The following is a 71419-nucleotide window of genomic DNA, read 5'->3' as shown; positions in this document are numbered from 1 at the left end:
GATGCTGCGAGAGTAGATCGTTGTGTTGGGGCCTAGACCTTTGGGTTTCTAACACTCCTAAACTTCTTCTTTGTTAATGACCATGAAAAATCTTTTACCTTGTTTCAACAAAAAGAAAAGATGAATATAGATTCTCTACCTTCCTCAGGTAAAGTACTCGCCCTCACTGGCAATTAACGCACGAGCGTAAGCTTCCTCCACAGAAACCGGAAAATGGAAGCGCAATGCGACGACTAAAAAGATCAGTGGCCCAACGACCTGGATATGAATTCCTCAGTTGCTTCCAAAAGCGGCCGCATATACTGGCCAGTGGCCACTTGCCGGCATATACTGACCAGTGGAACGGCAGGCTCCCGCCTGAAACAGTGAAACCGACGTGTGCCCAACTCGCGCTCACCACTTCACCAGTGCCGGCCGCCACATTCTCAGTAAGGATCAATGGAGATCGACATAGCTCGCCGCCTTCTGCGCTTCGTTCAAAAAGGGAGCGCCCCGACGACACCGTAGCTGTCGCGCGCATGGAAAATTCAGTTGGAAGCTGCTGAATGGCATTGTATCGGAAGAACTACCGGTATTTTTGCAAATGGCAATCCAAATACGATCAGGAACAGCTGCAGGATCACGAAAATACTGTACTTTCGAGGCTGAAAAGTCGGGCACGCGTGTATTCCAGCTGTCCAATCAGCCAGAAGCTCACGTACAGCTCAATTTTGAGAAGAAATGGAGGTAGGCAAGTAGCATTACCAGAAAACTGATTAGTATTCTACCAAGTTGCCGGAACCATCCAATGCACTGACAAGCAGTACACGATGGAGGGGAACTTTTTTGTTGCTGCGCGCGTAGTCATTCCACATATGGCTGTCGATTTATCATTCTATTTTGACGAATTGCGACCTGTTCGTGCCACGCCAATCCGACCAGTCGTCGTCGTCGTCGGCTCGTCGCTGCTCCTGTCCGCTCCGTGGAAATTTCAAGAGCCGAAAACGATCGGATCAGGATCCATGCATCATCCATTCATGCATGTTTGGTGCGAGATCGGCATCGCCGTTGTTGAACGGATGGATTATTTGTTTTGCACTGTTTTCGCTTGGAAGCTGACAAATAAAAAATTCGAAACAGTTGCGATATGACATTTGAGAAGTGTGGGCGGCCGGGCCGGACAGCTGTGTGATGATAGGGTCATCTTTCTTTTCAGCTAGAGATAGTCTGCCGTGATTGGCATCAACTCAAAAACTTGTTAAATGCTAGGACTGTTCACTAACCCTCCCTTGAATAGCATTACCAGTTGAATGAACATGACGTGTGACAGCGCACTGTACATATGAACAAATATAGTGTCATTCATCCCATTGCAAAATACATTGCAAAGATGATTAGGAGGATGGTTGTATCTCCAGTCCATCAGAGTTCAAACCCCAGGTTTGACATCTGTGTGTCTCATAAAGGCGGCATATTCATCCAGTGGGAGGCAACGTTCCCGTCGACATCGAGGCGCCTGTGGTGACTTCGTCAATTTCAAGATCAATCCGCTGGCTCAGTCTTCTGGAGGTGCTCATAGAGGTAGGGTGTATGTGTGTGCATTCATAGGGGTGAGTGTATGCGCGTGTACGTGAGCGTCTGCGTTTGTACTGTGTTTTTCAAAAAAAAAAAAAAATCAAGTCGTTGTTATGTACCAAAGTGTATGCCTAAACATTTCAGTGGCAAATCTAACATTGCCTGTGCTGATAAAAATGGAAAAAAAAAACCTTTGATTGTGTTTCAGGTGATGTGTTAACACTGCAAATATTCACTCTATCTTCATAGGTATCCTAACTAAAACCTCACAGTGACATTTATCTCAGGGTGTATGGATGGGAATTTGCTAGGCTACGGTTTCAATGGAAATTTCCGAAAGAAGAGGCTAAGAGTGTCCTCTTTGAATCTTCAAGCGACAAGGCGCCATGACCCGATGGGTTCACCAAGGCCTTCTACAAAGCTTCTTGGAATATTATCAAGCCGGAGGTCATGCATGTTATCAATAATTTCCACAACCTCCGTGTGACACACTTGTATTGGGTCAACCCCGCAAACATAGTCCAAATCCCCAAGAAGGATGGTGCCGAAGATGTGTCAGACTTCAGGCCAATTAGTATCATTCATCCCATTGCAAAATACATTGCAAAGATGATGGCCTCATGACTTTTATCATGGACTTGCACCCTCATTTCAGATGCACATTACTTCTATCAAGAAGAGAAGCATCCATGATAATTACATATATGTGAAGAACCTTGCAAGGAAATTCCACCAGACGAAAACCACTTGCCTACTCTTCAAGCTAGATATAAAGAAAGCTTTCGACTCAGTTAGATGGGACTATCTTATGGATCTCCTATTTCATTGTGGCTTCCTGCAAAGATTTTGCGATTAGGTTTGGGCCCTCCTTTCAACCTCCACCTCACATGTTCTCGTAAATCATTGTGATGATGTTGATCTTGATGGTATCATCCAACCCTTCCAAGCAATCAGAACCACATTCCCAATATGCTAATTGGGTCTACCTTTGGGTGTCTATCGGCTCACAAGGGTAGACCGCTAACATCTTTAGGATCAAATAGCCGTGAAGTTTGCTTCCGAAAAATGGAAAATGAGAACATGGTCAGCCTCCATGTGTTGGTTCGGGCCATCCTCACTTTGCAATGAATCTACCATATCACTTCCGTTGATCTTCAAGAAGAGGTTTTGAAGAAGATTGTTTCTCTCCTAAGACCCAACCTGTTGGCGGGTGACCGGAGGAAAATGCAAGGTAAATTGGGAAATTTTTTTGCCGCCCAACTAAGCTTGGCGGCCTTGGTATCCTCCACCTTGACATGTTTTCCAATTGCCACCACTCTAAGGCTAAGATGTGTTTGGAAATGGGTCGATGAAACAAAGACATGGGTTGGGCTTGGAAATCCTTGCAATGATAATGATCGGGAGCTCTTTGCGGCAGCCACGGTGGTTAAGATTGGGAATGGAGAAAAGCCAAAAATTTGGAACTCCTCTTGTCTTGATGGCATTTGCTCAAAGGACTTCACGCAAAAATTTTACGCCAAGTCTAAAAGAAAAAAAATGCTTGGTGCGGAAGGCTCTAGAGAACAATTTTTTGGATCAACCAAATTAACACTCAAACCGTCTTTGGCATGCAGCATACCCAACGATTTTTCACCCTATGGGAGTTTATCTCCAATACTCAACTTAATCACGAGATCCCCTATAGTATCCTAGTATCATTTGGAAATTCACAAATGATAGTAAATACTCTGCCAAGTCGGCGTACAAGATGAAACTTGAAGGGCTCACTTCTACTTCCCTTAATGCGTCAATTGGTAATGGAAGATAGGATTTTGATGGTGGATATAATTCAACGAAGAGGGTTGCCAAATTGCAAATTGTGGAAGTCGCCCCCTTTGCAACCAATAGCAACAATCAGCCGCACATCTTCTTTAAAATTGTACATTTTATATTAAAATTTGGAAGGAGATCCTTGCTTGGTTTGGCATCCATAACATGAATCCGGAGCTTTGGGGTAAGTGAAACATCCATCAATGATTGATGGACCAAACTGGCTCTACAAAAGAGCAAAGGAGAGAAAGGTTGTGGCCTCTTTAACCATGCTCATCTCTTGGGAAGTTTGGAAGTTGTGGCCACCAAACTCTCGAGTATTAATTAACTGAAGGATGGATAAACTCATGCATGATACGTCTCTGCGGATCAGTACGCCGTTATTTATGTCTCCACTTGCATATCTCAATCACTCAAAATTAGGTTCTTGACCTTTCTCAGAGTTCGAACTCACTCGAGACAAACTTTGCATGGCTGGCGTACTATACCTTTTAACAACCACATGTGTTCGGTGGAAGAACTGAACTTTTTCTTTTGTTTGGACACCATTTCCATTGTCGTTCAGAACAAAAATAAAACACACTGATGAAAGAGAGCTGTAGAATATCCTGTGTTATTGTGTTTCTTCAGGTATGGAGTGGGACTACTTGCGATATCCGCGTCTGCAGCGGCATCCACTGATTAACCTGGCCAATGCCAACTTATATTGTGAACATTTGGTGAGGCATGATGATTCAGTAGCCTGACACCCAACGGCTCCCCATTGTTCATTGGTGCGTTGCATAATTTGCAGTACGAATACCAATACCAACCATAATATATAGCCCCAACCAAAATAGATGCAGCATCAAGCCTAAAAAAAGTAATTTCGCCTGTCGTGCTACTAAAATGCACCGTCACGGGCTCAACAATGGCTTGAAATGTGGCAGCTATATATACAGGCGTAAGGAGTTCATGCTGATGCAGGCCATAGCACAGAGATCTAATCTGATCAGGATTAGTGTCTTGCATATAGTACACTGAAGCAGTACTGATAGTAGCAATGGCCTCGTCTCTGTCAGCATTGCTGCTCCTGTGCCTAGCGGCGTCAGCCTCGGCGCAGCTGTCGCCTAAGTTCTACGCGAGGTCGTGCCCCAAGTTGCTGGGCACCATCAAGGGCGTCGTGACCGCCGCCGTGAGGAACGAGGCCCGCATGGGGGCGTCGCTGCTCCGGCTGCACTTCCACGACTGCTTTGTCCAAGCAAGTGCCCCATCATGTTTCTTACTTGAAGTAGTTTCTACTGCATGTTGTAGTGCTGCTACTTAAATTAGGATTTCGCCTAGATCAATCAGTTTAGACTGCGGCTAGAGTCGTTACGGTATCATAAAGCTGATGGAATAGAACACTACTACACCTACATGCATGTGTACGTAACTACCGACAAGTTGACAGTCCGAGACTTCAGCCCATTCTAATTATTCTGACTTTCAAATTATTCAGTTCACATCAATTGCAAAAATAGAATGTACTGAATCTTATTCTTTTGCGGGAACAATTTACTGAGTCTATCTCGACAGAAGTAGTAATTCTGTATGTGTGTGACTGTAACAGGGGTGTGACGCATCCGTACTGCTGAGCGACACGGCCACCTTCACCGGTGAGCAGGGTGCCGCCCCGAACAACGCGTCGATCAGAGGCATGGGCGTCATCGACAACATCAAGGCTCGGGTCGAGGCCTTGTGCCCGCAGACCGTCTCCTGCGCCGACATTCTCGCCGTCGCTGCTCGCGACTCCGTCGTCGCCGTAAGCTCCACCGTCATGGCCATGCATGTTCTCAGTCAGTTAACTAACTAGCACAGCCCAGTGAATTAACTTTTGTGGTATTTTTGTTGCAGTTGGGAGGCCCTTCCTGGAATGTTCCTCTGGGAAGGAGGGACTCGACGACGGCGAGCCTGGCTCTCGCCAACAGCGACCTGCCACCGCCATCCTTCAACGTCTCCGACCTGATCTCCAACTTCGCCGCCAAGGGGCTCGGCGTGACTGACTTGGTCGCCCTCTCCGGCGCGCACACGATCGGGCAGTCACAGTGCAAGAACTTCAGGGACAGGCTCTACAACGATTCCAACATCGACACAGCCTTCGCCGCGTCGCTCAAGGGAAACTGCCCCCGACCGACCGGCTCCGGCGACGCCAACCTGGCGGCGCTGGACACGACGACGCCCATCTCGTTCGACAACGCATACTACAGGAACCTTCAGTCCCAGAAGGGACTCCTGCACTCCGACCAGGTGCTGCTCAACGGCGCCGGTAGCCGTCGCACCCGCACACTGGTCGGGACATACGCGTCCACGCCGTCGCGGTTCGGCAGGGACTTCGCTGTGGCCATGGTGAAGATGGGGAACATCAGCCCGCTCACCGGCTCGCAGGGGCAGATCAGGCGCAGCTGCTCCAGGGTGAACTAAGCTGCTCTACGTAAAATTCGGAGTGTTCGATCAAACGGCGACCAAGGCTGTGTCACCAGTTGTGGGATACAACAACTGGTACAATAATTGCGTGCTCCAATTTCTTAGTCTCCTGGATTGTCATCTCAGCTGTGGATTTCTTTCTCTCTATTGGAGCCTCATCAACTGTGGAAAATGAGAGTGACGTGTATGCTATCTATCCATGTATCTCGTGAAATTGAAATGTATGGTTGTTTACTTTTTCAATGTACTCCACTTCACTTCTTCCAACTTATTGCGTAGTCTAGGATTTTGCTTTGCATGTCCAACTGCATAACGTCTCTATAAGTAGAAATACTTTTACTTGGTCAACTGTTGATTGCGGATCAACAATTTTCGTTTATTTTACCCTTGCACGAATCTTCAAGTGCTATATGACGATCCGACTTAGAAATGGTCATTTTCTCTTTTTATTTCTTTTCTGAATTAAGCTGCTCAGTTATTCTATTATGTGCGCACATGATGCTAGAAGATCTAAATAATCTCGATGATCATGCCATCTCCTCTTGTCCTTCCAGAAAGCTGAAGTATTAACTGCCATGTTGGCTTAATCATTCATTTCTCGGATGATTCAGTTTGGTGGAGGAACTTTAGGACATTCTTGGGGAAACACGCCTGGTGCGGCCACTATAAACTCCCGTGCTACACAATTTTCATTTATGAGTAACCCCTCATGTTAATGATAAATTCATATTGTAATATTATAGTAAGAGTTATCTTAATTCTTGTATTCACAAATGTTACAAAATAACAACCTTCCCCTCATGCTATTTTGCTGCTATATAAGTAAATATAGGAATACATATAACTCTTATAATTGAAACTTGTTTCGCGATAACATAAATTAAATGGCCTTTTTTGGTGTGCCGGGCGCGATGAATTATATTATATTTTATGGTTATTGTTACTGGCCCAATCTAACAAGGCTACTATAGAATAAAGAAGTGCAAAAATTGACGCATTCCGAATCTGGTGATTGCCGACCACGTAATCCCTTCGTGCATTTGAGCAGGCTTCAACTGTTTGATTCTTCCTATATTCCCTAGTTCTTGCATTCAAGGAGGCTTCAACATTTTGATCCGTCCCACAATTTCCTTGGTCCATCTGCGATATATGTGCTTCTTATCATATAATTATAGTAATTATGATATATCATAATATTTGATTTAATTTAATCTTAGAAATTAAACAAGTTTTTTCTGTTTGAGTTTTTCTGCATGATCCAAGGGTCCCTTGGTTATGGCAATCATCCTCTTTCCGCTCTGTGTCGGCATTTTGTTTGATCTATCTGTTTTCGATGGTATATGTTTCTAGGGTTTCTAAATATGTTTCATCTTTAGGAAAAAAATAAAAAAGTGGGAACGCTCGGTTCCATCCGTATCCGCTCGATTTTCATCCCTACATATATTATACATATGTGCTCTCTTTGACATCAAAAGTTCGTTGTCTCTACCATTTGTTGATCATTTGTTATGCAGTTACATCCATGTGACAATCTAGGTTATGGAAAAATATTGTTGCCTCACGTCGACACATTTTTGGATATTCATATAAAAAATATAATTATATCATATTTTTTAGAGCATGATAAAACAAATGCTCTTATGTTTTTTCGGAATGGAAGCTTATCCCTCGCCTCTGCATCAAGTGATGCATGCAATCTTTTCCATTTATTGCAAGGGAAACTTGCACGTGTTGTTTTGTCCGGGCTTTTCTTCGGTAGTTGAAATATTCAAAATATTACATTTATGGATCAACTAAGGTTGAGATAAGTATCAACCATCTAAAAATGAAAAGTAACAAGCTATCCATTTTGAATTCGACTAATATGCTGCCAATACAAAGACTCAAAAAAGAAGTCATGAGCAACCGCCAGCTGCCGGTTGCATCCAGTAATGAAAGAGGGTCCTGCTGATCCACCTAGAGAAGGTACGTAGATGCATAATTGTGTTTGATGGACATCTCAAAAAATAACCTGCAATTTTTTGTAGCATTTTGTTTGTCAAAAACGTCCATATTGATCAACATAAAGCTGAAACACCAAGCGTCTTTCTTGTTCACCTCATTTAACCAATTATCAAACATATTAGTAATATTTGTTGGGGGAGGTATATTATAAGAGAAATAAACTATGCGCCAAATAATGCAAGCAAAAGGACATGGGAGAAACAAGTTTTCTACATTCTCCATTGATTAACAAAAGGAACACTTCTTACACCCATTCCAATTCCCTTCAGCCAGGTTATCCTCTGTTAACAATATTTTGTTACATAAGACCCACATAAAAATTCTTATCTTCAATGGTATTTTGAGTTTCCATCGATATTTATGTAAGAACCTAGTATGACCATTCATTAAGTTTGAGTACATATGTCTTACCGTAAAAACCCTTGAATCAGTAAGTTTCCATTTAAATGTGTCTAGATTATTAGTGAGCCGAATTACCATTAGAAGGAAGAAAAGATTCATATACTACATGCCCCACCACCATAAAATTTACTAAATAAAGAGAAGCAAATGAAAATCATTTATTGATCAGTATTTTTCTTATGGCAACCAATAGGTATCGTGCTACACTCGAAATGAACAAGAGATATAACTATGTACAAAAGCAACAACGAATTAAATATAGTATCTGGAGTACCCAAAAGGACAACTGCATATATTGTTTATCATATATCAAGAGATTGATCGTAAAATACATATACAATGAATCAAGATTAAAAGTGGGCGTGACCCAAGTCACAATCATTTAACATATTTGCATCATAGACTAAACTAATGAGTCTTATAAAAGCGCTCTACTAACCGTAGTTGTGTTTTTATGCAACTTATGGTAATTTTACATTCATTATTGCAACATGTAAAATGTGAATACCACAAATTATCCAATATTTTGCTAGCCTTAAATAATTTCCATCAAAAGGATATTTCATTTTCAAAATTATAACATTATTTTAATAATATTCAACCAATTAACATTGCACTTTTAAATCAAACAAAAAAAAACATCATAGTTTCTTATTTACCACATTTAATAATTTATGTGCTGGTTGGGGTATAGCTAAGCAATCAAAAAATGCAATATATACCATTACTTGGTTCTGATTTATTATAGATAATAGGTTAATATTTTTCAGTAAATGTTGGAATACAACCATCATATCTTCATGTCCCAAACCAAAACTATCTATTAGCCACTTTAACGAGTGCAAGTCTCTGAGGTGTGCATTCTTTTCTTTGCCAAAGTTTTATCTAACCATTCAATAACACTTTATGTGTAGTCCCACCAACTATGGTTAATATTCTTTGCCATGGAATAATAGATGGTTTTCAGTGTGAAAAAATAAGTGAAATAGGAGCTGCATTATTCATATTCTATATCGCTAAAGCATGACCAACATGAAACATGAGTGTTTGGTTTGTAGCAATGCATAGGTTAATATTTTTAAGTAAATGTTAATATTAATACCTTAATTGTGTACTCCTACCAACTATGGTTAATATTCTTTGCCAAAGAATAATAGATCGTTTTCATTGTAAAAAACTGAGTGAATATTTGTCTCAAGAGATGTAAGTATAAATCATTTGGTCTAGACAAAACGAGTGAATGACCAACGCCATATCGGCATTATAAGTATGTTGAAAAGGATATGTAACGAACATATGTAAGAGAAAATGCATGTATTTGTGAGTTTTCTTCACCATTAATGGCCAAATTTATACGTTCGAATTATTATTATTATACTTCTATATTATTATTACCTTCTATTTGGTCTCTGTTACTAATAATTACGTAATTGAAAAAAATATGTTCAAAATAGGAGAAGTATATTACATCATACTTTAAGAGTCATTTCATAGTAAATAATAGAAAATTTAATATGATGCTCTGGTAATTGTGCATACTAGTATGCTAGTTAATCCCAACATCTTTGTGCGGGATATTGGGGTCATTTTTTTCTGTGTGATACTCCCTCCATCCCAAGGATTAGGGCGTAAATTTTGTTGCACACTTATTAAGGAGACTTAATGGATCTATAGGCAGGAGAGAAAAAATTGGAAATTTTCCTTTTCTGCCCCTGGGATGCATGCATCTCCTTAATTCTCTCTGGTAGGCATGCACCTCCTTAATTCTCTCTGCAAGCATGCATCTTCTTAATTCTCGCTGGTACGCATGCCCCTGCATGCACAGGAGTCGAGGGGGGCGATGGGAAAGGGTATCGAGGAGCAAGGGTAGAAACGGAAGGACCCGGTCTTCATCCGAACCAGTGCCCACCACGCCTTATGCCTTGACTAAAAATCAGAAAAAAAATTACGCCCTAATCCTTGGAATGGAGGGAGTATATTACAAAATATATAGTGAATGCAGGAGGCCAAACAAATTTTGCCCATAAGATGCACGTACTCCCTCCGTCCACAAATAAGTGGACGCGCGCGGTTTTCAAGTGACCTTAAACTTTTTGTAAAAAAAATTCTCATTCCTTCAATCAATCTGCTCATTAATCAAGAAGAAGCTTTGGTTTAGGCGCTAATAAATATTGTGCATGCTAGTAACCAATAAAACAACATTGAGAAACCAAAAATGATTAATAGGGGCTAGGATCAAGGCATGCACTAGGGGTCTAAACGTAAAAACTATACCAAGAAGTCTAGATGTACACTTATTTGTGGATTTCTTAGAAGGCTAGATGTGCACTTATTATGGACCGAGGGAGTACGTAGCTAGGAGGGAACCTCGAACATCCAGTCAAAGGTCAAGAAAATAAAAGAGAAGCAAGTCAACAAAACATGGCCATACACATGCAACATCCCAATCTGCAGACTAGCACTCTCCCCAGTTCGTTCTCCACTTGCGTCACGGATGCATGTCGTGATCATTCCATCAATGAAATCAGCTACAGTATCAATAGTCCATGTACAGAGTTTCGAGCCAAGAGCAATCCTGCATGCATGGCTGCCATGCAATATACCCGGACCTGCCGTTAGGTTATTTTTGTCTTCTGAATCCACCTAGGCTCCACGCCTATGTGCAGTGTAGTGGAAAGAACTATTTATTTTCCTTCGCTCGCGTGCATCGTTCCATGCTTACTTTTTGACTTAAAATATCTTGGGTTCATAGTTCCTCAACCCTTATGGCCTTATCCCATTGATATCTGAATGATGATCATGTACGAGATGGAGATGTTGCACGGCAACGACTTGCTGCAACCATCACCAAAAATCGCAGCCCATGATCAGCCGATAGTGGTAAAGTACTCCTCAATTTGAAGCCACGTAGTTGCACGAAGAACCATGGTTTCGTTTCGCGCTCAATTTGAGGCTCATATGTAGCCAGAAACCGCGGAATTTCGCGTTCGTCGATCAATCATATACGCCCATGTGCATAGCAGAAAAAATTGCACAACCTTCTCATTGACGGCGTCTCCAAGCTAATCGCCTGATAAGTTGAAGCAACCATGAGTTTTCCGTCGATGAATGGGCGTTTGTATTATTCTGCAACTGTTGATTTGACTATGCGTGCCTCCACTCCAAGCATGCACGATACACTCCACCAATTGGCTGCAGCATAACGGCCTCCCTCAAAAGATGGCAAATTTTGTGCGCGGCACGCACGCGCGCCAACGGCAGTACGTCGGCAGATGCCCACAAGTAACAACTGCCATGTGCCAGAAATGGCCAAGCTTACTATTTAGAAAAAAGGCCAAGCTTGCCAGAGCCCAGAGGCTATATATATGTGCATGGAATGCAGGGTATTGGCATTGCATCCAGCACAAGTGTCTCGATATCGCAATCCAGTGCTTCTCAGTAATTGCATTTGCAGCAGCTAGCTAGATAGCCATGGCCTCTTCGTCTCTATCACTTGTGTTGCTCTTGTGCCTTGCCGCGGCCGCGTCGGTGCAGCTGTCGACGACGTTCTACGACTCGTCGTGCCCCAAGGCTCTGTCCACCATCAAGGACGCCGTGACGGCCGCCGTGAACAAGGAGAACCGCATGGGGGCGTCACTGCTCCGGCTGCACTTCCATGACTGTTTTGTTCAAGTAAGCTTTTCACAACTATTACGTTTCGGTTTCGGTTTTACTTCCCTTCCCAAATGGGTATATATCAGCAGGGTTAACAAGTACTACGTCATGTTTCCATATAGGGTTGTGACGCGTCCGTTCTGCTGTCCGGCAACGAGCAGAATGCTTTCCCCAACGTCAAATCGCTTCGAGGCTTCGAGGTCATTGACAGCATCAAGGCGAAGCTGGAGACCCTCTGCAAGCAGACCGTCTCCTGCGCGGACATCCTCTCCGTCGCCGCCCGGGACTCCGTGGTTGCCGTAAGATCTCACCATCACCTTACATTTCCCCCCTTGGTGACTCTAGCTGGTGTGCTTGATCCACTAATCCCAAATGGATTTCTTATGATCTTGGTGCAGTTGGGAGGACCGACGTGGACTGTCGGTCTAGGGAGGAGGGACTCCACCACTGCAAACGAGGCCCTGGCCAACAGCGCCCTGCCCGCTCCATCCTCCGACATCGTGAACCTCACCGACGCCTTCGGCCCCAAGGGCTTCTCCCTCACCGACATCGTGGCCCTCTCCGGCGCGCACACCATCGGCCAGGCGCAGTGCCAGAACTTCAGGGACAGGCTCTACAACGAGACCAACATCAACTCCAGCCTCGCCGCCTCGCTCAAGGCCAACTGCCCGCGGGCGACCGGCTCCGGCGACAACAACCTGGCGCCGCTCGACCCGACCACCCCGTACTCCTTCGAAACGTCTACTACACCAACCTCAAGTCCCAGAAGGGGCTCCTGCACTCCGACCAGGTGCTCTATGCCGGCGGCAGCGGCGCCGCAGACAACATTGTCAGCAACTTCGCCAGCAACCCGGCGGCCTTCAGCAGCGCCTTCGCGTCGGCCATGGTGAAGATGGCCAACCTCAGCCCGTTGACGGGATCGCAGGGGCAGGTCAGGCTCACCTGCTCGAAGGTGAACTATAATTGAGAAATGGTCTGTACTGAGATCGATTAATAAGGCCATCAATGGGCCAATATAGTATGTATACTCCATCCATGATGTACCAGCTAGGCCTAGGCGCCCTTTCTTGGATCACAATCTCTTGTGAAAGCTGAGAAAGTGGCATGCTGTTATATCTGTATCACAAGCAAGGGACTCATGCAAAGGCATGAAGCGTTCCCATGGGAAATGCACTTTGGCTCATATAGGAGCATTTGCTCTCACTGTGTGAATCCATATTTTGAAGTGTTAAAAAATTCTAAACTAACTTTTTACATGTACGTCTAGATATTTTAAGTTGGTACATAAATTTTCAAAAAAGGGGAAAAAATTATGTGTCTCCTGTAAAAAAGACAAATTTTGATGTTGTAACACGACTACGTACAGCATAATTCTTTGTCTTCTTTGTACACACCACACAAAATATTGTTTTTCCACGAAAACTTGTGTACGAACATAAAATGTCACGATGTACACCAAACAATTTATGTCAATTTTTTTAACATTTTCAAAATTAATTTCTAATTATTTTGTATAATGAGAGCATTTGCTCCTATGAGCCAAAACGCCATCTCCGCGTTCCCATCCCATATATAAGTCTGTTACAGTGTTACTTCGTGGCTATAAAAGTCCATATTCAGCAATCGGAGCTATCACTGAGCTGCTTGTTTATGAATTATGATGTGACAGATCTGTACGAACTGACTTTTTGTTTGAACATTTTTTCCAACCGGGCTTCCACCCCTTTCCATTGCATTTAACGGAAAAAACAAGTTCAAGTATATTTACAACAGAGAGGGGGCTAGGGGGAAAGGGAAGCGAGCTGGAGCAGTGCCAGAAAACCCACTGTGAATACTCGCCGTCGAGTATCCGCTATGGGACGAAAACCTAACACCACTAATTGTTATCACCAGATTTTAACCGGATCAAGAGCTGGGCCGTAATTGAGATGGGCTTGGAGGATATACACATGGAGTGTCTCTGAATCGGCCTTGGACGAGAGTTTGGGCTAGATGGCCCGTGTATCTGTATATTATGGTAGATTTCGTTAGAATCAAGAGATAGAGTTTAGCCCGTACACGGTTAGGTTTATTCCCGAATTAGAAAGTCCACGGACTATAAATATGTATCTAGGGTTATTGAGAAAGGAGGACGCCCACGTTCACAACAAACACAATCTAGGCGCATCGCCACCCCTTATTTCGAGGGTTTCTTCCGGGTAAGCATCATGCTGCCTAGATCGCATCTTGCGATCTAGGCAGTATAGGTTTATTCGTTATCTGGTGTTGCTCGTACTGAAGCCTTGTTGATGGCGAGTAACACTACTTATCGTAGATGTTTTGGGGCTTGCATCGTTGTTCTTCGGATATGCTTGCTTAGCTATGCTGCCCCTCGACATCTAGCCGCCCTTACACCTATCTTAGGTGTAAGGGCAGCATCTTGCTTCGTCTTTATTTAGTAGATTTGATCTGTTATAGTTGCTCCTTGTTCTTCAAGGATTAGTTTGATATCCGTATGGTTAGGCCTTGCAAACGGGTTGAACGATCCGGTAGTGCGTTAGGTATGGTTTGCCGATCCTAGAAGGGATGTTCCGGGAATCGACTCCATGTTGGTTTTTAGGCCTCTTTTAGGGTTAGTTTTCCATCATCTTTCGTATCTGCTAGGCTCAACTACGCGTAGGATGCTCCGGTTATACAGTGAAAACCCTAAACTGTCGTAGATCGATTTAGCTTAATATTGATGAAGCAGGATACCCATGTTATTGCAAGATCTAACATGAACCATGGGTCAATCGGCTCTCTAAGCCGATGAGCAGGGTAACCTGAGAGCCGATCGAGGCTCATTTAATGTTTACGTGTCTACCATGCAGGAAACTAATCGAAGTGATCAAACACCTTCCTGGCCAGGTATAGGTCAGGTGGCACGCCCTTGCGTCCGTCAGGACGTGTGCCAGAGCATTGCGGGCCGTCGACCGAGGGACCAGGGCCCACCAGCAGTCCTGGGAGCCTCCCGGCTCTTCGTGTTGCTCGTCGCTGCTCGCCGGTGGGTTTTGGCAGGCAACACATTCTGGCACGCCCGGTGGGACAATCTGCAGCAACCACGTCAACATCTGCAGCTGAGATGTCGGACGAACCAGTCAAATACGAAGATCTGCCTGAAGAGCACAAGAAGAAGTATGATGAGCTTAAGGCTCTCTTCGAAGCCGATCTCATCGGCTCTTTCGAAAAAACCCGTTCACATGGCATTAGGTTCAAAGGATTCACACCCGAAGGCGTGCTCGATGGAGTAGATCTGTCTCTTCCTTCGGAGGAGCGCACCAGAGCCCTGCGCCAGGAAACCAATTATATGGTGGCTCATTCTCTACATCGTCATTCTGAGAGCCTGGTGAACGCTTTCGAGCGTGTTGCGCTTCGTGTGGTTCAGGAAATCATGAAGCATCAGTATTCTCCGTCAGGACCTTCCCTAGGGACTCACCAAGGAGAATTACCGTTCCACACTAGACCGCAACTGCCATTCACGCTTGCAGCTCCAGAGCAGCAGGGTTCACCGGCATACGTCGTCTACAAGGTTGGAGGTGATCCTGGCGATTACCAATTCCTGTATGAGCCGCCCAAAGAGATCCCACATGGGTACGTGTGCACATACGTGCCAGACTGCAATAACTGGGCGCGCACGAACCAGATTACAGCAGGAGGGATTGCTGGAGCAGGAGGGAGTTCTGGAGCAGACGCCGATAAACAGGCGTGGCTAGCTAAATATGCCACCGGAACGAGTCATGAAAGCTCAACCCCTGCAGCTCATACCGTGGATCAAATTAGTACAATCTTGAGAGATCAGTTCAGTATCCTGCCAAAGAGGAGAACAATCGGCTATTCCAAGTCGTATCCCAACGAATATGACCTGATTCCGATGCCGCCCAAATATCGGCTCCCTGAATTCACAAAGTTCAGTGGATCAGAAGGGTCCAGCTCAATCGAGCATGTGAGCCGATACTTGGCACAGCTGGGCATGATTTCAGTATCAGACCCGCTACGAGTAAGGTTTTTCGCGCAGTCTCTCACAGGACCAGCTTTTGGGTGGTACACCTCGTTGCCACCAGATTCAGTCCGGACATGGAAGCAAATCGGAAGAGCAGTTTCATGTACAATATCACTCAGAAGCTACCGAAGCTGGCATTGCCGATCTGACGCAGGTGCGGCAAAGGCGGGGAGAGACGGTGTCTGAATACATTCAGCGTTTCAAGACTGTCAAGAACCGATGTTATTCGGTTCGTTTAACTGAGAAAGAAGCAGTCGATCTGGCAGTGGTGGGTCTCGCAGCGCCGATCAAAGATCTGGCTTTCCAAGTGGACTACAATTCACTGGCGCACATGGTCCAGAAACTGACATTGTATGAGCAGCGCCACCCAGAATTGTACCAAGACAAGTTCAAGCGCCCGATAGGCCTGGTCGAGGCAGAAGAAGTAGAAGACTCTGCAGAAGATCAGGAAGTTGCCGTGGCTGAATGGGCTCGGGGGGCAGTACCCGTGTCCTGCAAATGGGTGAAACAACCAGGGCCTGCAAAAGGGTTTGACTTTGATATAAGCAAAACTGAGCAGATTTTCGATTTGCTGCTGAAGGAAAAACAGCTGAAGTTACCCGAAGGCCATAAAATCCCTACGGTGCAAGAGTTGAACGGGAGACCATACTGCAAATGGCATCACACGTTCACCCACGTCACCAACGACTGCAAAGTGTTGCGTGGACAGATTCAAATGGCGATAGAACAAGGCCGATTAATCTTTGGTCAGTTTGCCATGAAAGTGGAGATGCAACCGTTTCCTGGCGTCAACATGGTGGAGCTCAACCATTCCACGAAGCGTCAGCCGGGTTTCTCTTTCGATATCAACATGGCAGGGCCTGTAGACCGCCATGGCAAAGATAAAGAGGAGAGCAGTCACTCCCGTGGCAAGGATAAGAAGGAGGCCGATCCACGCGACCGGCCCCAATATGATAACAGACGGTACCTCACCGAGGAAGAAGTGAGAAGCGTGCGGTACCAACGACCACTCTCCGCGCATCTCCTTAACAAATATGAGTACCAGTACGACCGACGCCAGCGGTACGACGTAGATGACAACAGATATCGTCGGTCAGATGCGGACAACAGAAAACATCGTCGACATGACAGAGACGACGAAGGATATGAACGCCGCGCTAAAGGGAGATCAAGAGAGCAGGAAGACATGGACAGACACTGGGATTGTCCTTTCTTTAAGCACTGCTGGGACTCAGGAATGAGCCGATTGCCCACAATCGACAACTGCCCAGAATGTAGACAGCAGAGGAAGGGCACAAGTGAGGTTTCAGTGTTCAAGCGTCTAGGGCCTCTCCCACCTCAGAGCAGACGAGCTGAGTCATCTCGAGATGAAGACTTCGAGGAGTCAGAAGATGAAGAAGAAGATAGGTACCACCGGCCAAGGTGGTGCCCTGATAGACTCAGTCATTCCCAGAAGCGTAGGGTTCAGCGGCTATGGAACTTGGAGGAAGCCGAGGCGCAGTACCTGTACACGTTGAGGAAAGCACGGCCCGATCTGGCCGTGAAAATTCAGCAGACATTGGAGACGGAGACGCGCCCGCCAAAGAAAGAATGGCGCCCCAAGCAGACAAAAGCCGATGCAAAGGCATCGGCTGATACAAACATGGTGTTCATACTCCCGTCGGAGTTTCATGCTCCAAGAACTGAAGAAGTGCCAGTGGCATAGTTTGACTGCGGTCCACGGCCAGTTATCTTTGAAAAACCACGAGAGAGGAGCTACAGGCACTTGAAGGCCCTGTACCTAAGAGGTTATATCAATGGGCAGCCTGTCAACAAGATGTTGGTTGACACGGGAGCGGCAGTCAATATAATGCCATACTCCATGCTACGGCGTTTGGGACGCTCTAACGAAGATCTGATCAAGACCAACGTCACACTAAGCGATTTCAACGGCCAAGCGTCAGAAGCGCAAGGCGTTCTGAACGTAGATCTAACCGTAGGCCGAAAAACTATCCCTACGTCATTCTTCATCGTCGACAGCAAAAGCACCTACGCTGTCCTGCTAGGGAGGGATTGGATTCACGCCAACTGCTGCATTCCATCCACGATGCACCAATGCCTGATACAGTGGGATGGAGATGAAGTAGAGGTCGTTCATGCAGATGACTCAATCGAAATCTCACTAGCTGGCATGAATATTTGGGATGCAGACGACCAAGAGCCGATCTCTGGAATCAGTTTGGACGGCTGTGAGCGCATCGAAGCTTCAAAAAACGGGGTGAGGCTGGTCTTATCCACCGGCCTGACAGAGGAGCAAGACTAAAATCGACGGACGTACGTGGCAAGGCCGATCCCTGCAATCGGCCCCAAAAAATAAAAAGCAATGATCTCACCTCAAGCATGTCACGTAGTCGTCGCAGAGCACAAATAAGTTGTAAACCCTCATTGAGAAATGCGATGGAAAAGGAGGCCGATTCAGGCAATCGACCCATATTATCCTCACCATATGTTTTGCCTGTGTTCAGCATCGATCTAGCATGCGACGGAAAGCTAGGATATGGGTTTACATCAGCTGATGAGCTAGAAGAGATTGACATTGGTCCTGGGGATAAGCCACGACCAACATTTATCAGCAAAAAATTAGATCCGCATCTGAGGAGCCTGATGATAGCTTTGTTGAAAGAACACCCAGATTGTTTTGCATGGGATTACACAGAGATGCCAGGGTTAGACAGGAGCATCATTGAGTATCGGCTCCCTCTGAAGAAAGGATTTCGGCCGTTCCAGCAGCGAGCACGACAGATGAAGGCCGAAATTCTGGTAGAAGTCAAGAAAGAGATCGAGAAAATGTTGAACGCCGGATTCGTCAGGCCAGGCAGGTATGCTGAGTGGATTTCTAACGTCATACCTGTAGAGAAAAAGGACGGCCGATGGCGCGTCGCCATAGATTTTCGGGATCTCAATAGAGCCACTCCAAAGGATGAGTACCCAATGCCGGTAGCAGAGACATTGATCAATGCAGCTGCTGGTCATAAGGTTCTAAGTTTCATGGATGGCAATGCCGGCTACAACCAAATTTTCATGGCTCCAGAAGATATACACATGACTGCATTCAGAGTACCAGGCTCGGTGGGCTTGTTTGAGTATGTAGTCATGACATTTGGGCTGAAAAATGCCGGCGCAACGTACCAAAGAGCCATGAATTAGTTCTTTCATGATCTGATCGGCAAATTGGTGGAGATTTACATTGATGACGTGGTGGTCAAGTCTGTTGCAGTGGAAGGACACTTGGAGGATTTGCGGCACGTCCTGGACCGAACAAGAAAGTTCGGACTAAGAATGAATCCAAAGAAGTGTGCTTTTGGTGTAACGGCCGGTCAATTCTTGGGTTTCTTGGTTCATGAACGCGGAATTGAGATCGGCCTGAAAAGCCAAGAGGCAGTGCGAACGATGAAGCCACCTACCACGAAGAAAGAACTCCAGTGTCTCATCGGCAAAATCTACTTCGTCAGGAGATTCATCTCCAATCTGTCAGGGCGAATCGAGCCATTCATGGGCTTGGTGAAAATTAAATCTGATGAGGAGTTTCACTGGGGGGTAGAGCAACAGCAAGCATTTGACGAGATTAAGGAGTATCTAACGAAGCCACCTGTGTTGGTTCCGCCACAGCAAGACAGGCCATTCCACATTTACTTGTCAGTAGCTGACACCTCCATCGCCTCGGTGGTGGTGCAAGTTTATGATGGTCTGGAGAGAGTGGTTTTCTACCTCAGTAGAAGGATGTTGGATGCAGAAACGAGGTACCCTGAGATCGAGAAGTTGTGCCTCTGTTTGTTTTTCACCTGCACCAAGATTCAGCACATCTTGCTGTCAGCAGAAATTATCGTCATATGCAAATCGGATGTCATCAAGCATATGTTGTCGGCTCCTGTGTTGAAAGGCCGACTCGGTAAATGGATGTTTGCATTATCGGAATTTGATATCTGGTATCAACCTGCGAAAGCAGTCAAGGGACAGGCGTTGGCCGATCTTATTGCTGAACGAATAAACACTGATATAGCAGCACTGGCTGTGCGTGCATGGGCCATGTTCTTCGATGGATCGGTCTGTGAGGATGGTTGCGGCATCGGCGTTCTACTCGTGTCGCCTCGGGGGGCAACATATTCTTTCTCCATCAGGCTGCCTACCCCTTGCACCAACAATGTCGCTGAGTATGAAGCAATATGCAAGGGAATGGAGTTGCTATTGGAAGCCGGGGCAGAAGCAGTGGAACTTTTTGGAGACTCCAAATTGGTGATTTCCCAACTCACGGATGAATACAAATGTGAGAGCGAGTCACTCTTCCCATTATGGATGCAATGCCGTGTGCTGATGGCACAGGTCAGGTATATAAATTTCAATTGGATCCCAAGGTCGCAGAATACCGAGGCGAACGATCTCGCACAGATGGCATCAGGATACAAAGATGTAGCAGATGGAACCGATGTCCAGGTGCAGTTCATGGAACCAGATGACTGGAGAGCCGATATTTTCAATTACTTGAAAGATTCGGCTCGGGGGGCACCTAAACGGATAAGATACAAGGCCATGAAGTACGTCCTGATTGGGGATGACATGTTCTACAGGACTTTGGAAGGGTTACTTCTCAAATGTTTGGGACCAGCCGAGTCCAATCGGCTCCTACACGAGGTACACGAAGGCGCCTGTGGAACTCATCAATCGGCTCATAAGATGAAATGGCTGATCAGGCGATCGGGATTTTATTGGCCCACCATGCTTCAAGATTGCTTTAAGTACTATAAAGGGTGTCAAGCATGTCAGAAGTTTGGGAGCATTCAGATGGTACCCGCATCAGCAATGAACCCCATCATCAAGCCTTGGCCATTTCGAGGTTGGGGTATGGATATGATCGGTAAAATCAATCCTCCATCGAGCAAAGGCCATGAGTGGGTTCTGGCCATTACAGATTATTTCACTAAGTGGGTGGAGGCCGTCCCTCTTAAGTCAGTAGCATCGAAAGATGTCATCAGTTTCGTGAAAGAGCATGTCATTCATAGGTTCGGGATTCCCCAGACTATCACGACCGATGGAGGTTCGGTTTTTGTTTCTCGCGAGTTTAGAAAGTTCTGCGAGGACATGGGAATCAAGCTGATCCGATCGTCCCCATACTATGCTCAAGCAAATGGGCAGGCTGAAGCATCCAACAAGAGTCTTATCAAGCTGATTAAGAGGAAAATCGACGAGTATCCTAGACGTTGGCATGAGGTATTGTCAGAAGCTTTGTGGGCGTATCGCATGTCATGTCATGGAGCAATAAAAACCTCGCCATACCATCTGGTCTATGGACAAGAAGCTGTATTACCCTGGGAAATCACGGCTGGCTCGAGACGGATTGCATTTCAGAATGACTTAACTACTGAAGAATATGCAGCCTTCATGAGTGACAGCATTGAGGATGTAACAGAACTCAGACTATGGTCGCTTGAGAAAATCAAGGAGAACAAAGCCAAGGTAGCTCGCGCGTATAATAAGAAGGTGAGACCAAAGGAATTCCACGTTGGTGATTTGGTATGGGAAGCTGTGTTGCCGTTGGGGACTAAGGATAAAGTGTATGGTAAATGGTCTCCAAATTGGCACGGGCCGTACAGAGTCGACCAAGTGTTGAAGGGCAATGCATACATGCTCGTGGAGCTGAGCGGCGAGAAGTTCCCAGTGGCCGTCAATGGCCAGCATCTCAAGAAGTATTTCCCAAGTATGTGGGATGATGGGCAGTAAAATATGGAGGCCGATGCACGAAATCGGCCAGTAAAAAAAAATCTTCCCAAGTATAGGGGTGATGGACAGTGGAATATGAGGGCCGGTGCATGAAATCGGCCGGTAAAAAGGAAATATGTGTGCAAAGCAACAGGATGCTAGGTACAGCCGATGCACGGATATCGACTTGAGAACAAAATAGCCGATGCACAACCATCGACTTTAGATGTACAAAATATTACGAGGCGTTTAACGGTGAAAGACCGATACTTTGCTATCGGTCCTTGGAGCGTTGACCTGTTTTGACAATCGGAAGAGTTACTTTGACAATCGAAAGAATCGAATTGCACAATTGGAAAGTCAAAATTGGAAAAGTACTCTTCATTGATCGAAAGAGGGATTTTACAAGAAAGAGCCGACTGCTCTCAAAAGGGTGGTCTGCTCTCAAAAGAGCCGATTGCTACTACTAGTTCTATGCTAGTGGGCCCTAGCCTAGGGACCGTCGCTGCCCTCGTCGTCGCCATCGTAGCTGCCGTCGGCGCTGCTGCCGGCGAGCTCCTCGTCACTGCTGCCGTAGCCCTCGGCAGGGGCCTGTTCCTCGTCATCATCGTCGTCGTCGTCGTCGGCATCCGACCCGGCGCGGAAGCGCTTCGCCGGCGGCTCGTCGGAGGAGGTGTCATCCTCCTCTTCCTCCTCCTCGTCGGATGAGGAGAAGCCGTCCCAGGAGAAGAGGTCGTCGGAGTGCTACAGAGGAACAGAGGATGAGGAGGCGATGAGGAAGCAAACGGCTCAGCGGAGTTTAAATAAAGGGGATCTAGTGAAAGGCGATTTAATGCTACGACGGTTTCCGAGGACATGGTGCCAAAACTGTCAAATCGTGCAGAGAAGTTGAGAAGGCAAGGCATCATGATGAAAGGATACTGTGACGGTTCTGCTCTGCCACGACGTGACCCTACAAAGAAAAAACAGAGTGGTTTTGAAATTATCATTATCAAAATCAGGGGGCATGTGTTATCACCAGATTTTAACCGGATCAAGAGCTGGGCCTTGGAGGATATACACGTGGAGTGTCTCTGAATCGGCCTTGGACGAGAGTTTGGGCTAGATGGCCCGTGTATCTGTATATTATGGTAGATTTCGTTAGAATCAAGAGATAGAGTTTAGCCCGTACACGGTTAGGTTTATTCCCGAATTAGAAAGTCCACGGACTATAAATATGTATCTAGGGTTATTGAGAAAGGAGGACGCCCACGTTCACAACAAACACAATCTAGGCGCATCGCCACCCCTTATTTCGAGGGTTTCTTCCGGGTAAGCATCATGCTGCCTAGATCGCATCTTGCGATCTAGGCAGTATAGGTTTATTCGTTATCTGGTGTTGCTCGTACTGAAGCCTTGTTGATGGCGAGTAACACTACTTATCGTAGATGTTTTGGAGCTTGCATCGTTGTTCTTCTGATATGCTTGCTTAGCTATGCTGCCCCTCGATATCTAGCCGCCCTTACACCTATCTTAGGTGTAAGGGCGGCATCTTGCTTCGTCTTTATTTAGTAGATTTGATCTGTTATAGTTGCTCCTTGTTCTTCAAGGATTAGTTTGATATCCGTATGGTTAGGCCTTGCAAACGGGTTGAACGATCCGGTAGTACGTTAGGTATGGTTTGCCGATCCTAGAAGGGATGTTCCGGGAATCGACTCCATGTTGGTTTTTAGGCCTCTTTTAGGGTTAGTTTTCCATCATCTTTCGTATCTGCTAGGCTCAACTACGCGTAGGATGCTCCGGTTATACGGTGAAAACCCTAAACGGTCGTAGATCGATTTAGCTTAATATTGATGAAGCAGGATACCCATGTTATTGCAAGATCTAACATGAACCATGGGTCAATCGGCTCTCTGAGCCGATGAGCAGGGTAACCTGAGAGCCGATCGAGGCTCATTTAATGTTTACGTGTCTACCATGCAGAAAACTAATCGAAGTGATCAAACACCTTCCTGACCAGGTATAGGTCAGGTGGCACGCCCTTGCGTCCGTTAGGACGTGTGCCAGAGCATTGCGGGCCGTCGACCGAGGGACCAGGGCCCACCAGCAGTCCTGGGAGCCTCCCGGCTCTTCGTGTTGCTCGTCACTGCTCGCCGGTGGGTTTTGGCAGGCAACACTAATATAAAAGTTCTAGCATAACAGGGTTACATCACAACTAGCTAGGAAGCAAATAGATAACCAAACAACTAAGGCAGCAGAACTTCCATCAGCAAAAGCTCGAGGTCATCAGACACACACTCAACATCCTTGATCAACAGACGCTTCAGGCGCCTGTGATCATCAGCATCTGCCCCTGGCCGGGCGTCGTTGTTGTTCGCCTGGAGTAGACGGATGCTGCAGCCTGTACCATCTTCTCTGCGCCGCTGATCAAGCAGTCCTTGTCCTCCACCTTGTGCAAACCTGCCCAATATATAAGCAAAGCCACCGCAAGATATGAAATTTCACTTGGTGATTTCAAGACATGTTTTTCAAATGTGATCTTATTCCTCACATTCCAAATTACCCAGCAAACAACAGCAATGATAATGACATAAAACTTCTCAAATCCAGGGGAGAAAGCATGAAACCAAGTCATAGCCTGCCAAAAGGAATTAGGGACACAAATTTTTTGAACATATCCAAAGAAATCCATCTATAGATGGGCGAATAGCTCCTATACGACATCTTCATCAGTAATGTGTAAACACGACATCTTTCACTATAATAGCTGGAACGTGATGCTTCTCACGGACAAAATAGCCAAGACACGACAATGCTCATAAACCGATCTTAACGCTGTCATGCGACATGTTTTAATGAAGGGTGATGTTAGATTAAGATAGCCATTTTGAGTGGGTCTCACTCATTTGCCCGCCCGCGACAAACAGAAAAACTTCCGCATGTGCCGCCCGTGCCCGACTACCTTCCTCATTCATCTGCTCCGGCGGCGGCGCTGTCTCGTTCGTGTGCTTGGTGGCAGCTTCCCATCCATTCTCGGCGGCTTCCCATTGACGGTGAGTCATCTCAGAACCCTAGCTCCATTCCCCTGCCACATCAATTTGGATATGACTCGGTTGCCTCTGCTTTGTGAGCTAGATCGTCCTAGGCGGGTGGGCTGAACCAGGTGCACCGATATGAAGACGCCAGAGAGTATGTCCAATAACTCTTTGTTAGATCAAGTACACTAAGTACTAGTCAGCTGGCTATAAGGATTAAAATAATATATTTATGTCTAGCTGGAGGAGAGAGAAGAGGAAAGAGGATGTAAGTGGGCTCTTATGCAAGAGCTAGCTCTAGCACGTGCTCCTAAGCAAGTTGTGTGAATGAAAGGTGGATCATCCCTTGAGAAAGTAGTACTACTACTTTCTTATAGCCAACTATTGTTAGCTACATGTTATCTATAGATGATATAACATCTTACTTATAGCCAATAACCGGCTATACTATTGGGCACCCCTAGCTAGCGCACGAGCGCTGGGGAGAAAATGAGCGATCAGTTTCCAAACCAATTTGTTTTTCCATTTTTAGCAAATTTTGGACTGTAGTGGAGGCAATTGAGGAAAGTTTTGCATGCAGGTAGAAACAGATGAATTTGATGACGTAAGCGAGAATCTTTCCGAATTTGAAAATTCAAAACGTTTTATCTCACAAACGACAACTCCGATTTAAGATCTGTTTTCACCAATAAATCCGTCTCGACGAGATCTTCAAAACTAGCACACATGTTAATATGTTTCGACAAACTTTTTTTTCTGGCTAAAAGTTATCAACCCTCTCTATTTGAATAATCAACCCCTCCGTACTTTACTGATCAACCTTAAATGTATAAAATTATCAACCTGGTGCAGGCTATTGAGAGAAAGTTCTGCATGCATGCACAAAAAGACGAATCTGCTGATGTCAACGGAATCTTTTCCAAATTTAAAAATTCAAAACGTTTTAACTTTCAAACGACAACTTCAAATTAAGATTCGCTTTCACCAATAAATCCGTCTCGACGAGATCTTCAAAACTAGCACCCATGTTGATATGTTTCGAGAAACTTTTTTTCGGGCTAAAAGTTATCAACCCTCTCTGTTTGAATAATCAAACCCGCCGTATTTAAGTGATCAACGGTGAATGTATAAAATTATCAACCTGGTACAGCCTATTGAGGGAAAGTTCTGCATGCATGCACAAATAGACGAATCTGCTGATGTCAGCGGAATGTTTCCCAAATTTGCAAATTCAAAACGTTTTATCTCACAAACGACAACTCTAAATTAAGATTCGCTTTCACCTATGAGTCGGTCTCGACGAGATCTTCAAAACTAGCACCCATGTTGATATGTTTCGAGAAACTTTTTTTCGGGTTAAAAGTTATCAACCCTCTATATCTGAATAATCAACCCCTCCGTACTTGAGTGATCAACGTTAAATGTATAAAATTATCAACCTGGTGTAGGCTATTGAGGAAAAGTTCTGCATGCATGCACAAATAGACGAATATGCTGATGTCAGCGGAATCTTTTCCAAATTTGTAAAGTCAAAACGTTTTAACTTTCAAACGATAACTCCAAATTAAGATTCGCTTTCACCATAAATCCGTCTCGACGAGATCTTCAAAACTAGCACCCATGTTGATATGTTTCGAGAAACTTTTTTTCGGGCTAAAAGTTATCAACCATCTCTATCTGAATAATCAACCCCTCTGTACTTGAGTGATCAACGGTAAATGTATAAAATTATCAACCCCAAAGTTAATTTTATTTGAAACAGTTTAGCGTTTTTTTTAGTTTAGAAGCTATCAACCCGGTGTCCTGTTATTTATCAACAGTAAATATAAATAACTACCAACCCTAAAAATCTAATTTTATTTCGAATATTTTGGCGACTCTTTTTAGTTTACAAGTTATCAACCTGGTTCCCCGTTATTTATCAATGGTAATTATAAATAACTACCAACCCTAAAAAGTATTCCATTTAGAATATTTTAGCGAACATTTTTTTATTTTACAAGCTATCAACCCGGTGCCTCGTTATTTATCAACGATAAATATAAATAAATAATAACCCTAAAAAGTATTTTATTTAGAATATTTTAGCGACTCTCTTTTAATTTAGAAGCTATCAACCCGGTGACCCGCTATTTATCAATGGTAAATATAAATAAATATTAACCCTAAAAACTAAATTTAATTTAAAATATGTAGCGACTCTTTTTTTGTTTACAAGTTATCAACCCGGTGCCCCGTTATTTATCAACGGTAAATATAAATACCTAGCAACCCTAAAAAGTAATTTTCATTTAGAATTTTTTAGCAACTTTTGTTAGCTTACAACTTAAAACAGTACTTAATTTGAGTAGCAAGTGGTAGTTCATTTGAGTTGCAAGTGGATCTTCCCACCCGTTATTTCCCCCCTTAAAAACCACTGGCCCGAAAAAGGGAATTGCAAAAGGACCCCATTAAATATGAATTACGTACGGAAAAAAACCCAAAAGGGAATTGCAAAAAGAGAATTGAGAGTCTCATTTCGTCTTTGAAGAAAAAGAGTGATATGCTATGTGTATGCATGCAACAACTTATGAAAGAGTGCTGAAAAGTTGGGTCATTAAATGCAAATCCATGAGATGCTCTTTGCATATGCATGCATGCAGTGTGAACGCTCTTGGCTGCATGCAACTTGCAAAGTAGTAATACGCGCTGTTAGTGTGAACACGTGTGAACGCAATTAAAATACTACGTGATACAAAGGGAATTGTGTCGCGCTATCGCGCGAGCGCTCCGCGCCAGCAGAAAACGATCGCTCGAGCGAGCGAGCGCCAGCGAGGGGATTCGTATACTATTGGCGTTGCTCTTAGAAGGCCAGGGGCTAGCCTGTCCCTCCAACTTTGATGGTAGGAAGCACACCCCTCCCAATCCATGAGCCTCGTCCAGTCGTCCCATATCTGGCGAGATACACATGGCATGGAAGAAGTGCCTTGCCCTCCACGCTGTCCCGGTTCTCCTCCCCTCTCCTTCCTTCGGGCCTCCTCCTAGCCCCTTTTACACGCGCGGACCTCTGACCCCAACCGCCGCCACCTCAGCGACTACGCCCATGATCTCTCCTCCGCGCATAGGTAGCATAGGTGGGTAATTAATCCCAACTTCAAAAGGGCAAGATGGAAAAATACTACAGATCTAACAACAAGGAAACAATCATCTTTACTGTGGAACGGATCGATAAGTAGTACTGCTGTCGATCTGTGCAAAATATGAGCGTTTGCATCTTCCCTGTTTCCAACGGTAAGAGAAAGCAAAAAAAGAAGAGGAAGAGGGTAGGTAGACACATGGCATCGGAGAATGGGCTGCTCGTAGTTGATCTGTCGCCTTTCTTCGCGGCAGACGGCGACGCGGGCGCAGCAGCCGCGCGAGCCCTGGCCATGGAAGCCGTGATAGAGGCGTGCCAGACTTACGGGTTCTTCCGGGTCGTCAACCACGGCGTGCCGCGGGAGCTGCTGTCGCGCTCGCTGGAGCTGTCGGCCGCCTTCTTCGCTCTCCCGGACGAGGAGAAGGCCAAGGTCCGGCCACTTCCGGCGGAGGCCACGCCTCTCCCGGCTGGGTACCACAGGCTGCCCTCGCACTCGCCCGACAAGAACGAGTACCTTCTCACTCTCCAGCCGCATCTCGGCCACAACCTGTACCCAACCGACCCACCCGAGTTCAGGCAGGCGCTGGAGGAGTGCCACGCGAAGCTCGCCCAGCTCGGCCTTCTCATCCAGGAGGTACTTACTGAGGGCATGGGCCTCCCTCCGGGATTCCTCCGGGGGTACACCGGCGGCGACAGGAGCTTCCACTTCCTCCTAGCCCTGCACTTCTTCCCGGCGCCGACGGAGGCAGCAGGGTCGACGAGCGGGCTCAGCAAGCACGAGGACGGCCAGGCCCTCACCTTGCTCTTCCAGGACAACGTCGGCGGCCTCGAGGTCCTCAAGGACGGCCAGTGGCTCCCCGCCGAGCCCGACGACGGCACCATCATCGTCAACATCGGCGACGTCCTCCAGGTGCTCACCAACAAGAAGCTCAAGAGCGCCACGCACCGGGTGGTGAGCAGGCCCGGACGCCACAGGCATTCCTTCGCCTACTTCGTCAACGTCGACTCCGACAAATGGATCCAGCCGCTACCCGAGTTCACCGACAAGCTCGGCGAGCCGCCGCGCTACAGAGGGTTCCGTTTCGGCGAGTATCAGCGGCTGCGGCTGAGAAACAAGACACACCCGCCTGCCACGCCTGACGAGTTCTACAACATCAATCATTACGCCGTCTAGCAGCTTTCATTTATTTCGGCTGTCCCATTTTCACCTATCGAATTCAGCCCCAAATAAATGATGAGGCTTGCTCCCGTACAACCCCCCTCCTAAACTCAGTTTGGGCTTTCGGGTAATTAGAAAATTAATTAATTCATTCATCGTGAGCCCTTCTAAGCCCATACATAAACCCGGTATTTCTACGTCTCCCGTCGCGCACAGCAGGTCATCTGCCGCGAACGCCAGCAGCCCGTTGAAGTGCACCAGCTTGCTGCCCGCTTCTCCACCGCCTGACTCCACCTCTGACGTCCCTGGCTTCTCGCCCCGCAGCCGCCGCCACATGAGTCTTAAGAATACATGTCGTCCACTGCTTCATGCTCTGTGCTGGAGTGATGCTACCGCTCGACCTCCTCTTCCTTATACAATAACAGAGCATGAGGTAGCAGAGAGGGACAACAGGTTGCCAAACATGATCCCTGCTCATGCCGTTGCCGGAGGCTATTGGGGATAGAGCCGTTGATGTAGGAGAGAAGGCAGAAAAAATAATTGATAGGGCCATGTTCGCCAGATGAGTAGTGATTAGCACTAAGATAGCCAGGGAATCCCTGATCCCTGAATCCATTGGGGTCAGCTGACCCACATAGTTAGATGGCAGCTCCGTCCCTGCGTTGATGAGGTTCGAGCGAGGTGCAGCTCCTCAGGTTGGTGAGCCCCGCGAGGGATCCCGGTACCGGCTCGTCTAGCAAGTTGTGTGCAAGCTGAGGAAGCCGAGCTGGTAGCTCCCGGTAATGGCTTCTAATTTCCGCTGCTCGGAGGAGGAGGAGGGCGCCTGGTCCCTGGAGCTGCCGGACTGGCCGGCCAACTCTCGGACCGCACACCGTTGAAAGAAGTTGGGCTATACGGGCTTTATACAGGGCTATGTGTACCAATATAGTTTTTTAAAAAACATCATCCCCTTAATTATGAAAGGGTATCGTGCGATCTCAGCCGTCTTTGTGTTTTAGTTTATCTGAGTTTAAGGGGAGGGGTTGTACTGGAGCAAACGTCATAAATGATAGTAGTAGTATTGCCCACTCACTACTCAAGTGTCTACCTACCTACCCTCTTCCTCTTCTAAATTTTCAGGTGTGGTGATCTTTATTTCCGGTGTGGCTAAATTTTCATTTCTGCTGTGATAATATTTTGCACAGTTTAGACATAAGGATTGCTTCCAAGAAAACGTACTGGTGATTGTTTCCATCTATTGTTCTATTTCCAGCGTATGGGATCAATTTGCTTCTAGTGAAACAAATATGTGTGTTCACTGCCACCATACAAACGAATATATGTTTCCATCATTATATGATGATAAAAACATAATTAAATTTACTTTGAGAGAAAATAGCACTTTCTTCGAAGCAAATATATGCTTCTATCATCATTCACATTTTTTGCGGGTAAAACAGGAACTTCATTACTTAGGACGGGTTACACAATTAATGGTCGGACCCAACCGTATGAAGAATAGCTTCAGGTCTTAAACCGAACCAAGCCTCGTCAGAACGGTGCTCCAACCTTGCAATATTGGCTAGATGGTGACTAACCCTAACCTGACTTCGTTCGACTTTTACAAACGAACACATTCTACAATCTTTGGATAAACGCATAATAACCGAAGCTAGATGTAGAAGAGGAGATCGATGCACACCAGATGATGTTGCCAGGGCAACCAACTGAGCACCATCTGTTTCAACTATTAGTAGTAGCCGAGTATGGGATAAAGCAAGATCAAATCCCTCGGTGCACGCACGAGCTTCAGCTTTCGGTGGGATCACACAGTCATAGAGGAAACAACATGAGGAGAAATTCGGATGGCCATTAGAATCACGTAAAACTGTGCCCATCCTGGCAGATTGGTCTTCATCGCAAAAAGAACCATCAATGGCAAGTTTTCCCCACCCAACAGGTGTTCTGCACTACGGTTTATCAAGGGGCTTCACCAACTCCTGTTGTGGATGAACACATTTGTTGGAGGGGGAAACTCTGCTAGAGCCACCACCGGAGGGATCTCCACCTTCTCCAATGTCTTCCTCATCATCACCATGATCAAGGAGGAGTAGTCCACCTATGGACTACGGGTTTGTGGAAGTAGCTTGATCTATTTTTCTCATGCTAGCTCTTCATAGTTCTTAGTACCATATGAACGGGCCAACTAGATTATGGTCATATTTGTAATACCTATGTGGTGGATCTTTATTCTATCATATGATGCTATGTGATTTGACTGTACTTTGTGTAAGATGTATTGATAGATGCATATTATGTACCCGTTCCTAAGTATTGGTTCTGATCAAACTTGTATGCAAGAAAGTGTGTGGGGTGATGTGTGTGTTAGCTGGATTAGCATGGTTTTAGTGATTGGGTAGTGACAACAGATTTTTGCCTTTTCTTTAGCTATCTCACTAGAGATAAAGTGAATGAATGTGCTATGTTCGTCACCTGACAAAAGTGATGATCTTGTTTGATCAAGGTAGCTTATTTGATATTCAAACATTATGTCAAAGTACTTCTAGGTATACTATGTTAATTCTTAATACAAGATTGCTTGAAGTTTTTCCTGTCTTTTGGAGTATAAGAGAGATGTGTTGCATCATCTGTATGTTAGGACATGATGCCCATATGAATGTGTATCTTAAGCATGTTGAAGTTATTTTGTTTATATCTCTCTGGTGGATTGTTATTGTCCACTACAACTTAAAAGAGAGAATAGACAAGTGAACACGTGAACACCAGTCGAATTTTAATCACAAGCAACACCTTTCCATTGCATTTATGTTACTTTTTATTTGCAGAACTATTTTAATCCTACAATACAAAAATACTTATCTTTCTTATTTGCACACAAAACCCCAAAATAAGTAAACCTTTACCGCTTTTACTTGGTTTACTTTACTTGTTTACTTTACTTTACTCTAGTTCCTACTTTATTTTACTTTTACTTACACGGAACCTTGTTCTTGAAAACCACAAGGTGAGTTGGGGACACAAGGCTTAATTTTATTTTTCAGGATTGCTAGAAAGAAGAGGGGTAGAGATAACTGTTTACTCCATTCCCCGGGAGTTCGATATAATCCTCGTGTCATCCTTGTAGGGAGAATACTTTGCTGAAACAACACTCTACACTTGGAGTGCCAACTTTATCACCACACGGATGAGAGAACCCCATTTTAGACATTGTACTCTCCAAGAAATACCAATCCACCCTATCATAAGCTTTAGATAGATAATGCATGAACTCAAACGCATGTAGTGCATTTTTAGTATTCATCAGTGCAGGGGAAGAACCATGCTCCATATAGTGCATACACTCAAACACATGTAGTGCATTATCAATAATCATCGGTGCAGGGAATCAGTGACGAATCCAGGATTTTACGATAGGGTGGGGCAACTAAGCATAATTTGTTTCTCAATACCACAACCATAATATGACATGCCAATATACATGCATAAAATTCAACAATTCGGAGCACAAATATTTAAACTAATTTATCAAAATTCTATTTATTGTGTTGAATAAATTTGTATGTTCAATGATCAATAATGAATCGATAGCAACAATTCTGCGATGAAAAAAATTATTCAATAAAGAATAACTACAGAAGAAAACAATGTCTGGATGTACACAAAGCTGCGATGAAACATTAAACCTAATCTGTAGGTCTCCGTTGACTGCAGACTGCGTCTGTCTTACCCATGCAATTAATCAGATCAACAATAAGGACTCCCTCTGTGTCTGGCGATGTAGATATTATTTCAGAGAAGGGGGAATCTAGATAGATGGGAAGGATTGGGGAAGCGGCGGACAACAGACGAGGACTTCTAGAAGGAAAACTACCAGATCGTGCAGCGCTGATCCTGATGATACTATTGTTGGATGGTCTGGTCCTAACGTTTTTTTCTCAGATTATTTGTATATGGGCTAGCGGGCTGATTTCTTAGGGTGGGGCGTGCCCCACCCATACACCCTGTTGGCTCCGCCCATGGCAGGGATAAAGGCACTTTGATTTTCTGAAATAACATCCCCCAGAATAGGAAGCACCATGCATGTTGACAAGACAATTAGGGAAAGGCCCTGAAGGGCCTAGAAGCTGCTTTAATTTACTGCGGTGAGGGTACAGATTACAACAGGATCCCAACAAACAAGAAAATTACAGAGCAATCCCTAGTTTTTGCAGAAAACACCCTAAACATAAACTGAGAAAAGCAATCGGGTGCTCCAACACCACCGGAGTTTAGAGGACCGCCGTCGTGGCCTTCTTCGCTGGTTCCGGGGACAGAACCACTTGAAACGGGGAAGAAGAGAAGCGCCACCATCAGTCCTTCAAGAGGCCTCCTCTTGGAGGTTGAGTAAACGCCGGTAGACATCGCCGACATCACAACAAGCCACCTACTGGCCATTAGAGTCGGCAGCCGAACTTGGGCCACCGAGAGATTTCTTCTTGAAATAGCAGCATCAGCGATTCCCCACTGCCGTCCAGCTCGTCCCCAAGCTCCAGCTTGACCTCGACCCACATCAGCACCATGCTGAGATTGGGAGAAGAACAACCACGAGCTGCAAAGAAGAGCCAGAAGACAGCCCACACCACGGACCTTATTTGAGGAGATGCCGGCGATGCCAACCTTCCCCGCCTCCGGCTCCGGCCGCTGGAGCTCGACGGGATGAGGAAGAACCGCTGGAACGCACAAGATCTGGTCCAGAAAATCAAGTGCTCTACTCCTAAACACAGGCATAAAGCCAAACTCCACTAGGGAAAACTCAACACTAAACAACCTAAATCTACTGTACATAGCAACCTGGCCGCCTCTCCCAAGCTCGCTCGCGACGGCAGAGCCGCCGGAGGAGGAGGGCAGAGGAGCCGGGCAGGTAGACTCCTGTACGACTCTCAAGGGGGCCGGACTTGACAAGACAATTAGAAACTATCTTGTACAAAGCATTGCATAAACCAGTAGGATGGAAATCCTTCAATGGGTTGTCAATTTTTGGAATTAAAACAACTGAAGTGTCATTAATACATTCTGGTGTCGAAGAAGCGTTTAACCGCATGAATCACATTGCCATGCATAAGCTCCCAATTCCTCTGGTAGAACCGAGCAGGAAACCATCCGGGCATGGAGCTTTAATAGGACCAATCTGAAAGAAAGCATCACTTATTTCCTCATTGGAGAACTCCTTACACAATTGAGTATTCATATCCTCGAAAATTTTCTCCAGAGTCAACTCAATCAATCTTTCATAGTCCATAGAAGGGTCACGAGTGTATAATGATTTGAAATAGGACCGTGTCATTAGTTGCATATCCATTCGGGCCATTTTAAATACCCCATTATCATCCCAAAGCCTTTCAATTTCATTTTGCAAGCCCTCCAAAACTTGGTATTACGGTCACCTCTCTCAACCACTCGATCCTCGATCGCTGAAGCCATAACATATTCTCCCGATACAACAATTCATACATTTGGTCCGAGACCACACAAACTTCCTCTCTCAATGCATCATTTGTTTGCAGCTGAAGGAGCTTCTCTCTCAAACGGGACAGTTCTCTTGTCACATTTCCAAATTTTGCACCACCCCAAGCCTGCATATTCTTCATTATCTTACTAAGACCATAATTCATAGCTCCCATATCGGGAAACAGGCCAAGACCACGCCATGCTCTGTCAATCAACTCCTTAAATGCAGGCTCCTGCTCCCAAAAAAGTTCATATTGTAAGCTGCGCCTAGGTTGCACCGGTCTGCGGACCTCCTTGGAATGAGTGTCTACAACGCTTACTCTTAGTCTAGTTTCTACAGGGATCTAATGAACTTCGCTAGGAACTTGCTAAGAATGGAGTATTCTCGGTAAGTTCCATGTATATGGCTTTAGTTGAACCAATTTAGCCTATACTTAAGAATAAAAACATTTGAAAGATGGAGATACCATTGAAAACTATGATGTTTGCATGGTACCTTCGTCGTGGCATCATTCTTACTAAAGATAACCTTGCGAATAACTAGCATGCATGTACGAAATGTGTTTTCTATCACGAGGAAGAAACAATGAAACATCTTTCTTTTAGTGTCGGTTCACTAGATCGATATGGTCAATAATTCAGATAGGTTCTACCATATACCCTCCAAAAAGCATTGCAAATATTTTTGGCAATTGGCTGAATGTGGTGGGTTATAAGTTTAAGGTTCTTATCAGGATGGGGGCGATTGCCATAATATGGTTACTTTGGCTATGTAGAAATATCAAGGTTTCAAATGATAAATGTTATTCTCTTATGTAGGTCATCTACCGGTGTACGACTTTGCTTCGTTTATGGTCACCGCTCCTTCGCCTGGAGGACCGCGACCTCTTTACGGAGGTGTCTACACTTTTGGAGAAAACGACCAAGTTGTTTATTACCCAACATGGGTGGCTACATAATCGTAGAATATTGCCTCCTATGGCTATTTCGGATGACTAGTTGTGTTTTCCCATTCCACTATTTTGTGGTGACTTGGTGTGGTTTTGACTATTTGGATAGCTGTGTGCACATTGATTATGCAGAGGCCGGGTGTATTGCGTAAAATCTTGAGTAATAATGCGCCCTTTATCGAAAAAAATGCGAACCTCCTTGGCCATCTCAAGCATGATCGGACAATGATCGGTCAATGATCCGAACACGGAGATACTAGATGAGTGACTACAGAAGCGGAATACATATCACACCAACTATCATCCATCAAAGCTTTGTCCAAACGCACTCGCACATTCCGAGACCCCACTCTTTTATTGCCGTATGTAGAGAAACCCCAAATCCTTCAATTCACAAACTTGTAGACAGTCTCTAAATGTGGCCATCTATGATTCAGCCCTAGGGGACAAGGAGAAGTGCTCATATTGCTATAATGTTTCGTTGAAATCACCAACTAAGACCCAAGGGAGGGATGATGATGCTTTAAGCAACGCCAATTGCGACCACATGCGATGACGGTTTTCCAGGCTTGGTTCTCTATAAACAAAGGTCACATGATTGAACAGATCGTCCAACATAGGATGGACATATGCATCGATAAACTGATGTATAGCATCCTTGATATCAATATAAATACTCTCATTTCAGAAGAGAGCAAAGCCTTCGCTTATACCTCTACTATCCACACTAGCAAAACCGCATAGCCACAATCCATTACGAAGGTGACAAACAAGGCCAGATTTTTTTCGAATTTCACTAAGAAAAATCATCAGGAAACAGTCTGTTTGTTGCAGAACACATAGGTCGTGAACTGTTGGGGAGATTCCAATCCGCCGACAGTTCCAGCTTCAGCACTTCACTGATCCTGAAGAAGAACTAGAATCCAACTTCTCGAGACTATTACAACAAGATCAGAACAGAAACCAAATAACCAGACACCACCTCAAAAACTCCAGGAATCACTAACTCTCAGCAAACTTTCCCTTAATGAAGACAAGGAGATAAGGAATCGCTAATCATCATTTGTATGTTCTTCTAATTATAATCGAATTAGTTTCCATAAGCAACAATGGGTCATACAGAAGTCGTGGTACACGCCCATGAGCCTATAGAAGCACACCCCGACCGGAAGACGCATGATTGAACATGGGCACTGTTGTGTAGACAAATTTTCGAAAAGAGGCGCCTAAAAGTTGAACCACGATGTCGCGTATTCAAACAATCTTGTATTATCTTCCCTTGTCATCGCGATATTTTACTTGCCCAAGATTTGATCGCTGATATCACCATACCTAGTCCAATCTCGTTCATACGAAGTACTCTATACTCGAAACGTAATACAACATTCTTCATGACTAACTCGTTAGTTACGTGCTTGCAAGTGATATCGAATGTGTGCTACCGAGCGGGCCCTGCGTATATCTCTCCATCACGTGAATGGAAAAATCGTAGTCTTGATACATGCTTCCTAGCCAGCACATTATGAGATACTTGAAATGCGCTTTTATGATCACCCATTTACGAAGTGACGGTTGATCTCCCCAACATATTGTTTTGGTAACAGGGAGTAACAAATCTCATGGTCTACGGATTGGGATACTTCACAATGGAAAGTTGCCATAATTTAAACATAGTGACATAATCTAACTACTTTTCTTAGTTAAGTCTATCCATCACGTCATCTTCTATCTCTAAATAAGAGACCCCCACTACATGATTTTCCTAGCTTCTCCTTCAGCCACGTCATTGTTTAACTTCCCACGCTCCACACGGTCACGTCTCTCCTCCCTCATTCTGCGTTGCTGCATTTTTTCTCATGGGATGTACAAACCAGTTCTTACGTGGGCTGGACATGCCTTGATGACCTGGCAGTCTCGCTCCCCTCCCCGATTGATTTATTAATTGCAGATCTCTAGTAGCCTCTACCCCTCCCGATTGATTTCTTTGGCAGTCCGTCGCTCTTTCTCTTCTACATGACCAGTGGATTTCTCCTTCTTCCTTTTCACCTTCTTCTCCACCGAGTAAATGCAAGAGTAACCAATGGACCGGCTCTCTCCTTTTAAGCAATTGATCTGCTTGATCCATTCCCATCGTTTACCCTATACTGGGTATCCATGTCCATGATTTAGAGACACCATGACCGTTCGCTTGCATCTGGTAGCCCCACGACGCGATGGAGAGGACGAGTATGGAGCACCGGGGAGGCGCTTGATGACGCGGTGCTTCCAGGTCGTCGTGGCCGACTGGCCGTGCTTTGTGGCCGATGTTATATCCTGCACCACAAAGAAGGACGTCTCTCGCACCCGTTTGACAAGAGTCCACCTACTTCCCCGGCGCTTAGGACTTTGCATGTGATCAGGTAACTAACGATCATGTTAATCGCTGATTAAATCTCCCAATTAACCTCATGGTGTCGTTATCACATTTCCCGTGCTATGTTTCTGCTGCAGATACACTGATGCCATTACACGGACGTCTTGAGTCAGTACATATTACTGATTCCTCCATTATTGAATGGCTCTATTCCTGATACTAATCTTGCTACTCTGCCGTAAGATTATATATCATGCACGACTATTCATTGTTCCCTTCCATGCTCTCTGTAATGAATTCATTGATGACTGAGTGTTCGTGAGTATTATTTGCCACCTTACCCATGTTAAATGGTTGGTCTTCTAAATTATCGTTGATTTGTGCCATCTGATTTCGCATAATTTATTTTGACCGGAAACACTAGGAAATAGTCCTACTTTTCCGACTGCATATAGATAGTTTACAGAAGGTATGCACAACACAAACGTGAAAACTTATTACATCGACATCAAGTTATTTCAAATAGTAGTATGTTATATACAAGTTCTGAACTCTTAGAATAGCTGTTATGATCCTTTATTATGTTCCATCACATGGTACATATGGATGACGCTTGGAAAGGGGCCTCAACCTGACATTATTTACTCCGATTTTCTTTTCTGATGAATTTAGAAAGCGACGGCTATGCTCGACATTTCTAATTGAAAAATGTTCGTTCAAGCAGCTCCTGAATTAATCTGGTGTTTGATAAAATACCTGTTACCTACCAAATTTGAGAGGCTTTCTCTGTATCTCTAATTGTTCTATATGATTGTGTTGCAGAAATGACTACCCAGATTAATTCTATTTATCACAATCCAATTATCTTCAGCTAACTAAATCATTCAATATTTCAAACAGATTTATGATAGTAACTCAAATATAGGTGTTATGTTATTAGTGTGTAGCAGATATAAGGAACAACAGTAAGCCCAAATAAGGACACACAAGTATAGCGGCCGGAGAAAGTTTTGGTTTTAGGTGTTGATCTCCTTTCCTCAAATATAATAACATTTTTCTTTTGACATAGTATATTCATTAATGTTTGCAAGGCTCCTGGTACTTCACATTTTGCAGGCAACTTCAGGTTCAGGTTAGCAGGACTAGATCAAATTGTTTATAATCTGTATTTTTTAACCTTTGAACCAAACTGCAAATAAGGACACACAAGTATAGCGGCCGGAGAAAGTTTTGGTTTCAAGTGTTGATCTCCTTTTCTCAAATATAATAGCATTCTTCTTTTGACATATTATATTTTCATTAATGTTTACAAGGCTCCTGGTATTTCACATTTTGCAGGAAACTTCAGGTTCAGGTTAGCAGGACTAGATCAAATTGTTTATAATCTGTATTTTTTTTACCTTTGAACCAAACTGCAGAAGGGATGAAAATGGTTCTTGATTATGGAACAACGTTTAGTGACGGCCAAAATCTGCGGAGGAATGCACGGAATGTCCAAAAATGTAACGTAATTATTGTTTTAGACCGTCACAGATTTTAGATGACTTCGACATGTATTATCAATGTTGGAAACACGATTGATGTACTTATATTGCTTACATGAGGTTATGCTTTACATTTTTTTTTTCCATCACATGATTAATATAGGGTTGGAATCATTACTCGCAGATTTTTGCTCAAGTTTCCGCCGCAACACGCGGGGTATCATCTAGTTCTCCTAATGACATGACCCAATTATTATCGACAACATATGTCCATGGTTAGGAAACATTAACCATCACTAATCAAGATCTAGTCTAGTAGAGGTTTACTAGGGACACAATGTTATTTTTGAAACCACACATCTATGATGTTTCTGGTTAATACAATTTTAGCATGGAATATAAACGTTTATCATGAACAAGCACTTTACACCTATGGCATTTTGGTGTAGTGGATATGCTTTGAAGGTGGGGAACTTCATCAATGGATCTCACAAGTTCAGATCCTTATGTATTTACATGCCATTGCGTCTACAAGCATCACTCATTCTCGAATGAGATGGCAAAGTATATATTTGGCCAACTGGCGGGATCTTAATTCCCTAGCTTGAAATATGTTGCCACCATTGTACAATGGAGCTTCATGGTACTATCTTAAGAACTACACCAAGTTCAGTTCAATAATGAACTTGTTGACTCAAATACCCTCCTTTTCTGCTACTATAACAGTCAAATACTCAGCCTTCGTTGTAGTATCCATCACAATGTCCAACTTTGGAACTTATCCAAATAAGCATGGAAGTTTCTTCCCTTCCATTGTGCCACCTTTATTAAGTACATAAATTAATTGACACACAACTGTTTGTATCTGCGACCAAACTAGTGTTATGTAACACATTACAATAAATTGTTTGTCACATCTGCATACAATACATATCCTTTACTTTTTCTGAAGTACTTACGGATATTCTTACTGTTGTCCAATGAGCGTCGTATGATCATTCTGGTATATGCTCATAACACTTAAATCATAGGACATGTCTTGTTTGCATACATAGAATGGCGTACATGATTGAGAAATCTCTCATGAGTTTTACTCATCAAGTGTTGCGAAACAAAGAGACTTCCTTCAACCTCTGGCATTTCCATATTGAATCAATTCAATATCACATCTATGTATTTTTGCATAACCATATAATAGGCGGCTCAATATATCTTTATAGATATTGATGCCCAACATTCTAGTTTTGCCTAAGTCTTTCACCGAAAAAATATAATTCGATGATGTTCTAACCGTGCCAAGAAAAGACACATCATTTCCAATCAAGAATATGCCATCTACATAAAGTATTAGAATTACGACTCAAGAGGTCCCACTTACTTCATTGTAAGGACAAGCATCTTCTGATGAAACCGAACTCTTCGATAATTACATCATAGCAAAGATTTCAACTCCGTTATGCTTGCTTCAGTCCTTAAAAGAACCCTGAAGCTTGCATACCCTTTTAGCATTTTCTAGATTGACAAAACCCTCAGGTGTATCTGGTACACATCCTATATAGGTTAGCTTATTGTTAAGGAACTCATTTTTATCATCCAACTACCATATATCGAAACCAAAATATGTAGTGATTTCTAGAGTAATCCATACATACTTAAGCATCACCTATCACATGACATGTGCACTCGTTAGCTTTTTCGGAACCCATGCGGCTTCCGACGGTGTCCCACTGAATCCGCTGGAAACTGATCGAATTTGAACTAGGGGTGAACTATCCATCGCTCCAGAAATTCCGAAAACTTTATTTTTAATTCAACGACGCATCACTATATGTGCTAATTTTTGTCCGTTTAGTTTGTTCGCGAATGGGTGCACCAGCACGCCCGGTACGGCGATACCGCATGTCCCGGGGGTCCTGTTTTGGTCAGATGGTAATTTGAACGAAGTCAAAAAAATCCCACGGAGCCACGTGACATCATTTTATATATCATAGTAACTATTCCGTTTGTCAAAACTGTGATACGGCAATTATTTTGAAAACCCTTCACGAAAAGGGCTCACGTCCGGAATTCTATAGATTTCAGGGGAACTGAGGTGGGAAACGGCCTCGGCATAGCATAGTTTGCCGAAACGAGATCATATTTGGCACGTGTGTGGGCCCTAGGATGGAAGTAAGACCCCGGATGCGCATTGCTAATCCGACCCACGAGCGACAATTTTTTTCATTTTTGGCGTGTGTGAAATCCATGAAACCTCGAACATTATAGCTCATATCTAATCAGATTTGTTTAGGTATTTGAAATATTCTATTTTTTATATTTTTCTATGATAGATCTAGTTTTTCTGTAAAATTTGATATATTATACTTATTTTTCTCAATTAGAATGATTTAGTTATGCTTTTTTGAAGACTGTCGTGCAAAAATAGAAAAAAGCCATGCCGACAGTATAACCGTTGGCACAGGTCCGTAGTGGAAAAAAAGGAAAAAATGTTGTGCCGACGGCTAGACTGGTCCTGTGCCGACGGCCAGAACTGTGCCGACGGAACCGGCCAGTACCGACGGCGATTTTAACGCCGACGGCCATCCTTATCGCCGCGGTCCGGAGGCTTCTGTGCCAACGGCCCCGATATTTGGCCGTCGGCACACACGACGGGGGCTCTCCCGTTGTGGACCCTCAAAAGAATTTGGCTGCATGGACCTTTTCTTGACATATTTGTGTGTGCGTGTGCGCGCGTATGCGCTCGTATGTGTATATACATAGGATAAAACTAATTAAGCTGGTTGCTAGTGAACGTAGTATATATAAAACTAATGAAGCTAGTTGCTAAAACCCAGTATCCATCCCTACTAATTAAGCTAGTTGGGCCAAGTGCCAGTAGGCCTAGTTTGGCAACAAAGTTTTTCTGAAACTGAAGTATTACAAAACTGAAGTATTTTTGCGCATAGGGAAAAACACTGCAGTTTCTTGATACTATAGTATTTCTCAGTTTTGACAAAAACTTCAAGGCGTTTGGTAAGTGCTATTTTACCATCCCTTTGACCACGTTGGATGTATGATTTCTTTTGACATATAGATGTCTGCATGGCTATTGTATGCATGGTTGTTGGGATCTGCACTGATTGCACTGGATTCATGCACGAAACTACGATAACAAGAGGCCAGTTCATACGGAGATACTGCGGAGTGCCAGCCTACTTGATCGATGTATGTCTATATGGACACCTTGACCGATAATGTTACGGCAAAGTCCCACTACTCTGTCCTGCCTGCGGCAACGAGCGCTGCCACCAAAGTCCCGCACAGATTGGATGCAAGGAGATCGTGTTCTTCTACAAAAAGTCCCTCGCCGGCCGGTCGCAGGACCAAACCAACGGAAATAGATAATGGATGAAAGATAAATATCTTTCACTCTTTCTCCTTTGCTCATGGCTGGAGCGATCTGATTGTCAAGAATATAGGCGGCGGCAGCAGCTCAAAGTAGCGAGCTAGGCGACAGTGTTTTTTTATTATCTCTTTCTCCGTTTTAGAAAAAAGAGGTCTGAAGTTGTTTTTGCAATACTTCAAAAATACCACAGTTTCAGGGATACTGAAGTATTAATACTGCAGTTTTTAGTCGTAGCCAAACACATCAAAGTATTTGAAACCGTGGTATTTTAAAAAACTGTGGTATTGCACAAATACTTCAAAAAAAACTTTGCTACCAAACGCAGCCTAAGATTTTTAATTATTATGCGAAAAAGGCATATAGAAGGAGGAATAGAGGTTGAATCACGTCAAAACTAGCCGGAGATTAAGCTTTATAGGTCGTAGTAATGGAAAGTGACTGCGCAACGGACGGACGCTGAAAGAAATGTCGCAGACAGATGCCGACCTTCGCACAAAACTAGTCCAGTTGAAGCCGTCTAGACTACTGTTTCGTCCACTAGCTGGCACGGAAGTTCCACACGAGACGAATCACGGATTCACGGTAGACCTGCAGAAGGAAATGTCCGACGCTCGTACTGCATTGTGGGTCGATCGAAGGGACAAACCACGTTTGGTTTGTCTATCCAGTTGATGTTGCACATATTCTACCCCACGTACTGGTGTGCATGTTTTATTTTAAACTCGACCAATATGCAATCATGCATACACTGAGTGACAAATTCAGCTAAATTTTTGTGCGAATAATGCAGAGTTGGTGTTGGCCGTATAAATTTAGGTCGAATACGCTGTACCTTACCCGCCAAAAAAAAAGAGAATACGCTGTACCAAACTGGTAATCAAATCAATGTGAGAACTTTCCGTGCGAGCTCGTGCGAATAATACTCGTTTGTGGGTTGTATCCAATCGATGATAATGATTGCCAGTAGTATATCTCTATGTGTGTACTACTAGTCTACTACTAGCCAGTTAGGCACATAATTTGGATGTTCTAGGCCCAGGCATTCTTGGCGCCAAAACCTCTGCCTATATATGTGCGATGCTATGTAGTCTTCTCTTGCAAGCCACAGCCAACCAGAAAAAAGCCACGGGCACCAACAAACATTTTTTACGCTGAACTTGTTGCCATGGCTTGTGCTTCTTGCCTTAGCTTACTGGTGCTGGTGGCAATGGCCTCGGCCGCGTCGGGGCAGCTGTCGTCAACGTTCTACGACACCTCGTGCCCCAACGCGCTGTCCACTATCAAGAGCGCCGTGACCGCCGCCGTGAGCAGCGAGGCCCGCATGGGGGCCTCGCTAGTCCGGCTGCACTTCCACGACTGTTTTGTCGATGCAAGTCTCACGTAGCCTTATTACTCAGTTAACTGCTATACTGTCACACTGTAAAAGAAATGTTGTAGATGTTATACGAGTACAGTTAAATGACTATACGAACTTCTTTACAGGGATGTGACGGGTCAGTTCTGTTGGCGGACACGGGGAGCTTCATCGGCGAGCAGGGGGCAGCTCCGAACAATGGTTCCATTCGAGGCATGAACGTCATCGACAACATCAAGACGCAGGTGGAGGCCGTGTGCAACCAGACCGTCTCCTGCGCCGACATCCTCGCCGTCGCCGCCCGTGACTCCGTGGTCGCGGTAAGCTCGACAGTTAGCTCTCACCAGCCACGCAAGTGATCGTTTACATGATCGATGGCATTTTGCCGCATGTTGTTTCTTGGTGTTAATTCTGCAATGACATGCATCCAGCTCGGAGGGCCGACATGGACGGTTCTTCTAGGGAGGAGGGACTCTACCACCGCAAGCAAGACCAATGCAGAACGCGACCTGCCTCCTCCTTCCTTCGACCTCACGAATCTCACAACCGCTTTCGCCAACAAGCAACTCAGCGTAACAGACATGGTGGCGCTCTCAGGTACCACACCGTTCATTTCTCTCAGCTAAAACTGAAACTGCGGACGGCTTGCGAGGAATATTCTGACAAGAAGGCCATCTGCAACATGCAGGCGCCCACACCATCGGTCAGTCGCAGTGCCTCAACTTCAGGGACAGGCTCTACAACGAGACCAACATCGACACGACGTTTGCGACGTCGCTCAAGGCCAATTGCCCAAGAGCAACCGGCTCCGGCGACGGCAGCCTGGCGCCGCTGGACACGACGACGCCCAACGCCTTCGACAACGCCTACTACACCAACCTGATGTCCCAGAAGGGGCTTCTGCACTCGGACCAGGTGCTGTTCAACGGCGGCAGCACCGACAACACCGTCAGGAACTTCGCCTCCAGCGCGGCGGCGTTCAGCAGCGCCTTCGCCACGGCCATGGTTAACATGGGGAACATCGCGCCCAAGACGGGGACGCAGGGCCAGATCAGGCTCACCTGCTCCAAGGTGAACTCTTAGTTTGTGAGTCGATCGTCACTCTATCCGCTGGGGATGAACTAAATAAGGCCTCGATAGCCAGTATACCAGGCAACACGAGTACTATTATTACTACCTGCGAACGTGTGGTGTAATATACCGTGTAATGAATTCTCGTGCAAAGGCATGGAGAAAATCAATCCCAATTTCTATTACGTGCTGGGTCTCTGGCTTGTCTTAGACGGTGACCTCTCGTTTTAACCGTCGGATCAAAATCTGACCGCTCGCGTTCCTCCTCGCTAACGTCCAACGGCCGCTGACGACGACATCCGCACGCGTGGCCTAGTCGGCTTCTTCTTCGCCTCTCTGTCCAAACCCAATTCCTCTCTCTCTCACATCGCGCTGCTCGGCTTCTCCCCCAAATCGATGGATCTCCTCCCCTAAATCACCGCGCCGCTGCCGAGCTCGTCGCCGGGGGAGCCGTAGGTCTGCTCTGGTGAGTAGAATCGGTGTCGTGGACGCGGGGATCGACTCGCCGTCGGTGTGATTTCGTCCCATTCGAGGTGGAGAGGAGGCGTCCGCGACGGCGATTTGTTCTGCGTCGAGCCCGCGTCGATCCACAGCTGGTACGCTGGTTAGTGCTTCGATTTCGCGCGCCCTGCCCCTCTTACGTGCTTTGATTTCGTCCCGATAGCTAGAGGTGTTCGTCCGCCGAGATGATTTTGCCCGTGGCGGAGATTTTTTTGGTCGTATGCCTGTTTATTTTGTGGCGGAAACTCATCGGCGGCTTGGTATAGTTTTGCATTAGTCCCACTGTTGTGTTTGATTCGCACCGGATCATGTCGATTTTGATGATTAGTATCTCGATTTTTGCACTTGTACTGTTTGATCATTGTCAGAAGTAGCTCGAGAAGTAGCATATGGAGTTATCGTAGTAGTACTTGTAGCAGATCGAGTTTATGGTAGTAGCACTTGTAGCAGATCGAGTTGCCCTGCTAACAGTAGTAGATTCTAGTAGTTCATCCTACGCCCCACAGATGAAATCCAAATCCAATGATGGCTGTCATGTACTTTTAGAGTAGTTCAAGTTCTTCGTGATGTACATTTTGAGTAGTTCAAGTTTGCGCAAATCATCACTGTCATGTGCTTTTAGAGTAGTTCAAGTTCTTCGTGATGTACATTTTGAGTAGTTCAAGTTGCGCAAATCATCACTGTCATGTACTTTATAGTAGTTCAAGTTCTTCGTGATGTACATTTTGAGTAGTTCAAGTTGCGCAAATCATCACTGTCATGTACTTTATAGTAGTTCAAGTTCTTCGTGATGTACATTTTGAGTAGTTCAAGTTGCGCAAATCATCACTGTCATGTACTTTAGAGTAGTTCAAGTTCTTCGCGATGTACATTTTTGAGTGCTGTTGCATGTATTTTTTTAATAATGTGGGTGTATAAAATTTGATTAACATGTTGTTTTTTGTATCTGCATTTTGAAGTCAGCAAGGTTTATAGGAAGATTGATTTTACCTTTTGCATGTATATTTAAGTACTGGTTGATGTATAAAACTTTCTATTAACTTATTTTTGTTGTATCTGCATTTTCAAGTCAGCAAGTTTTTATAGGAAGATTGATTTTACTTTTTGCATGTATATTTTAAGTACTGGTTGGTGTATAAAACTTCATTAACTTATTGTTGTTTGTACCTGCATTTTCAAGTCTGCAAGTTTTTATAGGGAAAATTGATTTTACCTTTTTGCATGTATATTTAGTACTGGTTGGTGTAATAGAAATTGGGGGACTCTTTTTTGCGTTTCATTTCATTGAAAAGATAGAAAAAGTTTACAACCCTCCTACGAGGTGTTACAGGGGTTTATTACAGCTAGGAAATTAGTGCACATCCCAGGTCGCTGGAAGCACGTCTCTCAGTCCGTTGGCACCAGCTGTAGCCCAGGCTGCCGCTTCGTCTTTGATGGTAGTACATAGGCTGCGGATGGAGGGCTGCTGTCCATCGAAAACGCAGCTGTTGCTGTGTTTCCAGATCATCCAGGGTACCATCAGGGTTATGGTAGTAAGTCCTTTGCGCATTGGGTTGGGGGTGTGTTGCCTTGCCACGATCCACCACTCGTTTTTAGGGATGCGTCGTCCTGCGGCGGCCTGCAGGACATGCGCAGCCAAGATAGAATCTCATGCCAAATCTGACGCGAAAAAGGGCAATCTCTTGAGGGGAAGACCAAACGTTTTATCCCTATCCTCATCATACGGCCACAACAGCACCTCACACACACACACAACACAAGAATTTTTTTCATGTGGCTCCAAGCCCGCCAACGATCCATGTCCTCCTCTGTGGCTTCTTCCATAGGCTTTACCCACCCAGATGGATGCATCTTCTCCTCGGCATGCACTCTGGAAACGAACAGTTGCCTGTAGCATTGCATAGGATTTGTAAAGTTGTAACTGACAGGCAACGGGCGAGCAACAGCCATGGAGCTTGCGGCAACTAGCCTGATCTCCCTGGGAGCATCGTCCGCTGCCGCCGCTGCTGCGAACCACGGCTTTTGGCATTGTGCTGCAGGCCTTGCCTGGCGATTTGATCGGCGGTCCAGCATCGATCGATGTTTGGTGAGCCAATGGAAGAATTTGACTTGGTTAGGTGCCCAACTCTTCCATATGAGCTTCCATTAAGCGCAGTTGCTGGAGCCCTTGAACGATGCGAGATAGGCCGATTTTTGGCGGTATACTTGCTGCTGTTGTGCCACTTCCAGATAGTGGAGGATTGTTAGTGGTGTATAAAACTTCATTAACATTTTATTTTGCATCTACATTTTCAAGTCAGCAAGGTTATAGGAGGATTTGACTTACCCTTTTTGATGTATATTTTAAGTACTGGTTGGTGTATAAAAGCTTATTAACATGTTGTTTTTTGCATATGCATTTTCAAGTTGACTTATCTTTTTTGGATGTATATATTAAATATTGTGGATGTATAAAATCTTATTAACATCTTCAGATCTGCATATGCATTTTCATTTCAGCAAGGTTACAGAGAAGTTTTACTTATCTTTTTTGGATGTATATATTTAATACTGTGGATGTATAAAAGCTTATTTAAATGTTGTTTTCCAGGTTTTCTACTCTGGATCATTTTGTTTCTGTCATCTATTAGGTTGCAATGAAACCTGTAATCCCTCTCGTAAGAAATCTGTCCCACCGTATGCATGATTTTTTTATGGATTTTTTTGTTATGTCTCGCTGATTAGGTAATTCTTGCGTTTTTCTAATTTTTGTATGTTGCAGAAACATTCTAAAACTCCAAAAAGCCGGCAGAAACATTCTAAATTCAAGAGGATGAAGGAGAGGTTACAGTATAAATTTGTATCTCAGGGTGTGCAAGAAGAACCAAGATTCATTGCAGACTGTTCCTCCTTCTGATGAGCCCGCTATTGATGTGCCAGAGCATCCAGTACATGATGATGAAAAGTTAGATGAAGAGGATAATGTTGTTGACAAGAAGGTTTTTTTTGTAACTCTTTTTTTTTTGTTTCTACTGTATGCTTCCCCTTTTTCATTTCTTTTCTTACTTATGCATGGTGTAAATGAGTGTTGTTTCTCATGCTACTGCATTTTTTGCTGCAGAACAACTTATTCAACCGATCTTCACCAATGAAGGTTGTTAGGGTTTGCAAAGGAATGACATCTAAGCAGCGTGCTTTGATCAGAGGAGCAGATTTTGGTGCCATCCTTAGTATGAAGTGTTCAAAGTTAATCCCAGAGCTATGCAGATTCCTGATGGAACACTTTGATCCAGTTGCTTGTGTTCTTGATTTTGGTGAGAGGGGTAAAATCCCAGTCAATGTTCAGTCGGTTGTGAGTGTGATGGCAGTACCCATGGGTACACACCCTGTCCCTTACAAGCAAAACATCGATGCAACTAGTTCTGTGCTAGAGATGATGGGGATAAACAATGGGAGGCAACCAACCTTATCAGAGGTGGAGAAGCAGTTGGAACGCAGCTATCCCGCTGATGATGCTTACTTGAGGAAGTTCATTATCTTCCTTATGTCTTCTGTGCTTGCGCCTACAACCGGAATTTATGTTAGCCCAAAGTGCTATCCAGCGGTGATTAACATAGAAGCAATCCGAAGGTTGGACTGGGCAAGATTTATTATCGACATCCTCTTTAAGACCGCGAACGCGAAAGGAAAAAAGAACTGGTTTAAAGCTTGCATGCCATACCTAATGGTGAGTTCCTTCATTTCTGTTTTGACTCTTTCTATTCTTTTTTTCTTTTGTTTTTTGTAACATTTTGCTTAAAAGACATAATCACTTGTTGTTTTCTACATTGTTTTTGTAGGTTCTATATGTAGATTCACTGGAATCAGATGTTGTTGATTTGCCGCCAGGACCTCGCATTTGTGTTTGGACTAACCAATTAATAAGGCATGTTGTAAATTTGGATACCAACACTGATGGATCATTTGGGAAATTACCTAGATCGCCCATTGTTCCTTTTAATTCTATCAATTTTTTTGTTTTTTTCCAAAGTATGAACTGGTTCTCCTAATAATTATACACTGTCTTTTGTAAATAGTTTCTTCTTTGTACCTTCCATATGGTACCATTTATTGGATGCTCAACATTTTTTTAGAATACCATGTTTGATTTTACTTAACAACCTTTTTATTTATAAGAAATTTGTGTTACTGCCACAGCTCAAGGCTTGCTTTCGGAACAAGTCTGTACTTTTCAAAAATGACCCATCTGCTATAGACATGTTCATCAGATGTCATGCACAAGAATATCCAAACGAGGAAGTAAGTTTTTTCTTCCAGTTGACATGAAATGTTTTCTAGTTACTATGAGTGCACTAGTTTCTAATGTTTTTCCATTCTCTTTTTCGGTTTTGTTGCAACAGAAATTGGTACAGTACAGAGAAGCTGTCATAAACATGTGCACTGCGTTTGAGGATGGATTATCTCAGTTTATCAGGTCATTTGCTCCGAATCAAGTAAAAGAAGGCAATCCTGATGTTCATCAGGCACAGGATGAAGTTGATAACATGAGCAAGCATAAACACCGTAGGAGAGCTACAAAAGTGCAACATACTGTCAGAGACGACGGAGAACAGAAAGATGTGCAAGTGGACAAGATGGAAGGTGAAGCAAATCCTAGAGACAATGAGGTAAAATCCAAGAAAAGGAAACCCGATGATAGAATTATAGCTGCGGGACGACCTAAGAAGAAGAAGATGAAAGTGTCTCATTGTCGTTGAAGATTGTCATGTCGAAGGACCCGCGGTTTTTTCAAGAAAAAGCATCGTATGGTCAAAGTGTTGACATTACATGCAACATGTTTGCTCAAGAAAAAGCATCGTATGGTCAAAGTGTTGACATTACATGCAACATGTTTGTCAAGATGATCAGACACTCAACAAAGAACTCGCGAAACTATACGAGGAAGATGGTACCGATGAAGGCAATGTGAGTCTTGAAGAACTTGTTCAAGCCAAAGTGAGGAAGTACTTCCTATAGTGCTCGTGGAGACAGAAGTATCTCTTCCGCATACAAACACAACTTGATGCATTGAGGATTCTTCAAGGATATGGTATCGATCTCAGCCAAGCACCGAAACTCCTCAAGTTCATATCACCGGAGAAGGCATGCAAGTTGAGCAAGAGGATGAGAGAAGTAATGGTTCTCTCAACCAAAACAAAGACGAGTAAATCTGTTTCATTTTCAGACCAGGGGCAGGTTACTCCAGTTGCCAGAAGGCCTGTCACTAGATCAATGTCTCCTGTAAAATCTCCATTTCATAAGGAAGATGTCAAAAATACTTCTCCTAGCCCAAGGAGGCTTACGAGGTTTGCTACTGCTGAAGCACGGGCTAATGCTAGTTTGACGAAGCTTTGCAATTCTCCTTCATCTTCTTCAAAGTCTTTTAGAAACATGTCCAAGAACTTGTCTGTCGAACTTGAAAATGCAGAAACTCCAGAATCAGAACATCAGAGGAAGGTTAGAGAGTTGGCAGAGGATTGCCCATCTTTTGATCTCGGATTCAGTCCTGGCAAGAAGACAGTGGTTCAAAGCATACGCTCCCGAATCGACAGTGAGCTCACGCTTCGAGCAGACAGAGGCAGACAGAGACAAAGACATGTCCAAAGAAGTTGAAATAGTACAAAAGGAACAAGATTCACAAGTGGATGAAGTTATTGTCATATCTAGCAATGATAGTGGAGACTCCCTCGACAAGATTTTTGCTTCAATTGAGATGCCTATCTCAGGAGGAAAAGCCATTAACTTGCAGAATTCATCTGTTGTTTCACCTACAACACCTGGTAGTTCCACACCCATTCCTCAAACAAAAAGGATTTTGAAGCTAGGACCTCAACAGAAATCGCCATTTGTTGCAAACGATAAGAAGCCTTCTGTACCCAAATCAGATACTGAGTTATACAATAAGGTGTGCATGTATGGAGGCAGAAATAGAGATAAGTTGAATGAGGAAAGGATTATCGACTATGGAAGTTTCTTCGTTGAACTCCGCGATTTATCAGACTCACCAAGCCAGAGGTTGGCTAAGCAACACAACCTGCGAGATCGCATTGCAAGTTCTTTCTGCAGAGATGGCCAAGCAGAAGAAATTCATTATGCCTCTTATGATTGCGGTTAGTAAAATCATTTTTTCAATTAAAATGTTTTCTTCTGTGCATTTTCTTGGATATGTCTTTTTTTGCTCTCTCTAACTTGTCCCTTTTTATACTTTATAATGGTGTGCAGACTAAACTAAGGAGTGCAACCAACTGTATATTAGATAGGACTGTTAGGAAAGCTTTCGAGTGTTCACCTACGCACCGCCTAGACCACAAAGATATGGTACGTTCTATCTCTTGTTTGCTTTTATGCTTCCTCCATTTTTTCCTTTTTTAAAAGCTTCCTGGATACATGCTTACTGCATTTTTTCTCAAATATAACAATGATAACTTATACAATGATAACAATGATAACTTATACAATGATAACTTATACATGCTTCCTGGATATGGGTGTTCTTTTATACAATTATAACTTATTTTTCATTGGAGATTCTACATGTAACTAAAAAACTTATTAGCAATACATGATTCAAAGAGTTAGAACATAATTTGGAAGTATTTTTTTTACATTTCTTCTCAAATATAACATGCTTCTGTGTTTCTAAGCTTATGTTCCCGCTACGGTTATGTTCCTGATCCTACTTTTCTCTACAACAACTGTACAGATAATGTTTTCAGTTCTTCAAGATTTGACACCTGAAATCAAGAAAATGACTGGGCACTACTATCTTATTGTGTTGAACTTGACGTCGGGGAGGTTTGAAGTGATGGACTCACTAAGGCGTGAGGGGGACAAAGCGCCGATGGCTGATGCTCGAACAATTATTGGAAGTATCAAGCATTTGTGGGCAACAAACTACAGTGAATCAAAAATCGACATCTCGAAATACAAAACAGTGCACATAACTACACCAAGGCAATTGACTACGTAAGTACTACTTCCTTCTGCATAAGAAATTCTACTTTTCCCTATTTGTCCATGGATTTTTTAGCTGATATATGCATTTTCCATTTTTTATGTTTTCCAAGGTATGACTGTGGGTTCTTCATGCTCAAGTACATTGAGTGTTGGAATGGGAGAAGGATGGCACCAATTAATCCATCAGACATGCCTGCGCTTAGGAAGATATTCCTGAAGAAATGGATGGATTATGTCGAGAACAGGATTGACTGGGAGGAACTTCTCTTCCCAGTAAGGAAGTGTTGATCTTACTCTTTGATGATAGGGAGCCAGGTAATAATGTCTGAAGACCAGAATGAGTATTTTTTGTTGTCTGTTTTTTGGATGACAGCTGTGGTATATAAGTGTATTTTCCTGTGTGCTATTTCTCTACACACTATTTTATACATATATGTTTTCTTGTACTTTTTTCTGAAACAATGTTTGATTGAATGTGTTTTTATACATTTCTGAATGTGCTTACAAAGTGCATTTTGCTACATGATAAGTGATTGCTGTCTAGTAAGCACATGGACATCAATAAATGATTGATCTAACAGTAAGCACATGGACAGCAATTCAACACAAAGTTTCGCATTCATCTAACATCATGAAGCACATGCATGTAAAAAGATCATGCCACCTACCACCACAGTAAGAATACTACAAGTTTGAATGTAGCTAAGTTCATTACAACTTAAATCATAAACAAAAAAACTTTGCATTTTTTAATAAGCTAGACCATGTCACGGAAGAAATCTATTTCCTTTGATTCTGGTCCTGGCGTTATCTTATCTTTGCATGTAGCTGCAGTGTGTTGGATTGACCCACATACACTGCATTTCACAACCTTTGTAGCCTTCAAGTGCAGTCCAGATTTCTTCCTCTTTTCAGCTGGACAACCTTGTTTCGCAGTATAAACCGGATCCTCAACATGGTCAAACTTTGAAGAATTCCCTTGCCCATCATCACCTACATTTTCTACATCTGGTGCCTCATCAGAATATGGAGCAGCCTGTTTCTTCTTCTTCCTTTTCGCAGATTCAGAAGCTTTCATTTCCAGTAACTCTTTCTCTAGAGCTAGAATGTATTTATCTGCAATGGCTTTCCCTTTCTCTGATGTTGATGCCATTCTTGCTACTCTGGTGTAATCATTGCATAGAGTGCCATAGCGCAACTGCTGCCTTTCTTTGTTATTCATCTTCCTGCCCACAGGCTGCTTAGGCAAGTCCATTTTTTCCTCCACAATTGTTTCCTCCTGTACTCTCCACCTGTCTAGTATGTATTTCTCTGGAATTTTGTTAATACAACCCAATTGCACCATTACTCTGAAAATATGGCAGCAAAGCAATCCATCCCTACTGAACTTGCAGCACTCGCAGCTGTAAGTTTCAGTTTCAACATTAGCCTCAACTTGGTAGCTCCTACTACCATAGCCATAGACGTAGGTTTTAATTGGGAGGACATCGTAACTTTGGCCTCCAATAAGTTGTACATTGTAGGATGTCACTTTACGAAGCTCGGCCCTGAGACGCAAGTATATGGGTCGCGTATAAACGTTCAACGCTTGCTCTTCAAGAGGGTAGTCACCCCACACCCTAAAAGTCTTATCTTCATCCATAAACTCGACTGAATCCTCCGCTACATTAATTTTCTCTTGCAACTTCAAGTATTGTTCAAAGAAGTGATGCAGGCTCAGGTGAGGGTTACTGTATGTTTTCAGAACAGCGTTAAACCCCTCACTCCGGGCGGTAGTTTGTAGGAACGGGAAGAAGCGATCCTTGAAGTAAGCTGGGACAAAAGTTGCTCTTAAGCGATACAAATCATCAAGATGTGTGTTGTCCGCTACACTGTGTTTGCGGAGCATATCTGCCCACCTTGTTTCAAATTCATCAACTGACATGCTGTAGTCAATAATTGCATTCAACTCTTGCCTTTAGCTCCTCATGTTTTGACAAGAAATTTCCCAAAACTTCCTGCGCATTCTGCATAATGTGCCACCTACAGTTTCTGTGCCAACAATTTGGAAACACAGCGAGAATTGCAGATCTCATTGCTGCATCTTGATCAGTAATGAAGTTTTGGGGCTAGAGGCCGCCCATTGCTTCAAGAAACTCTTGAAAGAGCCACTCAAAACTCTCCACATTTTCATTTTTAAGGAAACCACAACCTAGCTGGATGCTCTGACAGTACCTATTGATCCCAATGAACGGCGCAAATGGCATATTATACATGTTCATCATGTACGTGGTGTCAAATGAGACACAATCGTTGTAGTTCTTGTATGCAGCTATTGCTGGCCCATCCACCCAAAATATGCGGTCAACCTTATCAGCATGATCTGTATGCAAGTTGAAGTAGAAATCTGGGTCTTCCTTTTTAATCTTTGCAAAGTGAGAAAGCAGCTTTGGCATGTCTTTGTGTGTTTGATCTTCATTAATGGTAGCCATGAAATTGCTAACAGACTTGGCATCATAGGGTACATTGGCCAGACCACCATAGACTTCTCCCATGATCCTCATTACCCTTCCAGAAGACAGATTCACCTTATGCAAGAGCTTGACAAAATCCCTTTCTTCCTTAGGAATTCCTTTGTGAGACCTTAAATATTTCTTCAAAGAAAACTTCTTTATCATACTGTGATTGTGCTCTTCAACGAAATATGTTACATGCCACTTTTTACCTTTCCTTTTGATCCTTAGCCTAGCCTTGCATTCAGTTTTCTTAGTGATGCTTTTGTTCCGCTGCCTAACCGGTGCCGCCTCTTGCATGTTTATGTCCTCATTTTTGCCATTCTTGTTGCAAACGAACATCTGTTTGTCCTTCTGACCATCAATTGTTGAGATCTTGGATGTACTACACTTGATGGAGAATCCAAGCTTCTTAGCATATCTGTTGTAATGCATCTTTGCTTCATCCCATGAATCGAAAATCATGCCAGGATATGGTGTTTGCACTTCAGTTTGGCTTACTGGAGTTGATTGGACTTCATCATCGTCGTCACCTCCTGAATCATCAGTAGATAGGGTCTGTGCCAGCGGATGCACCCATGTTGCTACCACTAGCATGCTTGCTCTGTCCAGAACTTGCACCAATGTTGCTACCACTAGCATGCTTGTTTTGTTCAGAACTTCTTGTTACATCTGCATTGCTTGCGGTTCTTGTGTTGTCCAGTGGTGTATGTTCTTTTTGCAAATCGTCAAACACACTGTCATCCTCAGGTACTGGCTCATTCAGATCTAGCACTCCAGGAGCATACTCTGGATCCATAACCTGACAGTAGGGACTAAGATGTTAGCATTTTCTTGCAGGAATGTATTTTAAACACAACATTTGAGGTCATATGACAGTAGTTGTGCTGTTCTTCACTTAGTTTGATTATGTTTTTCCATGTGCTACTGCTATCACCTTTTGGTTGAAAAATCTCATACTGTTAGTTCATTTTTTATACAATCACATACTGCTAACTAATATCATGTTTTTTACATAGAAAACAACAAAGCATCTAGTACTTGTTACTGGCTTCCTCATCATTCTGTGCTTCTGTATGAATGGAAACTAAAAATTTATACATCTAACACAGAAAAACAGGCATGTAGTACTGACTTGCTCATTATGAAGTCTACTGTACATTTTTTTTACTGCAAATGGTTTCACTGTCTGGCAGTTTGAGGCACATTTGAAGCATGACATATCCTTACTTATTTCGCGAGAGAAATTTCAGCACATGTAGCACCAATGAGTAGAGGTACTCCACCTTGCGGCTGTAAACTTGAACTGATCCTTGGATCAATAGCGCCGCTGCACACGAATTGACCATAAATAATCAGCGCAGGGGAAGGGTTTACACAAAGAAAATAACTCTTCTAGTACAAAAAAGAAACCTGATTTAGTTTTAGTGTCAATAAACCTTGGGAAAGAAACTAACAAGCTCTACTGATGTTAATGCATGTACTTATATTTTTTTTTCATTTAACTACACAGGAAATCTCAAGATGGACAACTTGCTGTAGTTCCCTACAAGTTTTTCTTGATGCTATGGTTCTAATGGATTCAAGAGAAGATTTTTCATGATGATTTTGGTGTTTTTCCAGCAAGGAAACTACATGTTCTCAAGCAGAAACTGTTTTCTGATGGATTCAACTGAAAATGCAGTTTCTCATACAAAGCCTGCATTTTTCAGAAACTATTTCTCATCTAGATATGGGCACCAACTATTCTACATGTCTTGTTTCTGGATCTATATGCTATACCTACTATGAATCATGGAGATGACATGTGTTTATATGCATGGTTTCCTACATCTCTTCCCTTTTATGTTGTCCTTGCCTCAGCTTGTCCTCTTTTTTACTTTTGCATGTATTTTTTTCGAAATCTGCATCTCCTGTGTTTTTTGTTGAATCTCCATGATCTGGGGCCTAATGTTCCATTGAAAGTTCATGCAAGATGTTCAAAGTTGTAGATGTTCAAAGTTCTAGATTGAGATCCAGATGTAATTTCTTGTTGGCAACATCATATCATTGGGAAATTGGAGGAAGAGGGGCAGGGGTGAAGTTAGAGTCTGTTTACCTCTTTGCTTCTTGTTTTCCAGAGAGTTGTTCTGCAGATCTGGTCTTCAGATGTACTTTTCTTCAGTTGTTCTTCAGTTCTGCATCCATGGAGATTGGGGAAGAACTGGGCTCTGCCCTGGCGGCTGGAGGAAGAAACGGTGGACGAGAGGGAGAGGTAGAACTCGTGCCTGGGCTCCGACCATTTGTTTTTGTGTTCTGGATCTGATCTGGGCTTTAAATGTAGTTTTAGTTGTCTGTATTCTCCTGGTCCCAGATTTTCTCGTCCTGTTGTGGTGGGCTAGTCAAAAAATCCGGCGGCACGTGAGCCCAGAACCAAACAGGAAAGAAACTTTCCTTTTTTGGAAAGGTTGCGGGGACCACACCCAAATCCGGAAAAAAGTGAGGTCGGACAGGGGGGTCACTCCCTAAGACAATACGGTGCTATAGCACTCTGTAGCCACGTCCAAAATCAATTGCTTCCCTTTATCTCAAATCATGGGTCGACATGCATTTTTTTTCTTCACGAAAGGGTTGCCCTGATTTTCTTTTAATTGAAACTAAAATACTTCAACCGGTGACCGGCCCCATTAGCTTTGCACCACGTTGCAGCTCGGCTTTGCACACTATTTCACTTGCAATCGCTCAAAAAAGAAATTCTTACATGAAAAGGGAGATCTCTAGCTCTATTTCACTTCGAAAAGAAACGATCATAACCTTTATCTCAATTGCTTCCCTTTATCTCAAATCATGAGTAGCATAGGAGTTAATATGGGTAATAGGTCTGATGAGATTTCAGTTTCGGTCAATGTGTTGAGACAGACGGAGCTTGACCGTCTAACGGTTGTTCCGAATGTTTCCACTGGGCATGAAACAACAGTAGTAGACAATGAGGAAGAGGATGGCATCCTAGATGGTCAGCTTCTCTCGGCTATTATTGGTAATATTTCAGAAGTCGATTTAGAACACGTGGAGCTTAGTTTTGATCTACAAGCTTCTGAACGTGGTTCCCGATCGTCGGCTGGAAAGAAATCTCGTAGATATAGCAAGAATACTAAATCTAAAATAGTTTCTCGATGAATGTCATGTTTCGGAATAGCAGAGGTCTTGGTGACTTGGCTAAACATTCCCACATTGCCGATGGTTGTAGAGATTATGATTTAGATTTCATTGCTATATCGGAGACGGGTAGGCGAAATTTCACACAAAGTTTTCTCGACCGACTGTCAGGCGGGGTTAACTTTCAGTGGTTTTCTCGCCCGCCTCGTGGTAGGTCCGGTGGCATTTTACTTGGCGTCCGTATAGACACCATGACTGTCTTAGCTAGTTCTGATGGATAGTATCACATTAAGCTCGACATTCAGAATAAAGCAGACGGTTTCACGTGGAGTCTGGTTGCTGTGTATGGTGCCGCCCAGGATGCTTTTAAGGCTGACTTTTTACGTGAGTTGGTAAATCTTACAAAAGATAATCCTTATCCGATTTTAATCGGAGGCGATTTTAATTTTGATGAGATTTCCCCACGAGAAAAGTAAAGGCCGTTTCGATGGACATTGGCCTTTCTTGTTCAATGCTGTCATTGATAGGGAAATTCAATTCGGCACATGGGAGCATATGCTCCTGCTACCGGAAAAACATTTTGAAATGTTCAAAAAAATCAAACAAAAAATTTCTCACTTACGTATCAACATTTTACGTGCGCACATCAAGTCTTGCGAAAAACCTACATTTTTTGTGACTTGTGTACAAAAGACAAATAAAACGTCTCCTACACAACCTTTTTTTACACAAACATTTGTCTTTTTTACAGATGACACTCAAAATGTCGATTTTCTGCGAAACTACTTTTTGAACGTTTAGAATTTTAAGATGTATCCACTAAATTTTATGTTCAAATTTTTCAACATTTTAAAAGTGCATTTAAAATGAAGTTTAAAAACCGGGAGCATATGCTCCCGGGTTCCAAAACGCCACTCCCTCATTGATAGCCTTGACTTAAGAGAGGTGTTTATGTCCGGTCGACAGTTTACTAGGGCCAACAGCTTGCCTGAACCCACATACGAGAAACTAGATCGCGTGTTGATGGATACCGAATGGGAAAATAAATACCCTATGGTATCAGTGCGTGCACTAGAACGTATTGAAAAACTGTCTGACCATGCTCCCATCCTCCTAGCCACTGGGAATCCCCGTCCTGTTTGTAAACGGCTGTTCAAATTTGAACTTGGCTGGCTACATCGAGAGGGATTTCATGATATGGTTAAGAAGGTTTGGGAGAGACCGGTCGGGGGCAGCACTCCAATTTTGAGATGGAATAATAAGATGCGGAGAATGCGCAAACATCTCTCTGGTTGGGCTGCCCATACGTCCGGTATCCTTAAAAAAGAGAAGGCTCGCTTATCAAATGTAATTGATGAGCTTGAGGCTGTTGCGGAGGTTAGACCGTTGTCTACGCAAGAGATTGAACTTAAAAATCAATCAAATACGCAGATGGCGAGTCTTCTTCGCGAGGAGGAACTCAAATGGTATCAACGTTCCAAAGCTCAATTCATATTGGAAGGAGATTCAAATACGCGATATTTCCATGGCTTAGCCAATGGGAGACATCGAAAAAAACGTATTCATTCTCTTATTCAAGATAAAGGGTTGATTGAAGGCCATGAGCAACTCAAATCTTACATTACTAATTATTATAAAAGGTCTGTTTGGTCCTCCGGAGGAAAGCACCTTCTCTCTTAATGAGGACTTAACGGACGATATACCCCAAGTTTCTATGGAAGAAAATGGTCTACTAACCGCACCTTATACTGAGGAAGAGGTTCAGAAGGCAATTTTCCAAATGGAATGCAACAAAGCACCGGGTCCTGGTGGTTTTCCAGCGGAGTTTTATCAAACTTTCTGGGATACGATTAAATCGGACCTTCTAGATTTGTTCAGTGACCTACATATTGGACAACTAGAATTATTTCGTCTAAATTTTGGTGAAGTAATCTTGTTACCGAAAGTTAATGAGGCAGAAAGGATTCAACAATATAGACCTATTTGCCTCTTAAATGTAAGTTTCAAGATTTTCACGAAAGTGGCCACCATTAGACTTAATACGGTTGCGGATCATGTTGTCCAACCATCACAGACAGCCTTTATGCAAGGAAGGAACATCCTTGATGTAGTGGCGGTCTTGCATGAGACGGTACATGAGATGCATTCTAAGAAATTACATGGGGTTATTCTAAAACTAGATTTTGAAAATGCGTATGATAAAGTTAAGTGGTCTTTCCTACAGCAAACACTCAGGATGAAAGGTTTTTCTCCAGAGTGGCGCGCTCTAATAAATGATTTTGTGTATGGAGGTAGTGTTGCAATCCGGGTTAATGATGACACCGGCCACTATTTCCAAACACGAAAAGGGTTACGCCAAGGGGATCCGTTATCACTGATGTTGTTTAACATTGTAGCGGATATGCTGGCTATACTCATAGAGCGGGCCAAGGCTGATGGCCAGATTGAAGGAGTGATTCCACATCTGGTTGATGGTGGTTTATCTATACTTCAATATGCCGACGATACAATTCTGTTTATGGATCATGATCTTGAAAAAGCTCAAAATCTGAAATTAATTTTGGCGGCTTTTGAGCAGTTGTCAGGATTGAAAATCAATTTCCATAAAAGCGAATTGTTCTGTTTCGGTGATGCCCAAAACGATACGGCTCTGTATACAGAGTTGTTTGGTTGCGGGCAAGGCCAATTTCCTATTCGTTATTTGGGTATTCCGATTCATTATCGGAGACTTACAATCGCGGAATGGAAATTAGTGGAAGAAAGATTACAAAAACGCCTTAGTAGTTGGAAAGGTAAATTGTTGTCCCTGGGAGGAAGATTGGTACTCATTAATTTGGTACTCACAAATATGGTACTATATATGTTATCATTCTTCATCCTACCGATAGGAATTCTGCATAAACTCGATTACTATCGATCCAGATTCTTTTGGCAAGGGGACAACGAGAAAAAGAAATATCGACTGGTTAAGTGGAGTATAGTTTGTAGTCCCAAAGATCAAGGAGGGCTTGGAGTTCATGACCTGGAGGTCAAGAATTCAGCTCTTCTGGGTAAATGGCTGTTTAAGCTACTTACTGAGGATGGGACTTGGCAAACTATTCTTCAGAGAAAGTATATCGGTTCGAAGACATTATCCCAAGTAGTTTGGAAACCTGGGGATTCTCACTTCTGGGCTGGTCTTATGGCGACAAAAAATGTTTTCTTTCACCATGGTACTTTCTCAATCAGGAATGGAGCACAGATACGGTTCTGGGAAGATGATTGGCTAGACAATGCACCCTTAAGTGAACAGTATCCTGCTCTGTATAGGATTGCTCGTCGCCAAGGTGATACCATTGCTACTATAATGGCTTCCTCACCTCCGAATGTGACGTTCAGACGGGTTTTACTTGGACAAAGACTTGTGGCATGGAATACCCTAATTCAACGGCTCAGAGATATTCATTTATCACCTGAACCAGACGAATTTAGATGGAACCTTCATGTAGATGGTACCTTTTCCGTAAAATCTTTCTACAATGCGATCCTTCTGTCTGACTTACCAGTTGAAAACAATAAGAAGATTTGGAAGATGAAGATACCATTAAAAATTAAATTTTTTGGATGGTATCTTCGTCGTGGGGTTATTCTCACCAAAGACAATCTTGTTAAGCGGAATTGGCATGGAAGTACACGGTGTGTTTTTTGTCATCAGGACGAAACAATCAAACACTTATTCTTCCAGTCCAGTTCGCGAGATCTATATGGTCTGTCATCCAAGTAGCGTCTACCTTGTATCCTCCGACTAGTATCGCCAATGTCTTTGGCAGTTGGCTTCATGGTATAGATTCAAGGTTTAAGTTGCTTCTTAGGGTGGGGGCGCTAGCAGTTATCTGGGCGCTTTGGCTATGTAGAAATGACAAGATCTTTAATGACAAAAATTGTTCTTTGTTGCAGGTCATCTACAGATGTACAGGTATTCTCCGTTCATGGTTACCTCTACAGCGAGTGGAGAACCGACAACTATGTACGGAGGTCTGTACACAGTTGGAGGCTACGGCGAGGGATACTTTTTCCCTACATGGGTGGCAGCATAGTCTACGGATAGATGCCCCACCTACACTTTAGGCGTTATATGATTCATCGTTCCGATATGTATCTCGCCTAGTTTTTATTATTTATCCTTTTGGACTTGAGACAACAAAACGGCTGTGTGCATCCTGATTATGCAGAGGCTGGATGTAATTGCTTATTAAAGTAATAAAGCATCATTTATCGAAAAAAATCTCAAATCATGGGTCGACATGCATTTTTTTTCTTCATGAAAGGGTTGCCCTGATTTTCTTTTAATTGAAACAGAAATGTTGCAGAGTTCGCCACCACAAAATAGCCTGAAAAGAAACATTTTTAACCTTGCGTCGACTAGCGAGAAAAAGGAAGTGCAGGCTGTTATAAACGCGACAATCAAAAGAACGAAAAACGAACAAGGGCATGGAGAGAATCAATTGCGTTGACTAGCGAGAAAAAGGAAGTGCAAGCTGTTATAAACAAGGGTTTGACTTCCATTTTTTTCTTGATAAAAGGATTGGCCTTGTTTACTATCAATAAAAACAGAAGTATTGCAGAGTTTGCCACCACAACACACCTTTCAAGTTTCACCACAGAAACATAGTATCAGCCTATACAGCCAGAAAAAAAAACAGTTTTCAACCTCTTTAGGAAGGTGCAAATAACTTTTTTTTACAGATAGAGAAGGAATCAAATACAAGCTCCACACTTACAACACAGGAGGCCGAAGCAAAATAAAAATAGAGGAACTCCTCACAAAAAGCCCACTAGTTGCCACCTATTTGCTTCCTCGACGATCGTGTCAAGAAGAAGAGCCTCTGGTCTTGATTTGTTGTAGAAAATCCCATTGTTCTGCTCAATCCAAATAGACCTAAGAACCTGGAGGAAGAGGGAAGTACACGCATCCTACCGAATTAAACACGGGAAGGATACATCGACTACATAAAATACTTCGACCGGTGACCGGCTCCATTAGCTTTGCACCATGGTTGCAGCTAAAGAAATTCTTACATGAAAAGGGAGATCTCTAGCTCTATTTTACTTCGAAAAGAAACGATAATCTTTTATAACATAAAAAGTAGTTATGAAAGTAAAACGAACTATATCTACTAAAACTACCTCGTCACCGAAGATAGATGCCATCAAGCAAGGATTTGGGTACCGATAAGAAGCAGAAAATCTGGGAGGGTCCAAGATTTCGAGTAACCATGGTTACCAGAGATAACCGGTCATATACCTGACCAGATTCTAGAAAAAAATGCATATTAATTACGAGCCATTAACGGACGCGTTAACATTACCATTTTGTTACGGTTTTTCTGGATTGTGGCTGTGCCGACTCGGATATGGGTTGCACCCACGATCTTCCCGAACCGCACTATATAAGAGTGGAAGAAAACCCTATCCTACACGAGACACATATGCGTCTGCCTCTTTCCAGGACCTTGCGTCGCCGTCATCATCTTCATCATCCCCTCGTTCAGCTTGCACCGACTACGGGATAGTATTCCTCCGGAACTACGCCTCTCGTAGACATGTATGGGTGAGGGGCGATCAGGTTTTTGGGCAGTGCTTGTGCACGACTGACTGCACGACATCGTCCGACAACGAGTTCCCGAATGACGACTTCTTCCCCGACGTCATTGACCTCTTTGACACCTTTAACATGGGTGACAACCCCGTTGTTGCTGCCATTGTCGTTGTCGCGGCCAACACCAACGCTGCACTGTGTATGTGTTCCTGCCTTTTCTGTTTTAGTCTTCACTAGAATTTCTAGTTCTGGTATTTCTATTTCTAGTAGATGTGATCGGTTTATCTTGTCTAGATGTGATTTATCAATCTACTCTACTAATCTGCATAATTAGTTTGCTTGTTGTTTCTGTAGTCACGATCTATCAATTATTTATTCGAGTTAAATCATATATTAATTTGCTTACATTTTGAACAACTATAGCAGAGGAGGAACACATGTATTTTAGGCTAGACTAACCAATCATTCCAAATTTAAACCATATTCGAAGGCACTAATTAAGATTGTTTTGCATGATAAACTCATTTGGTGGAGGGGCTAGGAATATTGGTTACCAGCAACCGTGACATTTCACTCGGTAACAAAATCCTTGCCCTCGGCTCAAAGTCTATTATAGAACTAGACCACAACAGATCACATGCCGATCTTAAAATCACTACCAGGACCATTCAAAAGCTCTATCACACGAGGCTTCAAACAGTTCATCACCGGACAGCTCAGCTACAACACCACATGGATCGAAGGGTCATATTCAGGGTGCGCCTTCAAGTATTCGAACATCACATAGCGGCCGTGTCCAATGCCCCGCACCTTCAGCAGACGTTTTCCAAGTGAAAATCCACTTGAATCCGGTCCATGTTAGCCTGCTGGAAGACTTGGAGGTTTTTTCAGCTTGTAGATGTTTAGGTTCATGAAGTGGCTAAAATTTACACCCTCCAGCTCTTTGAAGGGACCTTCCGTTTTCACATAGGTTGAAATCATACGCCACACCTTTTTCATGTTAATCCAAATAACCTTGTTGAAGACTGTATTATTCCTATTATTCCACACACACCTCTTTTATCACGAAGCCACTTAGATGCGACATATTCAAAGTTTGCGAATTGATTGTCAAAAACTTCAAAGAGAGTAGATTTGATGTACATTCAAATAGGACTTCTGAAAGTAGCCAAGCAATTATACATTCAAACAAGAGTTGTTTGATGTACTTTTTTTATTTCATTATAGAGCTCACAATCTAGAGGTTTTGGAATACCCTTAGCTCTCATATTATCCCTAGTATCTGTGCATGATCTTATTATTTGATAAGTCAATAGAAAAACCTGAAGCTTGGGTTGAACATTTAATTTCCGCACAACAGGTAAATGGATTTGTCGGATTCCTCTATAAATAACTATTGCATGCATAGAACTAGCTGGGTGAACACATTTTGAATATTATTGCCAGATAAGCTGGTTTTCCCTATCATAGAAATGTGATGCTACTAGTTATTTCAAAAATTTCCTAGCACTGAATTATCATGTTTTAAGTGGAAGTTCTTTTGAAAGCACCCCTAATTTGTGTACTGTCCCAAAGTTTCTCTATTATTTTTTCTGCTGGTTCGTTACAAAATAAATTCGCCAAGACAGGGTAGCTGAAGGAGAATTTCCAAACTAGATATCCTCCCAAAACTTGATGAACTTACCATTCCTTACAAGCCATTTATTCCCTATCTTCACTGCCTTGAAGACCCATGTTACGCATTTCAAAAAGGTGGAAGGTTGGACATCATGACATGACAAAATATTTGGACTTCTAGTGTTATACTTTGACTTAATCACTCTTGTCCAGAGTGATCCTCACCATAACTAGGCGGCATTGCTACTGAAACATATGGATAAGTTCTATAATAATGCTGGTGTGCCCTGGGTTAAGCCGGTCAGGGATGCTTACTATGATGACACAGTTCCTCATGTTGTCACTATGTCTGGGTCCTTTTGGTGGGGAGGTGTGCTTGGTTTGGTGGACATATGGAGGAATATGACCGTTTGCAAGGTGGTTTCTGGATCATCTGTTTTATTCTAGGATGATAAGTGGCATCAGGATTTGTTGTCTACAATGTACCCTCGTCTTTATTCCGATGCCAAGGACAAATTAATTTATGTTAAGGAATTTCTCAATTTGGCAGCTGCTCATGAGGCTTTACATTTGCCCTTGTCTGTTGAAGCTTTTGCTGAGTATAATGCACTCCAAGATTTGCCGACTGGTACATCTTTGAGAGAGGGAAGTGATAGTTGGTGTTATCAATTAAATAAAGGAACTTATTCTTCTAGTACAAGCAACAATTCATCTCAATACAAAATCACCTCCCTTCCAGAATGGTTTGGCAGTCCAAGTGTATGTCCAAGCACAAGTTCTTTACATGATTGATTATCCATGACAGGATTAACACAAATGATATGATAATTAGGAGACAGTGGAAGGTAACTAATGACAATGATTTTGTCTTATGTCACTAGCATGTGCTTGAGGATTGGGAGCATCTGTTTTTCACTTGTCAGTTTATTTCCAGAGTCTGGATTGAGTGGAGGAATTACTCAGTAGTAGACATGAACATTAGCTAGATATGCTTGGATAAGCCCCAACGCAACTCTAGGGACAAACATCACACTAGGGACAAGCAGGGTTTAACATTTTGATTATATATTTTTTCGCACCTAACAGAGATTCGGGAATTTCGAGAAATTAATAAAGTTTCATGGAAAATTTTCAAATATTTTGGGCAGATTCAAAGTCTAGCATTTAAATTATTTTGAAAAGTATAATTATGTGGTGTGGAAACGAACTCGTAACCTACCTACCATTGGTAGGCCTTCAACCACCGCAGTACAACAAATTATATGTTGGAAACATGCTCTATCTCTTATTAAACTGCAATATCTTGGCTGAATTCAAATTGATGCGATATTTTCGGTCGAGATTACATATTCTCGCCCTTTGTCGATATCAGTCAATTTTGCGAATTTCAGCAAAATTTTGACTTTTTTTCCTAGGGATGTGAGCCTGCCACGTCATCGGCTGAGGATGATTTAGAGCATCTCCAGTCGTCCCTCAAAGGATTTTGGAGCGCGTCAGACATTTTTTCAGCCCCAGGCGCGCCTCAAAGCCTCCTTCCGCCCGACGCGGCCCAATATGGTGTCCAGCGCCCCGAGGCCGTCCCCGCTCCACAGGGGACGCTCCGGGCGCGCCGGACAGAGTGAGAAGCGAGGCGGGCGCACACCGGCCGGCGACCAAATTCAGAATGGTTGATTCCCGCCTTTTATTTCTCGTCGCACCTCCCATCCCGCGCCTCCCAACCCTCCGCCGCTGCTCGATTTGCCGGCCGTCTCGACGGCCAATCTCTCCTGAGTCTGGCATAGTCATGACGGCTGGCTCCCTCGTCGTCCTTTTCGCCATCGTTGCTTCGCCAACGCATCCCAGAACACGCCGCAAATCTGCCCCTCCTCAGCGCACAGAAGGTGTCCGGCGCCTTGTCTGGTAGGCGCGACAGGTGGCTGTTCATTGCCTCCTCTGCCGCGGATGAATTTTAACCGTTTTTTTTTTGGTTCAGACATGGATAGTGACGACGAGATGATTGTCCAAATGATGGAGGAAGAGCAAGCCTTCGACGATGATATTCGGGAGCATTTGTCGATCATCGCGTCCCTCCAAAACATGCTTGACGCCGAGGCGGAGAAGAGGAAGAGGCCACGCCGCGGAGGTTCAAAGGCGGGAAGAAAGAAGTCGAAGCCCCTGCAGAGGATGGAGGGGCATACCATGCTGCATAACGATCACTTCGCAGATGAAACAACATGGGCCGACAATTTTCGGCGCCGGTATAGGATGAGAATTGTCGGGTTCTCGTCGATTCAGAAGTGCACCACCGCCATGAGGATGCTTGCATATGGAGCACCTGCCGATACATAGGGCGACTACCTTCGCATGAGTGAGTCTACTTCCATTGAATGCATCTACAAGTTTTACTGAGCTGTGGTGGGAAAGTTTGGCAAATACTACTTGAGAGGGCCAACTGAAGAAGAGACTGCAAGGATCATGGTCCAAAATGCAGCGAGAGGTTTCCCTGAGATGTTTGGAAGCATCGATTATATGCACTGGTCGTGGAAGAACTTCCCATTTGCTTGACAAGGTATATACAAGGGCGTCATGAATATTGCAGTGTGGTGCTTGAAGTTGTGGAAAATTATCACCTATGGATTTAGTATTTTTTTTGGCATGGCGGGATCACACAATGACATCAACGTGTTACAGCGGTCTCCAGTGTTCAGCAAACTAGTGGAACGCCATGCTCAACCATGCAACTATGAGATCAATGGCCACCAATATACCAAACGTTATTATCTAGCTGATGGTATATATCCAAAATGGGTGACTTTTGTCAAAACAATCCTGGCTCCATCAGGCCAGAAGAATTGCCACTTCGCTTCGCGATAGGAGGCTTGCAGGAAGGATGTCGAGCGGGCATTTGTGTGCTTCAAACTCAATTTTCTATTGTTCGGTACCCTGCTCTAACCTGGTCTCACGACCAAATGTGGTAGTTGATGCATGATTGTGTGATCATGCACAACATGATCATCGAGGATGACCGCAGGAATCGGGCCAGGACACATGTTGGTCCCTGTAAGTGTCAGGACCCTCTTGTGGAGGTTGATCATGACGTGTCTGCTGATTCTGCTGATTTCCTCGCCATGCACGCAGAGATCCGTGACAGCAATGTTCACGAGCAACTTCAGCATGATCTCGTTGAGCATTTGTGAAGGATCAAAAGATTATCAGCAAATGCGGCAGCGCCTTGACCTAGCCCCACTTATTATGTTTGTTTAGTTTCTTATTTTGTTGTATTTTAGTTTGAAAACAGTTTTAGCAAACATATTTATTTGTATGCTATGTTTAATAAAACGGAAATGTTTTTGAATATTCTAACAAAAAGAAATTAAGGCCTCGTTTGGGAGGACGCGACTGAGCATCGACGTCCCCGAAACGTGGCACGGAGAAAAGACGTCCCTCAAACGCTCGATTCGGCGCGATTTAGGGAACGCTTTGGGGGACGCAACTAGAGATGCTCTTATCTCACTCACCTCCCCCAACTTTTCTCTACCGACGGGATGTCATCCAGGGAAAGGGGAGGTGAGGCGACCAGGTTTCGCCCAAGCCGCCCCCCTAGGAGCGTACGTGGCCTATAGGTACTGCCTAGTTATGGGACTATATGGACTACTGAGAATCGACTGAGGTTTTGAAGGAGAAAATATGGTAATGTTCCATTCAGGTCAGATGCCAATGAATAATGGATACATGGGTCAAATTGCCTGCATTAGCACAAACCACACGTGAAACATGTAATGTGTATCCAGTTGATGGTGCACATATTATATGTCACTGGCGTGCATGCTTTCGCCTAATCGTTATCTTAAGGCTCGATCGAACTGACCATATGGAATATTGCATACACTGACCGAATAATGCAGTTGATTTTTTGCACGGATAATGCAGAGTTGGTATTGGCCGTTTGACGAATAGGTTGTACTAAACTGGTAATCAAATCAATATGTGAGAACTTTGCATGCTAACCATGCATCTCGACCGAAACCGGCAAATAGTATTGGTTTGTGGGGTATCCTTGATCGACGATGATGTTTGCAAGCATATATCCATGTACCAGTTAGGCTACAGAATTTGGAGGTTTTAGCCGTGGCGCCAAAACCTCTGGCTATATATATGCCCAGTGCGATGTATTGTTCTCCATCAAACCACAGCCAACCCAAAAAAGAAGTGAGTTAGAAGCACAGTTTTGTGCTTAATTAGCCATGGCTTCCACCTCCTTTGTTAGCTTACTGGTTCTCGTGGCCATGGCCTCGGCGGCGTCGGCGCAGTTGTTGTCCACGTTTTACGACACGTCGTGCCCCGACGCCCTGTCCACTATCAGGCGGGTCGTGACGGCCGCCGTGAGGAGCGAGCCCCGCATGGGGGCGTCGCTGGTCCGGCTGCACTTCCACGACTGCTTTGTCGATGTGAGTAACTCCCACTTAGCGTTGCCCAGCAACTCAGTTCACTGTTATACATTCACATGCTCGCACTGTAAAAGAAGAGCTTGTATGTGCACACAGCTGAGCCATGCATGGTTAGGTTTTGATTTATAAACTTCTTACCAGGGCTGTGACGGGTCTGTTCTGTTGGCTGACACCGGGAGCTTCGTCGGCGAGCAGGGGGCAGCTCCGAACGCCGGTTCCATTCGAGGCATGAACGTCATCGACAACGCCAAGACTCAGGTGGAGGCCGTGTGCAAGCAGACCGTCTCTTGCGCCGACATCCTCGCGGTCGCAGCCCGTGACTCCGTGATCGCGGTAAGCTCGCGGGCATGCGGTCGATCCAATGGCTTAATTTCTCGCGCTTGTGATTTGGAACTAATTTCTGTGCATGCCATGCCGCTCAGCTTGGAGGGCCCTCTTGGACAGTTCCTTTGGGGAGGAGGGACTCCACCACCGCAAGCAAGACAAATGCAGAAAACGACCTGCCTCCTCCTTCCTCCGATCTCCAGGGCCTCACCACCAAGTTTAGCAACAAGGGCCTCAGCGTAACAGACATGGTCGCTCTCTCAGGTACACTACACACCTCTTTCTTTTCTCTCGACAAAGACATGATCGACATTCCAGCTTCTGACTTCTGAGTAATTGATCTGCACTTCAGGCGCCCACACTATCGGCCAGTCGCAGTGCAAGAACTTCCGGGACAGGATCTACAACGATACCAACATTGACACGGCCTTCGCGACCTCGCTTAAGGCAAACTGCCCGCAACCCACCGGCTCCAGCGACAGCAGCCTGGCGCCGCTGGACAGGACGAGCCCCAACGCGTTCGACAACGCCTATTACAGCAACCTCCTTTCTCAGAAGGGGCTCCTTCACTCCGACCAGGTGCTGTTCAACGGCGGCAGCACCGACAACACCGTCAGGAGCTTCGCGTCAAACCCGGCGGCGTTCGGGAGCGCCTTCGCCACGGCCATGGTGAACATGGGCAACATCGCGCCCAAGACGGGGACGCAGGGCCAGATCAGGCTCAGCTGCTCCAAGGTGAACTCGTAATTTCGGCGTCACCAATGCTGGTGCTTTTCATCATGAAGAAAATAAGGTCCTCGGCGGCCAGTACGTACCAGCACCAGCATACTTGTATACGTACGACGTGAATGTGTGGTGGTTTTATTGTACTGTACCCGTGCATACTTGCACTCGTGCGTCCTCATGTGTATAATGTGTAACGAATTCTCGTGCGAAGGCACGGAGAATTAATTGCTTACCTTTGTCTCAATCATACTTCGAGTGACGGTACCATCATCAATTCATCATACCAATCTAGATAATTCTCCGATGGAAACAGAGGAACTACTTCTTCTATGGTCAATATTGCAATCAACCCTAAGTGCTAGTGAGAAGCGAGAACCAAAACACATATGGTGGACAGTGATGTGGTTACACTTTTAAATATAGCATGTACAATGGTAGAAAAAGCACGTCATCTCTTAAAGAATTTTCAGTAGATGATGTAAAATAGGGCATTAAAAAGGAGTGCCCTATGAATTTTACATCACCAAAACGTGTTATTTTTACATCATCTCTGTAAGGTTTGGTTTACAAGACGATGTATTTTAGGACACGAGTGGATTACAAGATGATGCATTTCATTGAAAGAGGAAGCATTTGAACACTTCAAATTCAAC

At 43.9% G+C, this 71419-nt stretch overlaps 6 protein-coding genes and 1 pseudogene across 6 annotated transcripts; 5 read left to right on the top strand and 2 right to left on the bottom strand.

Annotated features, from left to right (window-relative positions):
- The first annotated feature begins 4318 nt into the window (after positions 1-4318).
- Positions 4319-6051, top strand: LOC127331524 (peroxidase 70). The gene is made up of 3 exons (XM_051357699.2): positions 4319-4603; positions 4955-5146; positions 5239-6051. The coding sequence occupies exons 1-3, from the start codon at positions 4406-4408 to the stop codon at positions 5803-5805; spliced, it is 957 nt and encodes a 318-aa protein (XP_051213659.1). The 5' UTR covers positions 4319-4405; the 3' UTR covers positions 5806-6051.
- Positions 6052-11594: 5543 nt separating this feature from the next.
- LOC127331523 (peroxidase 2-like) lies at positions 11595-13071 on the top strand (annotated as a pseudogene).
- Positions 13072-27831: 14760 nt separating this feature from the next.
- On the top strand, positions 27832-29042 carry LOC127331520 (1-aminocyclopropane-1-carboxylate oxidase-like). The gene has a single exon (XM_051357697.2). It carries the CDS (start codon positions 27873-27875, stop codon positions 28920-28922), a length of 1050 nt encoding a protein of 349 aa, XP_051213657.1. The 5' UTR covers positions 27832-27872; the 3' UTR covers positions 28923-29042.
- Positions 29043-43660: 14618 nt separating this feature from the next.
- On the top strand, positions 43661-45176 carry LOC127331522 (peroxidase 2). The gene is made up of 4 exons (XM_051357698.2): positions 43661-43935; positions 44049-44240; positions 44352-44517; positions 44609-45176. Exons 1-4 carry the CDS (start codon positions 43732-43734, stop codon positions 45001-45003), a joined length of 957 nt encoding a protein of 318 aa, XP_051213658.1. The 5' UTR covers positions 43661-43731; the 3' UTR covers positions 45004-45176.
- An 8048-nt stretch (positions 45177-53224) lies between these two features.
- LOC127328297 (protein FAR1-RELATED SEQUENCE 5-like) lies at positions 53225-54391 on the bottom strand. Its single transcript, XM_051354907.2, has one exon. It carries the CDS (start codon positions 54389-54391, stop codon positions 53225-53227), a length of 1167 nt encoding a protein of 388 aa, XP_051210867.2.
- Positions 54392-54575: 184 nt separating this feature from the next.
- Positions 54576-55556, bottom strand: LOC127328296 (protein FAR1-RELATED SEQUENCE 5-like). Its single transcript, XM_051354906.1, has one exon. It carries the CDS (start codon positions 55554-55556, stop codon positions 54576-54578), a length of 981 nt encoding a protein of 326 aa, XP_051210866.1.
- Positions 55557-69465: 13909 nt separating this feature from the next.
- LOC127331519 (peroxidase 2-like) lies at positions 69466-70998 on the top strand. Its single transcript, XM_051357696.2, has 4 exons — positions 69466-69716; positions 69858-70049; positions 70139-70304; positions 70393-70998. The coding sequence occupies exons 1-4, from the start codon at positions 69513-69515 to the stop codon at positions 70785-70787; spliced, it is 957 nt and encodes a 318-aa protein (XP_051213656.1). The 5' UTR covers positions 69466-69512; the 3' UTR covers positions 70788-70998.
- Positions 70999-71419: the final 421 nt, after the last annotated feature.

Source organism: Lolium perenne, chromosome 2, assembly GCF_019359855.2.
Source record: "Lolium perenne isolate Kyuss_39 chromosome 2, Kyuss_2.0, whole genome shotgun sequence".
In the NCBI taxonomy this organism is placed as follows: Eukaryota; Viridiplantae; Streptophyta; class Magnoliopsida; order Poales; family Poaceae; genus Lolium; species Lolium perenne.
Note: the sequence above shows the minus strand (reverse complement) of the source record. Positions and strands in the feature narration are given on the sequence as shown.

Excerpts from the sequence above, each read along its gene's own strand:
- LOC127331520 (XM_051357697.2), top strand. The coding sequence starts at position 27,873 with ATGAGCGTTTGCATCTTCCCTGTTTCCAACGGTAAGAGAAAGCAAAAA.
- LOC127331522 (XM_051357698.2), top strand. The coding sequence starts at position 43,732 with ATGGCTTGTGCTTCTTGCCTTAGCTTACTGGTGCTGGTGGCAATGGCC. Across the intron at positions 43,936-44,048 it reads TCCACGACTGTTTTGTCGAT|GGATGTGACGGGTCAGTTCT; the intron begins GCAAGTCTCACG and ends ACTTCTTTACAG. Across the intron at positions 44,518-44,608 it reads AGACATGGTGGCGCTCTCAG|GCGCCCACACCATCGGTCAG; the intron begins GTACCACACCGT and ends TGCAACATGCAG.
- LOC127328296 (XM_051354906.1), bottom strand. The coding sequence starts at position 55,556 with ATGCTAGTGGTAGCAACATGGGTGCATCCGCTGGCACAGACCCTATCT.
- LOC127328297 (XM_051354907.2), bottom strand. The coding sequence starts at position 54,391 with ATGTCAGTTGATGAATTTGAAACAAGGTGGGCAGATATGCTCCGCAAA.
- LOC127331519 (XM_051357696.2), top strand. The coding sequence starts at position 69,513 with ATGGCTTCCACCTCCTTTGTTAGCTTACTGGTTCTCGTGGCCATGGCC. Across the intron at positions 69,717-69,857 it reads TCCACGACTGCTTTGTCGAT|GGCTGTGACGGGTCTGTTCT; the intron begins GTGAGTAACTCC and ends ACTTCTTACCAG. Across the intron at positions 70,050-70,138 it reads CCCGTGACTCCGTGATCGCG|CTTGGAGGGCCCTCTTGGAC; the intron begins GTAAGCTCGCGG and ends CATGCCGCTCAG.
- LOC127331524 (XM_051357699.2), top strand. The coding sequence starts at position 4,406 with ATGGCCTCGTCTCTGTCAGCATTGCTGCTCCTGTGCCTAGCGGCGTCA. Across the intron at positions 4,604-4,954 it reads TCCACGACTGCTTTGTCCAA|GGGTGTGACGCATCCGTACT; the intron begins GCAAGTGCCCCA and ends TGACTGTAACAG. Across the intron at positions 5,147-5,238 it reads CTCGCGACTCCGTCGTCGCC|TTGGGAGGCCCTTCCTGGAA; the intron begins GTAAGCTCCACC and ends TTTTTGTTGCAG.